The 72,089-nt window shown below is 35.5% G+C and overlaps 1 protein-coding gene across 2 annotated transcripts; it reads right to left on the bottom strand.

Moving 5' to 3' along the window:
* Positions 1-12,803: 12,803 nt before the first annotated feature.
* LOC121416785 lies at positions 12,804-55,992 on the bottom strand. 2 transcript variants are annotated; one of them, XM_041610260.1, is made up of 10 exons: positions 55,591-55,989; positions 42,609-42,664; positions 41,631-41,917; positions 34,371-34,455; positions 32,643-32,920; positions 28,236-29,974; positions 23,114-23,272; positions 18,970-19,137; positions 14,823-14,920; positions 12,804-14,205 (listed from the first exon to the last, which is right to left on the bottom strand). In XM_041610260.1, exons 2-10 carry the CDS (start codon positions 42,638-42,640, stop codon positions 14,142-14,144), a joined length of 2,910 nt encoding a protein of 969 aa, XP_041466194.1. In that variant the 5' UTR covers positions 42,641-42,664; positions 55,591-55,989; the 3' UTR covers positions 12,804-14,141. The 2 variants fall into 2 exon arrangements, with proteins under 2 accessions (XP_041466194.1, XP_041466195.1); XM_041610261.1 differs by lacking the exon at positions 42,609-42,664 and having other exon boundaries at positions 55,591-55,992.
* Between the last annotated feature and the right edge of the window lie 16,097 nt (positions 55,993-72,089).

Here is a 72,089-nt window from a genome sequence, read left to right on the forward strand (position 1 = left end):
GATGTCTTTTTATTCAAACCACTAAAAGTATCGTTCATAACACTATTTGACAAAAGAAGAGCGTTCATACTAAACGTATCGTTCACACTACCAGACGAAGATATTTTTTCGTTCACACTTTGAACAGGTGATAATTTCTCGAAAACATCAGCTGAATGTTTAGGGATATGAGTATCGATCAAACCGATATCCATGGAATCGTTATATCCCATGACGTCATCAAATGGACGATGAATCTCCGCTATTCTATCAGTGCACATTGTATCCAATGAATTTGTGTTTCCGGCGGAAGTGATGTCAGAGGTCAATGGGTCAGTAAGTGGATCTTCCTGTTTATCCGGTGGGCCGATGTAGACGCCCCCAAAGTTAGCATAAAGATCCATAGAATCAGATTCGTGATCTTCCTCATCATCATTAACCTCTTCAGACCAGCGAGGGATTAAGGGAGTGGCGGGGCTTAGTTATGACGTCACAGTTGGTGTTACCGCTGCTCTGCAATGATTTACAGTAATTAAGGGAAGACAAGGGTCTTAACAAACAAACAGACAATACAATCAACTCACAAATGACACGATAACACAAACAATGTCCGTTATCAATAAAAACTAGCAAATATTTGAGAGCAAAGATCATAAAACTAATATAAACCGATAAAGGTAGAAGTGATAAAGACAGTATATGTTTAGACAGGAAATTTTGACGTAATTTCGTATCTGTGCTCCTCAGTAGACACGTTACAAAAATGAAAATATACATAAACAATTGCTAAACATTATAAGGAGGTCAGCATTGCATACAACGCACTCTAATAATTGTCTACTGGAACTTGACGATCCCTGCACAAAATGGGATTTAAAGAATTCAGTAGTTAAGAAGAAAAGTGCAAGCCATTATTTCTTTCTTTATATCTTTCTTCTTCTTTTCCTTCTTTTTCTGTGGTATTAAATTTAGGTTTTCTTTTGAAATTAATGTTGCGAGTTTAATTGTAATCTTCCAGATATCTAAGTAAATAATACAATCAGTTGTTGATAATTTTTTTTATCATTACCGAGGAAGTGAGTTGGTAACAGTCGACAAATATATCCTGTAGTATTTGGGACAGACTGAATTATTAAAAAGAAAATATAACGATAAAACATTTGCTAGTTTTTTATCGATAGGGATCACTATTTAACATTTATTACATTACACTTTTATAATGTATCACAATTGCACAGGCAAATCCAAGATATTGATTTATTGTCATGTTTCTCTTGACTAAGTTAAACAGTAGTTGTGTTTTCTCAAACTTTATTACAAGAGTTCAATATTAGCAGCACAAAACTCAATGGAAATAATAACGGAACATTTTCACTTTAAGGGGATTTTTTGCCCCCTCCCCCCACCCGGTTCCATCACCCCCTGCAGAGCAAATGGGTTAAGTAACTAGGAAGTCACAGAGCCAAAACAATAAGAAACAACAGATATATTTTGATAAGTAGGGAAAGGGGGGGGCTATTGTCAACATCGAACGCTTATTTTTTGGTCTGTTCACCAAAGATTGCTCAGTTTTATAAAACAGGGACATAATCTCAATTTACATTCGATCCTTCCGATAAATCAAGAAAGTGATAACTTGGATTTAAAGAGAACAACAATGAAACAAAGTTCGCAAACGAGAAAACAAATTATAACAAAAAACAAGTACTACATTTTGGACAAAATAAATAAGGTAAACGAATTACATAGATAAAATGTGGAATCATAGAGAATACAATCGTATTTTTCAAAGTGAATAACAAACATATCTTCTACACAATCATACACAGTATTTTTTTGTTTGAAATGCGTATTTAGTGTTCATAATGGAATAATTAAATATAATAATCAAATTCTAGAGCTGACTAAATGCGATTAGTTTTGGTCCATTTCATCCCTGCTAAAGCTATCAATATTATTTTGTCTGGATGGACAAGTTGATAAAATATAGGAGAGATTTGACCAGCGAAATATAATTTCTCACTTCTATCGGAACAAGTATGGAAGGATCACATTTTACAAAATATCTAATTCCATCATTAAAATCTAGTTAATATTATGTTATCATAAAATAGTCAATGTATGAACATATTATTAACCCAATCCAAACCCTGGAAACCCCTTCCCCCAACCAACAAAATAACAAATAAATAGATATTTTTGTAACAAAAATAAAGCGATAAACAAAATCGAGAATGACCTACTCTTTTGTGTGGTTGATATTTGATGAATGAACATTGAACGTCACACTGACTGGAGAGGTCGCTGTTCTATTACTTTCAGCTGTACAGATATAAACCAGGGTGAAATATCTTATATGTACTTCAATAGTCAAACGAAATCAATGTTATACGTATAATGTTCAGATATATTATCATAGAAGGAAAAAAATATATATTTATGTTACCAAGCAATGTTATCTTTGACTCAAATATTTAAATTATTTTCATATATGATATGATGATTTTTGCTGTTCTTGGTTTTCATCAGGTCATTGATTAAAAAAATTAAGGGTTTATGCTGATCTTTTGTACCTGAATAGATATGTTCTAAAAAAATAAATCAATCAATTCATTAAAAACCACCGTACAGGATACTTTATATTACTTTATTACTTTATTATCTGTGCTCCTCAGTAGACACGTTACAAAAATGAAAATATACATAAACAATTGCTAAACATTATAAGGAGGTCAGCATTGCATACAACGCACTCTAATAATTGTCTACTGGAACTTGACGATCCCTGCACAAAATGGGATTTAAAGAATTCAGTAGTTAAGAAGAAAAGTGCAAGCCATTATTTCTTTCTTTATATCTTTCTTCTTCTTTTCCTTCTTTTTCTGTGGTATTAAATTTAGGTTTTCTTTTGAAATTAATGTTGCGAGTTTAATTGTAATCTTCCAGATATCTAAGTAAATAATACAATCAGTTGTTGATAATTTTTTTTATCATTACCGAGGAAGTGAGTTGGTAACAGTCGACAAATATATCCTGTAGTATTTGGGACAGACTGAATTATTAAAAAGAAAATATAACGATAAAACATTTGCTAGTTTTTTATCGATAGGGATCACTATTTAACATTTATTACATTACACTTTTATAATGTATCACAATTGCACAGGCAAATCCAAGATATTGATTTATTGTCATGTTTCTCTTGACTAAGTTAAACAGTAGTTGTGTTTTCTCAAACTTTATTACAAGAGTTCAATATTAGCAGCACAAAACTCAATGGAAATAATAACGGAACATTTTCACTTTAAGGGGATTTTTTGCCCCCTCCCCCCACCCGGTTCCATCACCCCCTGCAGAGCAAATGGGTTAAGTAACTAGGAAGTCACAGAGCCAAAACAATAAGAAACAACAGATATATTTTGATAAGTAGGGAAAGGGGGGGCTATTGTCAACATCGAACGCTTATTTTTTGGTCTGTTCACCAAAGATTGCTCAGTTTTATAAAACAGGGACATAATCTCAATTTACATTCGATCCTTCCGATAAATCAAGAAAGTGATAACTTGGATTTAAAGAGAACAACAATGAAACAAAGTTCGCAAACGAGAAAACAAATTATAACAAAAAACAAGTACTACATTTTGGACAAAATAAATAAGGTAAACGAATTACATAGATAAAATGTGGAATCATAGAGAATACAATCGTATTTTTCAAAGTGAATAACAAACATATCTTCTACACAATCATACACAGTATTTTTTTGTTTGAAATGCGTATTTAGTGTTCATAATGGAATAATTAAATATAATAATCAAATTCTAGAGCTGACTAAATGCGATTAGTTTTGGTCCATTTCATCCCTGCTAAAGCTATCAATATTATTTTGTCTGGATGGACAAGTTGATAAAATATAGGAGAGATTTGACCAGCGAAATATAATTTCTCACTTCTATCGGAACAAGTATGGAAGGATCACATTTTACAAAATATCTAATTCCATCATTAAAATCTAGTTAATATTATGTTATCATAAAATAGTCAATGTATGAACATATTATTAACCCAATCCAAACCCTGGAAACCCCTTCCCCCAACCAACAAAATAACAAATAAATAGATATTTTTGTAACAAAAATAAAGCGATAAACAAAATCGAGAATGACCTACTCTTTTGTGTGGTTGATATTTGATGAATGAACATTGAACGTCACACTGACTGGAGAGGTCGCTGTTCTATTACTTTCAGCTGTACAGATATAAACCAGGGTGAAATATCTTATATGTACTTCAATAGTCAAACGAAATCAATGTTATACGTATAATGTTCAGATATATTATCATAGAAGGAAAAAAATATATATTTATGTTACCAAGCAATGTTATCTTTGACTCAAATATTTAAATTATTTTCATATATGATATGATGATTTTTGCTGTTCTTGGTTTTCATCAGGTCATTGATTAAAAAAATTAAGGGTTTATGCTGATCTTTTGTACCTGAATAGATATGTTCTAAAAAAATAAATCAATCAATTCATTAAAAACCACCGTACAGGATACTTTATATTATATCGACAGCTGACAATGCCAAGACAAAAACAACTAGTCACTGAATGGATTCCTTCAGGTTATTACTTAATCATTCCAATTCACCTGACATTTAATCTATCAATCAGGGATCAATCAGACCATTAATTGATTAATTTATAGAACAATCAATCAGTCCGTCAATCAGAAAGTCAATTAGCCATTCATTCGAATTAGTCAATTAATCAACCAACATATATATGTATATCGAACTATCGAACAATTAATTAATTGCTCAGTCAACCCATCAATCGATCGTCTAACTATCAATAAATACAGAAATATGTTAATCAAATAATCTCTTAAACCATTAAATGAATGTATCAGTCAATCATTCAAATAATAGATGAATTAATCAATTATCAATTAATTGTTAGCCAAACAACCGTGACTATTTTAAAGCAAAATATCTCTTGATCTTGCTGACAATGTAGAGTTATCAAGGCCTGACGACCATTCCTCACTAAACAGCAATTTTACCCCACCCACCCTCATACCTCTCCTTCATTCCACATCTTCATCTCTATCTTATTACATACCCCACCCTCATACATCTCCTCCATTCCACATCTTCATCTCTATCTTATTACATACCCCACCCTCATACCTCTCCCTTCATTCCACATCTTCATCTCTATCTTATTACATACCCCACCCTCATACCTCTCCTCCATTCCACATCTTCATCTCTATCTTATTACATACCCCACCCTCATACCTCTCCTCCATTCCACATCTTCATCTCTATCTTATTACATACCCCACCCTCATACCTCTCCCTCCATTCCACATCTTCATCTCTATCTTATTACATACCCCACCCTCATACCTCTCCCTTCATTCCACATCTTCATCTCTATCTTATTACATACCCCACCCTCATACCTCTCCTTCATTCCACATCTTCATCTCTATCTTATTACATACCCCACCCTCATACCTCTCCTTCATTCCACATCTTCATCTCTATCTTATTACATACCCCACCCTCATACCTCCCTCCATTCCACATCTTCATCTCTATCTTATTACATACCCCACCCTCATACCTCTCCCTTCATTCCACATCTTCATCTCTATCTTATTACATACCCCACCCTCATACCTCTCCTTCATTCCACATCTTCATCTCTATCTTATTACATACCCCACCCTCATACCTCTCCCTCCATTCCACATCTTCATCTCTATCTTATTACATACCCCACCCTCATACCTCTCCCTCCATTCCACATCTTCATCTCTATCTTATTACATACCCCACCCTCATACCTCTCCCTTCATTCCACATCTTCATCTCTATCTTATTACATACCCCACCCTCATACCTCTCCTTCATTCCACATCTTCATCTCTATCTTATTACATACCCCACCCTCGTACCTCTCCTCCATTCCACATCTTCATCTCTATCTTATTACATACCCCACCCTCATACCTCTCCTCCATTCCACATCTTCATCTCTATCTTATTACATACCCCACCCTCATACCTCTCCTCCATTCCACATCTTCATCTCTATCTTATTACATACCCCACCCTCATACCTCCCTCCATTCCACATCTTCATCTCTATCTTATTACATACCCCACCCTCATACCTCTCCTCCATTCCACATCTTCATCTCTATCTTATTACATACCCCACCCTCATACCTCTCCCTCCATTCCACATCTTCATCTCTATCTTATTACATACCCCACCCTCATACCTCTCCCTCCATTCCACATCTTCATCTCTATCTTATTACATACCCCACCCTCATACCTCTCCCTTCATTCCACATCTTCATCTCTATCTTATTACATACCCCACCCTCATACCTCTCCCTCCATTCCACATCTTCATCTCTATCTTATTACATACCCCACCCTCATACCTCTCCTCCATTCCACATCTTCATCTCTATCTTATTACATACCCCACCCTCATACCTCTCCTTCATTCCACATCTTCATCTCTATCTTATTACATACCCCACCCTCATACCTCTCCTCCATTCCACATCTTCATCTCTATCTTATTACATACCCCACCCTCATACCTCTCCTTCATTCCACATCTTCATCTCTATCTTATTACATACCCCACCCTCGTACCTCTCCTCCATTCCACATCTTCATCTCTATCTTATTACATACCCCACCCTCATACCTCTCCTCCATTCCACATCTTCATCTCTATCTTATTACATACCCCACCCTCATACCTCTCCTCCATTCCACATCTTCATCTCTATCTTATTACATACCCCACCCTCATACCTCCCTCCATTCCACATCTTCATCTCTATCTTATTACATACCCCACCCTCATACCTCTCCTCCATTCCACATCTTCATCTCTATCTTATTACATACCCCACCCTCATACCTCTCCCTCCATTCCACATCTTCATCTCTATCTTATTACATACCCCACCCTCATACCTCTCCCTCCATTCCACATCTTCATCTCTATCTTATTACATACCCCACCCTCATACCTCTCCCTTCATTCCACATCTTCATCTCTATCTTATTACATACCCCACCCTCATACCTCTCCCTCCATTCCACATCTTCATCTCTATCTTATTACATACCCCACCCTCATACCTCTCCTCCATTCCACATCTTCATCTCTATCTTATTACATACCCCACCCTCATACCTCTCCTTCATTCCACATCTTCATCTCTATCTTATTACATACCCCACCCTCATACCTCTCCTCCATTCCACATCTTCATCTCTATCTTATTACATACCCCACCCTCATACCTCTCCTTCATTCCACATCTTCATCTCTATCTTATTACATACCCCACCCTCATATCTCTCCCTTCATTCCACATCTTCATCTCTATCTTATTACATACCCCACCCTCATACCTCTCCTTCATTCCACATCTTCATCTCTATCTTATTACATACCCCACCCTCATACCTCTCCCTCCATTCCACATCTTCATCTCTATCTTATTACATACCCCACCCTCATACCTCTCCTCCATTCCACATCTTCATCTCTATCTTATTACATACCCCACCCTCATACCTCTCCCTCCATTCCACATCTTCATCTCTATCTTATTACATACCCCACCCTCATACCTGTCCCTCCATTCCACATCTTCATCTCTATCTTATTACATACCCCACCCTCATACCTCTCCCTCCATTCCACATCTTCATCTCTATCTTATTACATACCCCACCCTCATACCTCTCTCTTCATTCCACATCTTCATCTCTATCTTATTACATACCCCACCCTCATACCTCTCCCTCCATTCCACATCTTCATCTCTATCTTATTACATACCCCACCCTCATACCTCTCCTTCATTCCACATCTTCATCTCTATCTTATTACATACCCCACCCTCATACCTCTCCCTTCATTCCACATCTTCATCTCTATCTTATTACATACCCCACCCTCATACCTCTCCCTTCATTCCACATCTTCATCTCTATCTTATTACATACCCCACCCTCATACCTCTCCCTTCATTCCACATCTTCATCTCTATCTTATTACATACCCCACCCTCATACCTCTCCTTCATTCCACATCTTCATCTCTATCTTATTACATACCCCACCCTCATACCTCTCCTTCATTCCACATCTTCATCTCCTATCTTATTACATACCCCACCCTCATACCTCCCTCCATTCCACATCTTCATCTCTATCTTATTACATACCCCACCCTCATACCTCCCTCCATTCCACATCTTCATCTCTATCTTATTACATACCCCACCCTCATACCTCTCCCTCCATTCCACATCTTCATCTCTATCTTATTACATACCCCACCCTCATACCTCTCCTTCATTCCACATCTTCATCTCTATCTTATTACATACCCCACCCTCATACCTCTCCTTCATTCCACATCTTCATCTCTATCTTATTACATACCCCACCCTCATACCTCTCCTCCATTCCACATCTTCATCTCTATCTTATTACATACCCCACCCTCATACCTCTCCCTTCATTCAACATCTTCATCTCTATCTTATTACATACCCCACCCTCATACCTCCTTCCATTCCACATCTTCATCTCTATCTTATTACATACCCCACCCTCATACCTCTCCTCCATTCCACATCTTCATCTCTATCTTATTACATACCCCACCCTCATACCTCTCCTCCATTCCACATCTTCATCTCTATCTTATTACATACCCCACCCTCATACCTCTCCCTTCATTCCACATCTTCATCTCTATCTTATTACATACCCCACCCTCATACCTCTCCCTTCATTCCACATCTTCATCTCTATCTTATTACATACCCCACCCTCATACCTCTCCTCCATTCCACATCTTCATCTCTATCTTATTACATACCCCACCCTCATACCTCTCCTCCATTCCACATCTTCATCTCTATCTTATTACATACCCCACCCTAGCTAATACCTCTCCTCCATTCCACATCTTCATCTCTATCTTATTACATACCCCACCCTCATACCTCTCCCTTCATTCCACATCTTCATCTCTATCTTATTACATACCCCACCCTCATACCTCTCCCTTCATTCCACATCTTCATCTCTATCTTATTACATACCCCACCCTCATACCTCTCCTCCATTCCACATCTTCATCTCTATCTTATTACATACCCCACCCTCATACCTCTCCCTCCATTCCACATCCTCATCTCTATCTTATTACATACCCCACCCTTATACGTCTCCTCCATTCCACATCTTCATCTCTATCTTATTACATACCCCACCCTCATACATCTCCTTCATTCCACATCTTCATCTCTATCTTATTACATACCCCACCCTCATACCTCTCCCTTCATTCCACATCTTCATCTCTATCTTATTACATACCCCACCCTCATACCTCTCCTCCATTCCACATCTTCATCTCTATCTTATTACATACCCCACCCTCATACCTCTCCTCCATTCCACATCTTCATCTCTATCTTATTACATACCCCACCCTCATACCTCTCCTCCATTCCACATCTTCATCTCTATCTTATTACATACCCCACCCTCATACCTCTCCTCCATTCCACATCTTCATCTCTATCTTATTACATACCCCACCCTCATACCTCTCCTCCATTCCACATCTTCATCTCTATCTTATTACATACCCCACCCTCATACCTCTCCTCCATTCCACATCTTCATCTCTATCTTATTACATACCCCACCCTCATACCTCTCCTCCATTCCACATCTTCATCTCTATCTTATTACATACCCCACCCTCATACCTCCCTCCATTCCACATCTTCATCTCTATCTTATTACATACCCCACCCTCATACCTCCTTCCATTCCACATCTTCATCTCTATCTTATTACATACCCCACCCTCATACCTCTCCCTTCATTCCACATCTTCATCTCTATCTTATTACATACCCCACCCTCATACCTCTCCTCCATTCCACATCTTCATCTCTATCTTATTACATACCCCACCCTCATACCTCTCCTCCATTCCACATCTTCATCTCTATCTTATTACATACCCCACCCTCGTACCTCTCCCTTCATTCCACATCTTCATCTCTATCTTATTACATACCCCACCCTCATACCTCTCCTTCATTCCACATCTTCATCTCTATCTTATTACATACCCCACCCTCATACCTCTCCTCCATTCCACATCTTCATCTCTATCTTATTACATACCCCACCCTCGTACCTCTCCCTTCATTCCACATCTTCATCTCTATCTTATTACATACCCCACCCTCATACCTCTCCTTCATTCCACATCTTCATCTCTATCTTATTACATACCCCACCCTCATACCTCTCCTCCATTCCACATCTTCATATCTTTTTATTTCTTACCACACTATAGTTCATAGACAAGGTAGTCAAGTCTGTAAATCAGATGTATTCAATAATGTTATAATAATAATATAAGATTTGTATAGCTCAGTATACACCTTGGTAAGTGCTCAAGGCACTCTTATATTAACCCAGCTAAGCAAGTCTACCGGTTGAGTGCAGCAGTGTGGGTCTCACATGCCTAATTCATTCCCCATAGACTCATGTGTTAAATTGGCACTTTAAAAAATTCATAAAAAATAAGGATGAAATTCGGGGGTCGAATGTTTACTACCAGTGGATAGGATTTATATCTGGCAATCCATATCTGACCAGAAAAGGGTCCCTCGACCGGCTCATTTTAAAAATAAATTGGCGTGTTTGAAGACACCGTCGGGGGGGGGGAGCAGATTCATCAACTCAAACAGCAAAATAGCCGTAATCCTTCCGCCAGTCAAAATATAGTCCAAAATTGGTGATATTTCTTCCCAATTAGGGAAAAGGAAGTTCAGTAATTACCAAAAATAGAATCAGTGTTAGATGGACAATCATATGCATACACTTTGTCAATCAGCCATATCAAAATAAAAAAAATAGCAATGGGTTGGCTCAAATGAATATCTAGGGCTTGCCACTAGTTATTAGGCCTGTGAGACCTGTGGATAAATTTCTTGCTGAAGGAAAACATGCCATGGCTAGGATTTGAACCCACGACCCTCTGTTTGAAAGGCGAGTCAGAACCACTAGACCATGCCGTGCCCACACAAACTCACACAAACTTATCCCATGACAAACTCAGAGCAAACACAATATACATGAAAAAATAAAGTAATATTTATTCTAAAATTCATTCCCATGTGTATAAAAGTTCCACAATAATTACATTCAGTATTCACAAGTCATTATTATTGGAACATTTGTATTTACAATCAAAGCTGCTTTAGAGATCATCTGTCTACAATATCTTATTGACTCTATAAGATTGAAATTGAAATTCAACTTCATTACTACAATTTAAAAATATATAAATATACAAAATAATTTACATTAAATAGGGATTATACTTGTGGAGGGGTCAAATTCAGCATAATTGCTTCTGTAAATTGAATCCATAATAAATATCAAATCAATACGTGTAAAAAATTTACACCAAAGGTGTAACAATATGAACATACAAACTGAAAGACGACATATTTTTATCATTTGTATTTTAGGGTTTATTATTGAGCTACACAGCTGAAACCCCTGCTGGTGATACACTTATTTCTTTTATTCTTTTTTACTATATCCCTTTCTCCATTTTGGTTTACTAGTGCTTGAAAAAATATGGTGGAGTGACTTTCTCCTCTATGATTAACATACTAGAATTGAAGGAGTGACTTTCTCCTTTATGATAAACATAATAGAATTGAAGGAGTGACTTTCTCCTTTATGATAAACATAATAGAATTGAAGGAGTGACTTTCTCCTTTATGATAAACATAATAAAATTGAAGGAGTGACTTTCTCCTTTATGATAAACATAATAGAATTGAAGGAGTGACTTTCTCCTTTATGATAAACATAATAGAATTGAAAGAGTGACTTTCTCCTTTATGATAAACATAATAGAATTGAAAGAGTGACTTTCTCCTTTATGATAAACACAATAGAATTGAAGGAGTGACTTTCTCCTTTATGATAAACATAATAGAATTGAAGGAGTGACTTTCTCCTTTATGATAAACATAATAGAATTGAAGGAGTGACTTTCTCCTTTATGATAAACATAATAGAATTGAAGGAGTGACTTTCTCCTTTATGATAAACACAATAGAATTGAAGGAGTGACTTTCTCCTTTATGATAAACATAATAGAATTGAAAGAGTGATTTTCTCCTTTATGATAAACATAATAGAATTGAAGGAGTGACTTTCTCCTTTATGATAAACATAATAGAATTGAAGGAGTGACTTTCTCCTTTATGATACGCATAATAGAATTGAAGGAGTGACTTTCTCCTTTATGATAAACATAATAAAATTGAAGGAGTGACTTTCTCCTTTATGATAAACATAATAGAATTGAAAGAGTGACTTTCTCCTTTATGATGAACATAATAGAATTGAAGGAGTGACTTTCTCCTTTATGATAAACATAATAGAATTGAAGGAGTGACTTTCTCCTTTATGATAAACATAATAGAATTGAAGGAGTGACTTTCTCCTTTATGATAAACATAATAGAATTGAAGGAATGACTTTCTCCTTTATGATAAACATAATAGAATTGAAGGAGTGATTTTCTCCTTTATGATAAACAAAATAGAATTGAAGGAGTGACTTTCTCCTTTATGATAAACATAATAGAATTGAAGGAGTGACTTTCTCCTTTATGATAAACATACTAGAATTGAAGGAGTGACTTTCTCCTTTATGATAAACATACTAGAATTGAAGGAGTGACTTTCTCCTTTATGATAAACATAATACAAGGACATTCTCATTTTCTACAGCATAGTTGTTAGATCTTCTGCCTCAGATAACAGCATAATAGGATTCCAGGAAGAATTAAAACAGTATTACCTCTGGAAGAGTTTGGCTTGATAACACATCAAACTGATGTAATTTGACAGATGAAACATGGGTTTTGGTTAAGAATAATGTGAAAATAGTTGGAATAGCTTTCAAAAATACTTCATATTTGCATAGCAAGGTGATTTCATGTTGTTAACGTCATGTACTTGGTAAATAAATGAAAATTAGCATCGACAGGTGGTGACTGCATAATCTTCTATGCTGAAAAGTTGTTGAGTCTATTAAAAATGCATTGCATGATATCATTAGCTGTCATATAATGATGCTTTATTAACCAAAAAATGCCTGAATATCAGTTTGAAAGCATTTCACATTATAAATTCATTGCAAAACATTCTGGGATAGAACGAGCTCCACAGTCATTTTAGGATTAAAATAATGTTCCAGGGATAAAACTGAAATGGGTTTATGAACACACCATCATAGGATCTAGTGACTGTCATGTAGACCAATAAGATGGTTCTATTCATTAGAGTAGAATGAAACTGGTTATACCATCTAGATGGTTGGGATACTCTGTTATATGTACATGTACACACCATTGTAGGATCTAGTGACTGTCATGTAGACCAATAAGATGGTTCTATTCATTAGAGTAGAATGAAACTGGTTATACCATCTAGATGGTTGGGATACTCTGTTATATGTACATGTACACACCATTGTAGGATCTAGTGACTGTCATGTAGACCAATAAGATGGTTCTATTCATTAGAGTAGAATGAAACTGGTTATACCATCTAGATGGTTGGGATACTCTGTTATATGTACACACCATTGTAGGATCTAGTGACTGTCATGGAGACCAATAAGATGGTTCTATTCATTAGAGTAGAATGAAACTGGTTATACCATCTAGATGGTTGGGATACTCTGTTATATGTTTGTATGAATTACTTGCCACTATGTCACCAATACATACACTAAATAATCAAATCCAAGGTGGTATATTTAGTTAAAAATTCCAAGGCTTTCATCCCGCATCACCGGTTACCATGGCAGCGTATCATGCAGACGTCAGTGACATCATAATGCTTTTTACATCAATACGCACAGGTATAATTGCTAATGATAATACATGTACATGACACAGTCCATGGCAGAGAAATGTCATTCATCAAAATATTTGTCTGAGGAAGAGGCACCAGCAGCAGAGTACTCATGTTCAGAAAGAGGATCCAACCGAAGAGCTCAATCTTGATAAATAGCTTGTCATTAATTCCATTTGCCTAGGGATATTTAGAAAAAGGCAAAAATACAGGATTAATTCAACAGGATGTGGGCCCAGAATCCTTGTTCATATAAATTACTAAAAGCGGTTTCATGGCCAGGTAAGGTATTCCTGATACATGTAAATTAATAATGTTAAGACATGTTTTATGACCAGTTTAAGAACAATTATTTCATTCTTCTTACAAATAAATTAGTCTGGTACAAAAACGCTGCTGTTTCATGACCAGTTTAGCTACATATAAATGTGTTTTCCTCGTACATATAAATCAGTACTGTTAAAAATCTGTTTTATGAACAATATTGCTTGGTTTTACTAATTTTAGCTACAATTCATTTCTTCTTCGAACACATAACTAAGTATTATAAAAAGAAGTTTCATGACCACTTTACATGTAGGTACAATTATTGTATACCCGGAGCATTTCTACAAAGCCATTTCATTACCTGTTTAGGTACAATTATTTTATGTCATACGTTTATAAATGAGTTGGCCCATTGTAATGATCAAATTAATGAGCAGTATAAGAACTGTTTATACATTGATCATATCTAGGTTGTTTCAGCCTGAGTGAAGAGGTCACCTTTAGCTTAATAAGTTTATTAGTTCACCTACCGTATCTCGTCACTGACTGCTTGTAGGAATGATTGAAGATCCTTCTGAGGCACTCCATTGAATATGAAATTTCCTTTGCTGATCTGAGGGAAAGAACCCTGAAAGAATAGAAGCATCATTGGAAATAGTAATTCACCAAATCATTTCTTTATTCTCATTTTCATAATGCTCAAAATTGTATCATGCATAGAATATACCTTTCTTATTTTATTCATATTTTATACAAGTCATATCAGGCGTGGATCCAGAGTTGGACTTTTACTGGGGGCTGATTAATGCACGCAAAGGTTGCCAACACTTACAGAGAGTGTGAAGCATGCTCCCTGGGGGGGGGAGGATGCAGGGAGGGGGGAGTTTCCCCCCTCGTGTGCGGAGCACAAAGTTTTTGATATCTCCTCAAATTCAAATTAACAGAAGATGTCTCTTGCGTCTCTAGGAGAAAATTCAACCGACGCAAATTTTTAAATAGTGATGAGAAAGAGAACAGGAGGAAGATCTGAGGACACAGAGAAAATAGAGAGAGAGAAAGACACTGCAACATAAATATAGTGTTTATCACAATAAAATTACTCAATATGATTATCTTGTGTTTTGTCTCCTTTTTACACTGTTATGTATCCTCATAAATTTCTCAATTGTAATTGTCTAAATATTGACCATCTGAAATTCGTGGAACACCATATCAAAGTACTTCAATATTTCCTTGCATTATTTTGAGTTTTCAACACAAATAACCTTCGCTTACATTGTACATTTAGAAAAAAAATACAAGTTATACATGTATACCTTATGACCTACTTTCAAGAACTAAACTTGCCACAACACTTCACATCTTTTATCATTAAAAGAACTGACCTTCTGTGTTATTTGACACACATTATTTTTACTGCATTAATGAGTTTCTTGCTTTAATACTCTACTGTTCTGATGAAATTAAATGTTCAGCTTTTGTAAGTTATAATCATTTCGAAATTGTTTCCAACATTTAGCAATTACATTAAAATTGAACTTTCTGTTTCTCAATAAATTTAACATATCAATGCTTCTACATGGATTTTGCCTGATGCAAATTCACAAACGGGCGGGGATCCACTCGTCAATGAAAGTGCCCCCCCCCCCCCCCCCCGGTTCTCATCATTTCATCAAACAGAATACATGTAATTTAAAAATTCCACCACTCTTTCCTATCCCATCTTTCTTTTTCTCAATATCTAATAGTCTCCCAAAAAAATTATATTATGCCTCCTCTCTATCTTTACATCTATCATAGAGCTATTACAATAGCTATTACAATAGCTCTATGCATTTATCATTCTACATTCTTAGACAAACTTTGCATCATCAATCCTTTATCCATGGTAAACTGTTATAAAATCTAAATTTAAAGTTGACTGTGATATGGGTCTCTTAAGAAATGTTTCCCTTTCTGAGACTCACTAAATAACTAATGACCCAAAATGAACTTTAAGAAGAATATCCCTTTGATTAAATTATGTTCATTATGTAAAGAATAAGCATTAATATCTGAAATAGACACCTAGATGTTTGTGAGGGCAATAGCAATAATAATAAACATTCCTGATACCTTGTTGAAGCAATGTAAAAAGAGCTCATATTGTTCTCTAAAGGTTAGATGGTTTATTTGATAGAATGTCAAATTTATCTTTAATATGAAAATAAACAAGATGACACCTGTCTAGATGTTTAGTAAATGTACACAGTAATTCCTAACATTTGACAGGGATGTACATGTATGAAATTCTGAGTTCACATGTCATTATCAACAGGATAGAGTCTCACTTTCTACAGTTTTATTTTTCATCCCTATTGTTTTATTCACTATGTAATAGTGTCAGTGAGATTCCCTAAAATGTGTACAAGCCATTCACATTTGTTATCATGTTAATTACATTCATGTACATGCTCCCCTTCATTTGACTATTTCTGACTTTGGTTGACTACAAGGTCAAGTACAAAATAATTGTAAACATCTAGACAAATGGAATGTAAATTACTTTCTGGAGTTTACTGGTTGGTACAGCATAATGGATTGCACCATTAGTTCAACATGAATAACTCCATGTATTAATACAGATCATGTGCATGTATAGTGATTGTCTTTGTAGAAAAATCATGAATATTTTTCTTTTACAAAGTTCACAATTTTGACAATTCTACAAATAGTTCCTTTCTCTAAAAAAATATTGGATTTCATTCTAATTTCTATTCAGCATTATTAATTGAAGTCGATGGTGTATAACATCCAGGAAGTAGGACTGTGATTCATTTAGGGCACTAAATTAATCTAGAATACAATATTCAATCATGGTTAACATTAATATAACCATCAGAGACAAGCACTACATGTAATTTTGCAGACTGTTCATTGCAACATTTGATATTGGGGTAAATTTCCATTTCTTTGCTAGACCTACAAATTTTGCTCCTAGTAGTTACCAAACAGAATTAATAAATTTGAAATTGATATTTAAATACCAGGGTAGTAAACTATCCTGTACTAACACTTCAATCCAATTTGCAGCCTGTCAATATCCACTATTCTATTTCAAACAGAATTTATTGAAAAACCATTCATAAATTATATCCTATAAAGCAAAATAAATAAAGCAAACAAGCAAAACACACAAACACCCATAACCCAATGAATTAACGTAGTATAATAACTCGAGTCAGTAAGATTGGGCTTAATACACAGTGCTTCTTCTAGGTCAATGGATGAGATTGTTGACAAGTCTCATGCATTCAACACACAAACATAAACCCCTCAAAAAAAGTTTTGCAACTCAGTTTTGGGGGATGATATCTTTTTGGTTAATGAAGTATAAAAGATGAAACTGGTATCATTGGAAAGCTGAATTATTCCTCTTAATACTATGACATGCCATTTGCTGTGATTATGTAATCATGGAATATGCAATCACCCTGAACTTTGAGAAAAGTCAGAAGTGAAATGTTGGAAAATGCATTTATTTCTAACAAGAGTCTCCATTTCTATAGAATTTCCACCATGCAGGTGACAGTGAATGCACTCGGTCCATCCTCGAAACAATTGGAAATTCGCTATTGGAAACGACGAATTTTGCAACATTTCATTTCTTACATTGTTGCATATTTATCTTGTCTGTGTATTTCATGATAACACTAGCAATCCAAATGACACATATCGTAAAGAGGAATATTCATACTTTCCAATGACACCACTTTAACATGATGGCACACTAAAAAATTTATTAGCACTCAAACTTGAGTTGCAGAACTTTTTTTTGAGGGGTTTATATCTTTCATTACACACATAAAATTTAAAGGTAAAAAAACATTAAACTATTCATTTTCAATATAAATTATGAGTGCTAGAAAGCCATTGAGATGTATATTCTACAGATATATCAGACACCAACTCACAAAAAATAGTTTGAGCAGGACAAAAACATATTTATTGTCTTGCCAACAGATATTTGTTGATTGAAAAACATTAATTTGAAACTGATGTCAAGTTTAAAGGCAGGTATTTATCTTCTACAATATGTGAGTCAGCAAGAAAACAGTATGTCCATATTCATATCCATTTTCCATTCCAGCTTTTACCCTGCATACCATCTCAATCTAAACCACCTGGTCATTGTTCATTTCATCCTATTATTATGTTCCATGTATACACTCAATGTAGCTCTCACTGTACTGTATACATTGTATGTATCATGGTCAATATCACTCTCATACACATATCACATGCACCTCTGATATTCAATGATCTAATTTCTCTCCTAACTTTTAAAAGCTGATATTTCTCGTTTAATCTTCCATGTATACCAATTTTATCAGGATATGTCTTGTAAAACTGACTGATGGACAAAGTTGTAAACAATTCCTTACTTCTGCATCATTCATAACAAAACACTTGATGATATGACAATTTTTCAAATACAGTATGCCTGTGCATTAGAGCAAACTTTCCAAAACATTTACTCATCTAGTCTCCTTTATTAATAAACACGCTGAAACAATATTTCTAAGTATCATGAAATATGTTCTTTAATGTATTTAACACAATAAAATTAGATAAACACTTTATCACTATTCCAAGTTTTCCAAACATGATGTGAGAATAAAGTAGAGGCAGACATACCTTCAAGGTTGAAGCCTTCTTATTCAGATGAGAACAGAACTCCTCCTGGTAACAATCTCCTCTCAGTGTCAGGTTAGTCAGGTTAGGTAGAGAGCATAATGCTTCTGCTAGGTGATGTGAAGAGGCTGATGATAGACGCTTATCATTCCAAATCTGAAGAGTATGGACCTACATGTGTACAAACATTGATCATTAAACATACATGTATATATCAGATGGTATGATCATGCTGTAATGCTTCAAGTTACTGGTTCAAAAATGTGTTGATAAGGCTAATGTTTGCATCACAACATAACATTTTAGCATCCATACCTGTTTAGGCTTCACAGCTTTCCTGTTCAGGTGTATTTTGTTTAAGACTACACAACTATGAATTTTGAAAGAAGGAATTATTACTGGTAATCTCTGTACCCTTATTCTACATTGTACATTATAGCATCACTTATATAGCAAACACTTGAAGTAATGAATTGACAATTTATCAATTACAGCATATCTGTGCATTAGAGCCAAATTTCCAAAACATTTACTCATCTAGTCTCCTTTATTACTTAACACTCCAAAAACAATACATCTAAATCTTACAAGAAATTTATGTTCTCTAACATATTTAACACATAGAATCGATTAAACACTTTTTCATTATTCCATATTTTCAAGTGAAGACCAAAATGATCTCAGATATACTCTATGATATATTTGTTACTCTATATTTGTATTCTATTTTCAGTAATCTTTTACCTTGCATACCATCTCAATCTAAACCACCTGGTCATTGTTCATTTCATCCTATTATTATGTTCCATGTATACACTCAATGTAGCTCTCACTGTACTGTATACATTGTATGTATCATGGTCAATATCACTCTCATACACATACCACATGCACCTCTGATATTCAATGATCTACTTTCTCTCCCACCTTTTTGAAGCTGATATTTCTCTTTATATCTTCTATGTGTATTATCAGAAGAGATGACTACATCAACCATATCCAAACACTTTATTTTCATTATATAGCTTTTCTGTTTAAGTGCGTGTATTATGTTAATACTAAAACCTCTGAATGTTGAAAGAATTAAATTTTTCAAAATCATTTATCTTGGTTATGTACTGTTGGCATTATATAATATAAACTGCCTTATTCTTGTGGAAGCGCAGTGGTGTAGCGGTTCTGACTCTCGCCTTGTAATCAGAGGGTCATGTTTTCGAATCCAACCATGGCCTAGCGTCCTTTGGCAAGGCATAAATCAACACTGCCACTCTTAATAATTGATTGAGTACCGGTAGGAAAATCATCATTGTGGTTGGTTTAGCAGGTGTGCACCTATAAAAACAGGCTGCTTAAAGATTAATTAAGTAAATGGGTAATAATAATTGTGAAGCGCTTTGAGAAGTCGTAGACTGATAAAGTGCTATATGCCAATTATTATTATTCTCAAAACAAAATTGGATGATTTACAAGTTTATAAAAGCCTGTAATTGATGTGACCTATAATTACTTTTCAATACAAAGAACTAAAATAATTTCAAACATTCTTTCAAGAACAACATGTGCTGCTACTGCATGTCTACATAGATGTATTCCATTTTCAGAAGCCTTCACCCTGCAAACCATCTCAATCCAACCCACCTGGTCATTTTTCATTACCTTCACTCTATGTATATTCCCTATACTGTAATACACACATGTATCATGGACATTGTCATTCAATATCACTCTCATACAAATACCACATGCACCTCTGAAATTCAATGATCTGCTTTCTCTCCTACATGTAACTTTTAAAGCTAATAATATTTCCCTTTTTAACTTCCATGATTACAAAGTATTATTAATTAAAAGATGTCTAGGAAGATATGGATAAAGCCAAAAAAAACCACGATTCCATGTTTCTGCATCAATATAAAACTTGAAAGTATAACACATTTTAAATTGCAGCATACTTGTGCATTAGAACCCAATTTTTAAAAGATCTCATCTTATGATCTAGTATCCTTTATTTATTAGCACTCTCAAATAATATTGTCTACATACATGTAGTAGCATAAAAATTTGTTCTTAAATGTATTATCCCTGAACAATGACATTTTTCCATATTGGTAACGTCATAAAAAGGGCAGCTGCCCAAAATAATGTAAAAAAAAAATCAAATATCTTAATGGTTTGTGATGATTTATTTTCACCATACGATATTAAAAAATTTGTTCGCATATGACATCAATCAAATATTTAATAATAACTTTGTTTATTCATTATGATGGATATTTCTTGAACCTTTAGGATTATTTTTTTGTATATTTTCTGTTATTTTAATCAACTTTTTGTCAGGGTGAACTTCCCCTTTTAACATGATATTTGTTATGTTCTTCCTTGTACATACATCAGTATTTATCAAAGATGTATGAAAAGAATCATGAATCAGTATTAGTCAGTTACTTAATAAACATGCCTACATATTTATGTAAACCTGTGTAGCGATTATAACCAGAACTTCATAACAGAATTAGCGGGACACTAAACCTGTGCAGTACATGTAAAACAAAAAAATATCCAGGATATTAATTCACATTTTATTTGTTATTTAAAACAATCTAGAGGGTAAATTTGATAATAAAAATATTTTGCATTTATACAGGGCTTAACACAACGGAACAATGTCACTAAGCGCTTTACAGAAATATTATCACCCGGTCAACGGATCCTTGCAGGCCCGCATACAATGTATGCACCTTCTCCACTCCCTGGGGAGCATTCCAACAAGAGTTAAAAGACTCAATTCCTAGGCATACTATTTATAGGCTCTCGCATCCTACCGGGTACCCGTTTAATGCCTCGGTGGAGAGTGGCAAATTGTGGATTGACGCCTTGCTAAAGGACGCTAGGCCATGGTGGTATTCGAACACACGACCCTCTGATTACAAGGCGAAGGTCAGAACCGCTACACTACTTTGCCTAAATGTACAATATTGTTGTCCATCTCAACTATCCGTTGTAATCTCTTTTTACCAAGAGCCTCATGAAAGCAGCTCGGTTGAAAGACTGGCCCCATTTTTAAAATATACAGTATTTAGAGATTGGTGCTAATCACATTAGTACTACTACACTGTACCTCATTTGATATGTCTGGTCTGAGCAAAGCTCCATCACAAACCATCAATGTGATTATATGCTACATTTGTTTTGTTTTAGCTTTCTTTTAGAAATAATAAATTGTTAATATTCCTGGCATTATTACGCTGTTAAGATTATTACGGCATAAGGACTGATTTCTTTTTCCCTTCTCTTTACCCTCTCCCCTCTCTTTCTCCCTTTGTCTCTCTCTCCCTCTCCCTTCAACATTTTTCATTTGTTCTATGTTACTATGTTCAATACCCTTTCTTCCCATCAGTCATTGCTTCCTCATTCTCCCCATCTTCATCTCTTTTCAAGCTCCCATTTGCCCCTAAGTTTCTTCGTTAAAGATATGAATACTCAATTCCAACCATTCTTTTTTTTTCATATACTTGTATTTTCATAATTTATATATTTTTGTTATACCAATATCTTAGTACAATTATGAATTAATGTAACAAAAACCAGAACAAAATAAGTTAAACCATGTATAAGCTTCTCCTCCTCCCCCTTCTCATTACTTTACTATGAAATTTGTTATGAATTGAATTGACTCGTAATAATCCATGTGCATATTATCGCTTGCATTATGTTTGTTTATGTACATTTATATTCATCTTATGTTGCCCTGTATACTGTTCGTCTAAAACAGATAACCTGGGCTAATTGTAATTGTTTCCCTTTTTATCAATAAAAGGTGATTTATATAAAAAAAATCATGTTTTTTTCCAAATTGGTTGTTTAATCATTAATTTGTCTTACATGTATCTAGGAATGTCACTGCACAAGACTGGCATAATAAATCACTATAATGTAGGCAACTTAAATTGCAATCATATAAAGTCATCAGCATTATATCAGGACTACGATTACAGTGTTACATAATCTAGAATTATAAATTACTATTAGTATTGTTTTGTTTTTAGCACCATCATTCTCATTATTACTATCATCACTCATCATCTTCTTCCTCCTTAATTCTAACATCAACATGACCATCTTATTCTTTAAGATGAATTCTACTTACTGCGGCTTTCCTTCCTTCTCTGGCAAGAGTTTCATAGAAGGTAGGGTGAAAGCTTGCATCCAGTCTAACATCCCTTAGTGATGGTGCTGAGCATATCATCACTGCAACCTCATTTGATATACCTGGTCCATAGGAATATCTACCAATACGCACTGTGATCTGAAAGTAGAGCAATACATCACAATTACATTAATTTGAATGCATTATTTGATATTTAGATTGCCCCATTGAATAATTTAAAATTGTGTATTCTGCAAGAGTAATGTAAATAGTATATGGTATCTACAATTTTTGTGTGTAGTTCCCAGGGGGGGGGGGGGCACTTACATTGACGAGTGGATACCATGCGTGACCAAAAAAAACACATAAGGATGTCTTTTTCATGATACGTACGTAACGTGATAAGGGTGTCAAAAACACAAAAATAATGAAAAAGGGTATCTATTTCGCTAGGAAAATTACGTCTTTAGGCTCGAATTTGCAGGGATGATAAAAGAAAATTAAAATGTTTTATAAAGGATGTCCTTTTTGCCCCAACACTTCGTGTTTAGAGTCCGATTTGCGTGAGGTGTAGAAGGTGGGGTCGTATTAAACCAAATAAGGTACAGCCGATGACCGAAGGACTCGTATCAATAAAACATTCCTGCACTTGTTTAGGGGTTCATTTCAGGGAATATTTGCCAAAATTATCATTTTGTTTCCAATACTTGTTAAGGTAGGTTTTCACACGGCAATACTTGTTAAGGGGAACGTTTTCAGAATATGGAAATTACGTGTTTAGGGTGCATTTTGAGAACCCATGGTCGCGCTTGGTTTCCACTCGTGAATGGAAGTGGCCCCGGGTGTAGTTAAAGAAGCCTTTTTCAATATGTCTATCCTGTATTTACCTCAATTGAAAAATTTATTTCAAAGACCTGCACTCAAATATAAGCATGATCTGTTACATATTAATGACAAATTAAAACATTATTAGAATCAAGTTGATAGTAGGCCTATTAGAGATGGTAAACTCAGCAGACAATGCTCTCATGTCTCTCTCTTGTTTTAATAAATTGACTGCCATTAGTGTCAGAATTATTGTTTTCATTCGAAATGAAAAATTATCTTTCATTTTCAATGTTAATTTTTAAACACGTGGAATGCCTCTGGCAGTCTTGCCTGCATTACGCAAAATCGATATAGCAGCAGTGAAAATATGATAAAATATTATGTCCATTGACTCAAAATGACCTTTGACCATTGTCATGTGACCGAAGACATGTGCGAAACAATCATTCATACTTGATTACCGGATGTTTCATGAGCGAGATCCAAAAACATTCGAAGTTACAATGCCATGCAATTATACTCCCAACAAGGCCAGCAGTCATTCACCTTTAAATGACCTTTCATCTTGGCCATGTTCCTGAAACACACAGGGTATTCAGGGATACACTGTTGCTCTTAGGTCCAAGTTTCATGAACTAAATCCATATAGACTTTTTAAGTTATGACAATTCCACAAATACCCCCAACATTACCAAAGTTTGTTGACCCTAAATGACCTTTGACCTTGGTTATGTGACCTGAAATTAGCACAGGATGTTCAAGGATACTTGATTGCTCTTATGACCAAGTTTCATGAACTAGATCCATAAAATTTCAAAGTTACGATGACAATTCCCCGAATAACCCCAATTATGTTGACCCTATGTGACCTTTGACCTAAATCATGTGATATGACCTGAAACTCAGACAGGTTCTTCAGGTTTATACTATTACCCTTATGTCTGAGTGTCATGAACTAGGTTCACATACTTTCTTATTTATGATGATATTTCAAATACTCAACCTTGGTTAAGATTTCAATGTCGACGCCGCCGCCGCCGCCGGAAAAGCGGTGCCTACATGTACATGTACAATGTTTATGGCTATAGTCTCCCTCTGCTATGAAGGTGAGACAAAAATATGAAAAATATAAATATAGAGCGCATCTCCCAAAAATGTCTCTCTGACAAAAGGCTGAATTAAATTTTAAAATGTGGTAGTATTCTCAATCAATTGTAGAGGAGTAGAAAGTTTATTTGATAATGTAACTTTTAGGAAAATTTCACTGGTCTCCCTTCTGTGGTTTTGAATACACACCCTGTTACATACATGTAAAAGTGGTGCATTTCAGCCCATTCCAGGTTTTCAAGACTGATGTATTTCTGCATTAGCATGATAAACCTCGTTTAACCATCCAGGATCTGAGCAGGGAAATTAACGTGATCAATCAGGACTCATTATTTAACCTGGTCATGATCAGAAGGGTAAAAACCATCAAAAATGAAGTTTTTTTGTTTTCATTTTCATGATCAGTGCATCAACTTGATAGAAGGGCAAACCACGAGTGTATCATACTTTGCAAAAGCAAACATTACTTGTAGAATTATTTTTATTTTTTCATTCAAAAAGGTCCGGTGAATTAACTTTAGCCCATTAAGTTAATAAAAAGGAATGACATCAAGAATGCAATATAATTAAAATTGAGCATCAATTAAACATACTGTACATAACTTGTCTCTATCATTGTGCATATTCCTTTATCACACTTGAAATGAATTGTTACTGTCAAATACTGTTTTTGCCCTTCCGAACATGCGCGATGTTATGATTTGGTGAGCTTGGTTAGATCTCGGAGAATGATCAAAGGGGTTGACATGCTAGGCAGTGCAGAATATAAGAAGTGGTAGTACTAGTAGTGCTGCATGTATGCAAACTTGGAATGGGCTGACAAGGACCACCCTTATACACAATGTTTACAAACTATCAATGTCTAAGTATTGAAAAGCTTGTTTTCAAACAGGCAAAGAATATTTCAAAGAATATACCATGTGAAAACTTGAAACCTCAAATTTAAGGTAAAAATATGTCATGAGCACAGGGCTGAATGCAGAGATTTTTCACTAGGTGGGGGGGGGGGGGGCAGCAACTCCAGCAAGCGTAAACCTAAAACAAAAAAATGAAAAGCTTGGGAGTAAAACGGAGCCTACATGTACATGTACAATGTTTATGGCTATAGTCTCCCTCTGCTATGAAGGTGAGACAAAAATAGGAAAAATATAACTATACGCCGCATCTCCCAAAAAATGTCCCTCTGAAAAACAATTGATTTTATTTTTAAATGTGGTAGTATTCTCAATCAAATGTAGAAAGAGTAGAAAGTTTATTTCATAATCTAACTTCTATGAAAATTTCACTGGTCTCACTTCAGTGGTTTTGAATACACACCCTGTTACATAAAAGTGGTGCATTTCAGCCCACTGAAGTTTTCAAGACTGCTGTATTTCTGCATTAGCATGATAACCCTCATTTAACCATCCAGGATCTGAGCAGGGAAATTTACGTGATCTATCAGGACTCATTATTTAACCTGGTCATGATCAGAAGGGTAAAAACCATCAAAAATGAAGTTTTTTTGTTTTTTATTTTCATGATCAGTGCATCAACTTGATAGAAGGGCAAACCACGAGTGTATACTTTGCAAAAGCGAACATTACTTGTAGAAATATTTTTATTTTTTCATTCAAACAGGTCCGGTGAATTAACTTTAGCCCATTAAGTTAATAAAAAGGAACAATTTGACATCAAGAATGCAATATAATTAAAATTGAGCATCAATTAAACATACATAACTCGTCTCTATCATTGTGTATATTCCTTTATCAAAATTGAAATGAATTGTTATTCTCAAATACTGTTTTTGCCCTTCCAAACATGTGCAATGTTATGATTTGATGAGCTTGGTTACATCTTAAAGAACGATCAAAGGGGTTGATATGCTAGGCAGTGCAGAATATAAGAATTGGTAGCAGTGCTACATGTATGCAAACTTGAAATGGGCTGAAAAGGACCACCGTAACATAATAATGCTTACAAAGTATCAATGCCTAATTATTGAAAAGCTTGTTTCCAAACAGTCAAAGAATATTTCAATGAATATACCATGTGAATAGAAAAAAAACTTGACACCTCCAATTTTAAGGTAAAAATACATGTATGTCATGAGCACATGGCCGAATGCAGAGATTTTTCACTAGGTGGGGGGGGGGGGGCAGCATGCGTAAACTTAAAACAAAAAAATCAAAAGCTAGGGAGTAAAACGACCGAGCTTGCATTGGGGCGTTTTACATGTTGTCAAGTGAAATTGAAGGATTTTGTGCATACTTTTGGTGAATTTTGTGAACATTTCAGTAAAAAATTTAAGTTTTCAAAATTTAGGGGGGGGATCTGCCACCCTCCTGCATACGGCTGTGCATGGAGGCATAATCATTATATACGGCTGAAAAGAGTATCTTCCTACAAATAATTTGATACCATATTTATGTGGTATGTCTTCACACTTGGATAATTCTTTGCAGTGATGTAAATTTTGATTTGCACCAAAGTAAGGCATGACTGCAATGAATGAATCCAGATTTTTATGATGCCATAATCCTACATGAGTTAGTAAACATATTTGTACATCCCTTGTCAATACAGTTAAATTGAGAACTGATAACAAACAGTGTTTAAAACTTAAAAGATTAACAATTATAATGTAAATTATTTGAATTTGAATTTAATGCAACCCTTGTAGGATTATGACATCATTGACATCTGGATTCATTCATTGCAGTCATGCTTTACTTTGGCACAAATAAAAATTTACATCACTGCGAAGAATACCTACTGATCATCCAAGCATTAACACATACCCCATAGATATGGTATCAAATTATTTGGAAGAACATACTCTTTCATGCCACTTTTAATAATTACATGTTTGTGATGTATTTTTCTGTAAATTGGGGATTCAAGATGTTAAGTTTTTATTGAAATCACCCAGTATAATAATAATATAACATGCTAAGATGGACAATATTTCAGTCCCATTCAAGATTCCAATATGTATGTACATGTATTACTGATATCAATAAATGTAAAACAAACTGAAAGATGGATGTTTGAATGTTTTAGGATTTGTTTTTATGTAAGTCCATTTCAAGACTAATAAGATCTTTCTGATAACTTTCAGCTACACTCCTGAAGGAGTGCTACTGTATTGAAAAAATGGAAACATGCATGATATCAGGGTACTTTTCCTTTGTATCCAACTTACCGCCTTTGAATATATCCCAGTGGATGCATAACCAGCTATAGTGTGTGTGTCTGTAACATCAATGGACAGAGATGATACTGAATTCCGAAGCATGGCGCTGGTATCTTCATCCTGACTCTCAAAAGCTACATCAACCAAGAAATTCATCTCCTCCTCATATTGGCTTTGGGGGTACTGTGGTAACAGACATTTTGTGATATAATTGGCAATCGTTTTGTCCTGTGACACAGTGAAGTACAGGAGATACCTAAACTCTTCCTTCCTAGGAAGCACTACTTCCTGAATCAGCCTCTTAAATTCAGTGCAATCTGATTCATAGAGAGAAGCAAGATAGACTGCAGCCATGTACTCCTGGAATAGTTTATGAGGAAAATAGAACGTTGACTGCAGGTACGGACTGCTCTTATCATGAATGGATGAGAGCTTATTCTCCTGTGACAACACCCCTACTTTGCATGCTGTTTCCACAGAGTCTGAGTACTGTTCAAGATCTTCTTCATTGAAAATAAGGTTGTTCGATTGCAGTCCAGTAAATGCCAATTTGGCAACGGGTTCCATGAGTTTTTCAATTTTAGAGCGATGGTCATTAAATGATGGACTCCTTAGATCTTGGATCTCTTTTTGGACATAATGCACGTTTAAGAATTCAAACATCTCATGAAATAATTGAGAGAATGTTCGAATGGTTTTAAACAATTCTTTCTTTTTGTCATCAAGTCCTCTCCACATAAGACAGAGCATAGATATATAGATAGGATAGGGTGCCATATACTCTGATATGATATCATTCTCTTTGATCATTTGAATAAGCTGATCTGCTGTGACTGTATTGTCTTTAAAGTACTTGTGAATGTAAACCTCCACATTCTTCTTACTAAAGCCTTCCACATGAATGAAAGCATACAGTTTCATTAGATTGAGATCCCACTTTATCTCATTGGCCTTCCATGGACGACTGGTCACCATCACTGGGCAATTGCTAAGTTCATCTGAACGAAGGATATGTACTAGAGAGATATCATCTTCTTCAGTAGTGCTTTCACTTGCATCTGAGATGCTGCCTCTTGGCATCAATGGGGCAATTGGTGTACCTGAGGACATATGCCCCATTAACTTTCGTCGCTTTGATTTTGGTCTTGAATCTGGTTGATCATTAGATTCTGGCTGAGCACCTGCTAATTCTTGTTTGGTTTCAGAGTGCTGTACAACCTTGCCACTAAACTCATCTAAACCATCACAGGCAATGAATACCTTTTCTGGATTTGAACGGATGTACTCGGTGATCTGACAGGCTGTTGCTGGGTTATCCTTTGAGAGATAAGACTTGACTATCTGACCAATTGTGTATCGCTTGACTTCACGAAGAGGGATTACAAGTACCCATACAAACTTAGGAACATCAGGACTATCGTTTATCCAGTCCCATGCAATCTTTGCGCAGAGTGTCGTCTTTCCAGCCCCTGCATCTCCCTGAATGATGATCCGATTTGGAAACTCTCCATTAATTTCAAGTTTGAAGAGGTCCTTATATTCGAGTGATCGCTTCTTATTGCGATAATCTTTTTCTTCCAAAACAAGGTGTGTATATATGTCTTCACACGGCAAAAGGGAACGTGGATTAAGACTATCAGCTCTTATCTTACAGAAATATCTTCTGTAATGGGATTGAAGCTCCTTTCTACATCTTTCAACCAGGTCAGGAGTGAGTGGTTGGGTCTGTGATGCTGGCATTGATGCACCTATGAATGAATTAAGGAGGGTTATAAGAAGCGTATATTTACATGAACACAATAACTTTGCTACTGTTGATCATTCCTGGTCGATTAATTGTCAGGTACTTATTCCTACTGAGAGAGGAGACTCAGCTTTAATTGGGTGAACCAATCCCTCATTACAAAGAGAAGAACATTCACTATCATAAAATATTACTTTTGAGAAAATGAGGATTAAAGTTGACAATTGTATTGAAACACACTTCCTCTCACACAATTGTGAAAGGTGACAAAAAGAGGATAAAACTCAATAAAATCATTCTACAAGGAATCATCAAATTAGATCCAAATTTGTGACACTAATTAGGTACATCCTGTTTATTAAAGAAATATTTCTTCTAGTTTTTAATATATTGGAGTTCAAACAAGGGGAATACTCTGGTTTTCAGGTAGAACAAATTCCAAAAAATAATCAAGCAAACAAAATATTAGTCTAAAATATTAGGTAAATTTGACTGACATTCCTCTTCGGCGAGATTGCCAAAAGATTGTTGCTGATGTTGAACAAAGGGGTCACAGGATAATAAACCACAATGACAGTGTCAGAAACTCTGCACCATGATAATTCCAAAATAGTCCATGGGGGGGGGGCCTTGTGGCCTCCATATTTTTTTTGATAAATATGTATCATTTGAGGGTGATGGGGAGTCATTTCATGACTATTTTCTTTCAAATCTGAACAACTTTTGAGAGGAATTTATGATGCGTGGGTAGACAGTTATGATATTGCCCAATATTGCGTCAGTAGATGTAAGACTCGAAGTTGCTCTTAAACATGAGTTTGTAGTCTGTACAAAATATTATTATGCTTCGAGTGAAAATGGATTCTTGTTAATGAGTGACTATTTTTGTTTTTATTGACAACAATCATTTATTTTAATATATTGAATTTTCAAATCATTATGCTTCAGTCAGAATCTGGTACAAAGTTAAATAGAGCGCCAAAATGAGCCATTATATTTAAGATTTTCATTTTGCACTCTTCAGAGTATGACGCCTAAATAAATGGAAGCGAACACAACAAAAGAATATAACACAGGGCACGAAGGCAGACTGGCGTGAAATAGCGAGCGCTCATTGGCTATTTAAGTCTGAATGGTAAATTAGTCTTGTCCCCAGTGATACTTGATTATTCTTATGTAAAAGTATTACAAACTAGATCCACACACTTTCAGAGTTATCATGGCAAATCAACAATTACATGTAACCATAATATGGCCAAAGTTCATTGACCTTAAATGACCTTTGATCTTGGTCATGTGACCTGAAACTCACAGAGGATGTTCAGTAATACTGATTACTCTTATGTCCAAGGTTCATGAACAAGGTCTATATACTTTCTAAGTTGTGCTGTTATTTAAAAAACTTAACCTTTAGTTAAGATTTGATGTTGTCACCGCCGTTGGAAAAGCGGCGCCTATACAGTCTGTATCAAAAAAAGTTTACACTTCGAAAAAGTCCTGGGAATTGAAAAACATAGAAAATCTATAATTTTTCACATATATTCTTGGGTTTGGGTCTCATCTATCAAATGAAAGTAAAAATTTTGACAGAATGTTACACTTGAGTGAGCACTGTCCATCTTTGCTGGGTCAAGGAAAAAAGGCAAAAACCAACTGACCATGCATTTCTTGTACATTTTTTTTTCAATTTTAGCCAATTTAGATAATGCAGATACATATAAATATTTTGTAACAATTTTGCCACCCAAATATGAAATTCCACCCTAGGTAAGCCTGTTTTTGTGCCAGCTGGATCTGAGGACATAACTGCATGTAAACAAAAGTTTATTTCAGACGGTCTCTAACAGTTTTTCAATAAGTTTTTATCATTTTCAGTGGATTTAAATTTAATTTCATATATTTCATTTAATTCTTGTTTCTCCACATTTTCCCCAAGCTTGACAATGATTATGAGAAAGAAAAGCATGCTTTCGCCATTTCATGAGCTCTGTGTAAAGCAGATATCATCACAACGGCCTCGGTGTGTGTGGGGGGGGGGGCGAAATGGTGCACTGTGAAATGTTTTGGGCAAGAAAACAAGTTAAAAGGCAAAAGATATCTTTAAATCCTTGTTCCTTGCTAAAGTTCCTGTGTTCTTCATAATTATTGTCTACTTTTATTCATGTACATGTAACTATTTCCAAGTCCTGCGCAGATCATTTTTCACCAACTTTTCACCAAGCAAGTGGTGTTCACTCAACCAGAACAATTTTTTACAGCTATATCATCACTTGCTTAAATATCTGTACCAATGTTTAAATGTGGAAAAAGCTTCAGGACATAACAAATATAAATTTAATAAAATTATTTTATATGTGTAATTTTATTTTGATATGGCATACGCACTGTAGCCTCGCTATGCTATGCAGGTGAGACAAAAAAAAACCTGTTTGAAATGCTGAACACTATAATCTAATAGGTTTTTACCAAGATGATCACCATAGATGCCATTACATACAAAGTCATATCAACAACAGCTCACATAAGAAGACCCTTCTTTTTATTAATTAGTAGCTCTACAAACAACAAACTATCTGAACAAGACTTTTCTATAATTATTCCCAAGAAAAATAATGACATGAAGGAGTGATTCCTTGCAGGAATTTAAAATAAGTTTGGTTTTTCATTCTCACCTGTCCCTAATAGATCTATAGGAATCAGTTTCTGAGACAGCGACACTAGACCACTCTTTTGTAAAGCCTCTGCAAGATGAGCCCTGATGTTTGTGTCTGGAAGCTGTTTATCTCTCCATCTTGTGAATACTGTCATCAATGCATCAGTAGTATCTTGTGTGTCTTTCTTTATTTTATCAAGAGTCACAAACGAGATCTTCAGGTTAACGCCAATCCTCTTGTAGTAAGTAGGTCCAATTTCCATTGATAACATCAAAAGTTCTTCCTCACTGACGGTACTGTAAAATGAATAATATCAAGAGCTAATATTATTGTGAACCATTATTCAGCACCAAGTATGAAAATGATCACCTACAGGTATTCCAAATACTGTCCAGTTTACTTCACTCGAAGGTAAACTGTCAGGCAGCATTTGCAAAGACTCTTTAGTCATAATACAAAACAGTAGAAAGGTAGTTTTTTTTTCTTCCTCTGGGTGGTGATACCATGGGCAGGGGGACGAGTCCCCATCCCTCAATTTTCTCAATATTTATCAACTTTATGGAAGAAAACGTTTCATCCCTCTAAAGTGATACAAAGTCTAACAAAATCCCTTCTAAAAATGTTTATAATAATCACATTAGTTTAAATACTGGCAATACATGTATGCATATAGCACCTGACCAAAGGTCAGAAAAACATTTTTCATCACTATCTTCACAGTTTATAAAAACAAATGGGGAATGAAGAGGGCCTACATGGCAGGATTATTAGACTAGAACATGTGGAGGAGAATTTTTGGTACGGTGCTGCATAAACTGTTAACCAAAGTAGCATCACATTTGAAAACTTATATTCTATAATACTTAATATAGTGTTATGTGATGATAACACATATCTCACATATTCAATATTATATCAATACATAATCTATACTCAATCAATACTTCTACAGGAAGTATACCAACTCCAACTTTCATTAGAAAGTATTACTCATTTCTTCTTCCAGCTAAACTTCTGACGCACACACATTTTATGAGTTTCTTATTCACTACATTTCATGTTCTCCATAAAAGGTCAACTCCCCAATTCAGAGTAAAGTTATGACGTACAGATTGTTTTGGTCAAGCGTCCAAGGTTGACCAACACCTGTTTGATCGTAAAGAGTCTAGACCAGACCAATATATAAGGGGTTCACTTCTGAACCCAAATCAGATTGTTAGAGATTACTTCAGAGATTGTTAGATTGGTTGCAGATTACTTTACAGATTATTCCAGCATACAGACAGCTACAGAAGAGTTTATATTTTATACTGCAGAGTATAGTCACCATCAGACTTACTCATGTTCTTGTATTATTTGTCATCATCATCACCTTAGCTATCATCTTCAATAAATGTATATATGAACTGTACAGGCTTTGTATTGACTCCTTCATTTAAGTCTGGTTGAAAGTTAAAGTGCAATCGATCCAACCCCCAACACAACAATAGTGTCTCTTTGATTGTTTTAGTAAATGACCTTTTCCAGAAAAAACACTGATTTTTTTAAATCAAAAATACATGTATACAAGTACAACTCTAATTTCTTTATCTTAATATTCAAAAGTATGATATCTGATGATATAGGTTTATATTTTCTCAATCCATTATATTCTAGCGGACTAAAGACAGAGAGATCTTTAAGATATAAACGATCTGGTCACATCCCCAATTTGTAAACAAACTAAGTATTGATTTGTTTACATACTGTGGTAATGCTGACATGTCTACTGCTCCTGTTGAAGTTGATGCTCTTGAAGTTGTTGAAGTTGTTGCAGTTGTTTGTCTGAAATCTTTAACATTAAAAGAAAGAAATACAAGACATAAAGATGGTAATATATCAAAAAGGGGGCTGGGCCAGTATTTTACAATACACTTTCCAGATGAATATTGGACAAGCAAAAAGCCCCCAAAACAGACCATGCCAGATGATGTGACTATGGAGAATACCCCTTTCTTACAAGAAAAAATTATTTCATCAATTGTGGATGTTGAGTTACAAACCTTTAAACTGTCATACACAGAAAGGGAGAGTTATGAATTACATCAAGCCACAAAAAGAATGTGAAAGTTGATGTCAATCAATACCAAGATCACATAACACCTCCTTCAAGAGCCTCCTCCTCCTCCTTCAAAGAGGAGAGTGGTGGAAGCCCGAGTGTGACAATGATGCAGTATGGTATAGGGAATGTGAGTTGAGAGACAAATATGACCATAAACCAAGAATTCAGGATGATATATTATCAACTTTGAAGAGGACAGTTGTTATGAAATTAATCTTGTTTTTTAGTTGATGGTATTTTACTCTTGAACATCATGCCAAAAATACTTTGGTTGTTGAGAAAAATGTTGTATTTTTGCACTTGTCATGTCACTCACGTTTTGGATGTTGTGTCACTCATGGTATATAGGAGGGTACCATTTTCCATAGAGGTTTGATTGATTTTGACTATATATGTGTTACATAGGTACACTATTTACATACATGTATGGGTACTCACAGTACTCCTGGACAACTACTTGGGCATGAATCCAATCATAAGTGATAATGGTCAGAAACCCATGTCCAAAATTTGTCATGTCACTTACGCACCACTTTTTTTATCATATCTACTCAACGAATTGTAAAATTCAAAGTAAACTTGGAGTGGCCCATGCCAGTCCTACATTGTATATAATATAGTAGTCATGATTGATTCATAACCTTTAAGTTTAAAGATATGAGCCCTTAAACCTCTCTGATTGTCGTGTCACTCACCTTTGAATATGACCAATTGTAATAGTATTGGAAATCTTTATGAAAGTCATTCATTCATAAAGGCATTTTATGCACATTTTACAAGCAAACCAATTTTCATACTGATCCCTGATAATTAAAATAGTTTTTATTTTTAGTCTAGGAGCCAGGGGGCTTTATTCAGAATTTTTGGTGGGGAAGGTTTGACAAGCTTATCCGGGGTAAAATTGTGCGCTGATTCCAAAAATGCCACTCTTATTGACCGTACTCACGCCATTTTGGTCATTTTGGCCAAATTTTGGCCAAAACTGACCATTTTGACCACTCTTTGGAAAATGGTCCCTTAACAGACTGCTTTTGTAGCCACATGCAATTAAAAGGGTCTATCTTAAGTAAAAATGCACACAGATTCCAGATAAAGTGCTTTCATTTGCCAAATCACAATAGCAGTGGTCATTTTGGCCATAATTTGGCCAAAAATGAAAATTTTCATGATTTTTTGGCCGAAATGTGTTACAAATATTGATCAGAGCTACGACTGGATGTTTTTAGAAATCCACATTTATTTTCAAAATGTGCGCTGGATCATAACCATCAACCTCATGTAATTTATTCCGTCAGTTTTGACCTATGAGGGTCATTTTGGGTACTTTAGACATAACTGACCATTCGCGCAATTTGCATTATTAACTGTTCAAATAGGCAGGAAATTGAGGTCTTCAGCGTGTTTTTTCTTCTTCCCTTATAAAATGAGAATGCATTTAAATGTCGTTCATGTGTAAAATTTTATGCTGATTCCAAATATATCAGTCTAAATGACCCTATTTAACAGTTTAAGGTCATTTTAGCCACTTATGACCCTTAAAATGACCAATGACATCAGTTCAATTTATCCAAAAATACTTTGAATGTTACCAGAATCGTTAAAAGGGCATACTGTGACACCTAACATTGGTGTATTAATCCTTGAAATTGAACATCTCAAAAGTATTTTGACCTCATGCAATTTGTTCCATCAGTTTTGACCTATGAGGGTTACTTGGCCTACTTTAGCCACAACTGACCATTCACGCAGTTTTGCATATAATAAACTGCACATAGACAGGAATTTCAGGTCTTCAGCGTGTTTTATCTTCTTCCCAATATAAAATGCAAATGCGTTCAAAAATCCATCTTGTGTAGAATTTTATGCAGATTCCAAATATATCAGTCTTATTGACCCTATTCAATAGCTTATGGTTATTTTGGCCACTTATGGCCCTTAAAATGACCAATGACATCAGATAATTTTACCCCCAAATTCTTCGAACGTTACCAGAATCGTTACAAGGGTGTGTTGCGACACCTAACATTGGGGTGTGTTAATCCTTTAAATTGAACATCTCAAAATTATTTTGACCTCATTCCATCAGTTTTGACCTATGAGGGTCATTTTGGGTACTTGAAACATAACTGACCATTCGCACATAGGCAGGAATTTGAGGTCTTCAGTGTGTTTTATCTTCTTCCCTTATAAAATGGGAATACATTTAAATGTCCATCTTGTATAGAATATTATGCTGATTCTAAATACATCAGTCTTAATGACCCTATTGAACACCTAATGGTCATTTTGGCCACTTATGGCCATAAAAATGACCAATAACATCAGTTCAATTTATCCAAAATACCTCAATGTTACCAGAATCATTACCAGGATGTGCTGTGACATCGAACATTGGTGTATTAATCCTTTAAAATGAACATTTCAAAAGTATTTTGACCTCATGTAATTTATATCATTAGTTTTGACTTTTGACCATTTTGGGTAACTGACCATTCGTGGAATTTTGCATAATAACTGTGCAAATCGGCAGGAATTTGAGGTCTTCATTGTGCTTTATCTTCCTCCTTTATAAAATGGGAATGATGCATATGTCGTTCTTGTGTAGAATTTCATGCTGATTCCCAATATGTCAGTCTGAATGACCCCATTTAACAGATTATGGTCATTTGGCCACTGTTTGGCCCCAAATGACCAATACCATCTGTTCAATACTTCAATTTATCCAAAAATACTTTGAATGTTACTATAATCGTTACAAGGGTGTGCTGTGACACCTAACACTGGTGTATTAATCTCTTAAATTGAGTGTCCCAAAAATATTTTTGACAACCTTGGTCATTTTGGCCAGATTGTCCCCTGCCCAATGTGTATACTAAATTAGCCTATAGTGAACATAGTGAGGAGACAATTCAGGATTGTGTTAATATTAGCATCAATTATTGTTAAATTGGAAAAGTTTGAAAGCTTTGGGGTGAAAATCAATGCAATGATTCCATATAAATCAGTATTATTGGCCGAACTATTGGACTTTGTAGTAATTTTGATCACCTTTCCTCGATAATTTCTCGTGACCACACATTATTTGATTTAAAAAGAGCTCAAATGTTGCTTAATATTATTTTCAGCTTGAGCTACTACACCAATAATCAAGAGTTTAATGAATGTGATAAAAACCTTTACATCAAGTACACATAAGGTTGTTTGACCATGCACTTTGGTAATTTTCATGACACATTAACATTAACCCTTTTGTAATTCATGGAAACGAATTCAAGAATGATGTTAGATAAGACATATTACAAAAACTTTCTGCACCAGATTAATACAATGATTTAGAATATATCAGTCTTAATGACTACTTAGTGGTCATTTTGGTCCCTACAATTAGCAATGACAATTACATGTATCAAAAGTATTCCAATGTTCTTGCTCTATATTTTTGTAAGATTTGTTGTATCAATCATAATCAATGACAAATTATTTAATTCAATATGATATTACTAATAAAACATAATCAAAATGTGACCACTTTGGCCACTTTGAGCGTGAATTGTGTGAATTTTGAAATAAACATGACTTAGCAGCCATTGTAGGTCTATGAACATGATGAAATGCGTAATCCCTTTTCATGGGAAATATTAAAGGCTCACCTTGAGTAAAAATTGTGCCAAATATCATGTGACTGTCTACTGTGGCCCCTTTGGTCACTGTATGTTCCTAAATAGCCAGAATTATTTTCCTTCTTTAAAGTCAAATTGTACTGAGAATCATTACAAAGCAGAATAGGTCACAGTGAAGTTCACAAAGAGTTTTGACTATCATTCATTTTTACAATCTTTGTTTTTTCTTGTACAGTGATTCACAAAGCTCACATTGGCATGATTGGTGAGCAGCAAACTTACCCTTAATTCTTTTTGAAGACGTACTGGGTAATAAAATACATTCTCTATATGAAATTATTCTCTGTGCCGAATTTTGGTCACTCTAACAATTTAGGGCAAGTTTTCCACTTTCAACTTTACCAATCATGCCAATGTGAGGTTTGTGAAACATTACACAAAATGGCAAAGGTAATAAAAATGCACCATGGTTAAATCTATTCGTGAAATCCACTTTGACCAATAGCTTTGTAACGACGCACCTTTGAGTTCAGGATTAGTGCCTTCCTCTAGAATATAGTTATCTGTATAATTTAAATAAAAAAGGAGGGAATGATGTTATGGCTACTCAATGACCACATGATGACCAAATGGTGAGGTATTGGGCACAATTTTTTTACTCAAGGTGAGCTTTTAATATTTCCAATCGAAAGGGATTGAACACATTTCCACAATTGCTCCTGTCATGTTTATTTATAAAAGTCATACATGCGATAGTCAAAATGGCCAAATTGGTTTCAAAATTTTGATGTGCTATTAGTCATATCATATTAAAATCAATAATTGATATAATACATCTTATTAACAATACTGAGCGACAACAACATTTGAATCCTCTTTGATACATGCAAATGTGATTGGTCATTGTCGGGACCAAAAGCGACCAAAATGACCACTAGCTCATAAATGGTCATTAAGACTAATATATTTGGAATCATTAATCTACATTAATCTAGAAAAGTGTCTTAGAATAACATGTAAATGATGGGAAGTGTCTCATTCCTGAATTTACTGAGCATATGTGAGGTTTCCATAAACATTTACTGTGTGGTCAAGGTGGCTAAAATCATGTAAATGACCACAGTGCCATGGTCAAACAAACTTATGTATGCACGATGTAAAGGATTTTATCACAATTATCGACACTCTTCACCGATTATTGGTAGCTCATGCTGATAATGATACTGACCAGCATTTGAGCCCTTTTTGACTCATCAAAGCATGCAAGGTCTCTCTCTTAGCTGATCTCTCCACTAATTGGAGATTCCTAGGGTCCATAATCACTGGTCAATATTGAGGGAAACGTGGTCAAAATGACCACAGGGTCCAATAGTTATGGTCTGTGTGGAATAATTTCATTGACTTCCACCAAGAAGCTTTCAAACTTCCCCATTTAACAATAATTGATGCTAATATTAATGCAATCCAAAATTTCTCCTCACCATGTTCGATATCACCTGAATTAACTTTTAACATACACAATGAGCAGGGCTGGCCGGGGGGTCAAGGTGGCCAAAATGACCAAGGTAGTCAACTTTGTGGATGCTCAATTTTAAGGATTCATTCACCAGTGTTGGGTATTACAGCACACCCTTGTTAAGATTCTGGTAACATTCGAAGTATTTTTTGATAAATTGAACTGATGTCATTGGTCATTTTAAGGGTCATAAGTGGCCAAAATGACCTTAAACTGTTACATTGGGTCATTTAGACTGAAATATTTGGAATCAGCATCACATTTTACATAAGATGAACTTTTGAATGCATTTCCATTTTATATGGGAAGAAGATAAAACACGCTGAAGACCTAAAATTCCTGTCTATGAGCATTTTATTATATGCAAAACTGCGTGAATGGTCAGTTGTGGCTAAAGTACGCCAAGTAACCCTCATAGGTCAAAACTGATGGAACATATTGCATGAGGTCAAAATACTTTTGAGATGTTTAATTTCAAGGATTAATACACCAATGTTAGGTGTCACAGTATGCCCTTGTAACGATTCTGGTAACATTCAAAGTATTTTTGGATAAATTGAACTGATGTCATTGGTCATTTTAAGGGTCATAAGTGGCCAAAATGACCTCTAACTGTTAAATTGGGTCATTTAGACTAATATATTTGGAATCAGCATCACATTTTACATAAGATGAACTTTTGCATGCATTTTCATTTTATATGGGAAGAAGATAAAACACGCTGAAGACCTGAAATTCCTGTCTGTGTGCAGTTTATCATATGCAAAACTGCGTGAATGGTCAGTTGTGGCTAAAGTAGGCCAAGTAACCCTCATAGGTCAAAACTGATGGAACAAATTGCATGAGGTCAAAATACTTTTGAGATGTTCAATTTCAAGGATTAATACACCAGTGTTAGGTGTCACAGTATGCCCTTTTAACGATTCTGGTAACATTCAAAGTATTTTTGGATAATTGAACTGATGTCATTGGTCATTTTAAGGGTCATAAGTGGCTAAAATGACCTTAAACTGTTAAATAGGGTCATTTAGACTGATATATTTGGAATCAGCATAAAATTTTACACATGAACGACATTTAAATGCATTCTCATTTTATAAGGGAAGAAGAAAAAACATGCTGAAGGCCTCAATTTCCTGCCTATTTGAACAGTTAATAATGCAAATTGCGCAAATGGTCAGTTATGTCTAAAGCACCCAAAATGACCCTCATAGGTCAAAACTGACGGAATAAATTACATGAGGTTGATGGTTATGATCCAGCGCACATTTTGAAAATAAATGTGGATTTCTAAAAACATCCAGTCGTAGCTCTGATCAATATTTGTAACACATTTCGGCCAAAAAATCATGAAAATTTTCATTTTTGGCCAAATTATGGCCAAAATGACCACTGCTATTGTGATTTGGCAAATGAAAGCACTTTATCTGGAATCTGTGTGCATTTTTACTTAAGATAGACCCTTTTAATTGCATGTGGCTACAAAAGCAGTCTGTTAAGGGACCATTTTCCAAAGAGTGGTCAAAATGGTCAGTTTTGGCCAAAATTTGGCCAAAATGACCAAAATGGCGTGAGTACGGTCAATAAGAGTGGCATTTTTGGAATCAGCGCACAATTTTACCCCGGATAAGCTTGTCAAACCTTCCCCACCAAAAATTCTGAATAAAGCCCCCTGGCTCCTAGACTATTTTAAACTAAAGACACGTTCAAACAAATGTAATTAACCAATGTATATTCATGTTGTCTATTAGATATTATCATTATCTTACCTGTTGTTTTCTGGATTAGATTCCCAGCTAGAAGTTCTTTGGACAATCCCCCTAAGTCACTCTTTTCTAATCCTTCTGCAAGAAGAGCTCTGATATCTTCATCTGGATGTTGTTCATCTCTCCACCGTGTGAACATTGTCATCAATGCATCCTTGTAATTCGATGAATGTTGGACAATGATATGATCAAGTTCAGCAGATGAGATTCCCAAATGTATCCCTAAATCTGAATAGTACCTCGGTGAGATGAGCTGGGCCAATCTCAAAAATTCTTCTTCGGTGACAGAACTGAAAAAAAAATATGTTGCAAGAGACGAATGACAGACAGACAACATGCAGACTCCATTCGTATCCCTTTCTAGTCTCGCTTTCACCTCTAGTCGATGCTCAAGACAAAAAACAGCCCATTAAATCCACACCCCATGTTTGTCACCAGAACAGTACATTCATGTAAATATATTCAACAATAAAAACAATTACTGGCGTTCACTACAACATAATAATAACGGTATATTTACCCATGGTAGCCACTTCAGTTCCGAAAACTGTTCTCCCAGTGGGCCCTGCTATTATTATTACCTGTCTAAGACTATGATAATAAAACTGTACTTTCCTTTCTCAGAATATGAGTTTTCATCTTTTTTCTTTCTCTTTAATTTGAATCTTTTGGGGTTTTGATTTGAAAGTAGGTCCAGAGTAGGTTGGTCCCTGATCACGGTCCATCTGGTATGTTAAACCTGGATCCATGCAGTTTGGAATTAATGTGTATTATTATAATATTACATTACATTATATCACCTGCATAGCAGGTGAGACAAAAACTGTACTTTCCTTTGTCAGAATATAGTATTGCGGGATCCATGCAGTTTGGAATTAATGGGTATTATTATAATATTACATTATAGTGTAAGAATATGGTGATGTGCCTTTTTCTTACGCTCTAGCTCTCTGCGTTCTTTTTACCTCAACTCATCCTTACCTTCTATTATTCTTTTCCATTTCCATTCTCATTCAATAGGTCTATCCACACAAATTCTGGAAGAAATAAGAGGAGAGTGTATTAAAATACTTGTGCTGTTATGTATATTACACAAGACCGAGCAGTAGACCTACAGACACATTTTTGCTAACACGAATTACATACTAACTTAAAAATAATCAACACTACTGTAGATATTTCCTTAAATCATTAAGAATTCAGAAGAATGTTTTGATGAGTACTTTAAATTGATTCAAGATAGATACCTCTTTTATTATTCTGTTCAGAGAATTCCAGAATTTGGGTCCTGTGAAAAATATAGTTTTGCTCAAAATTACTAGGTGATAGTCATTTGACTGTCTGGTATTATATGAAAGCAAGGTATTATTTCTCATAAATTTCTTTTGTAGGTCATTAGGTACACTATTTCTATCTAGCTGATAAATGAATTGGAATAACTGTAAACGTTCAAAATCAATGACTTTAAGGATACGTTTCGGACGAAACAAATCCATATATCTAAAGGGCACATTACATATTATCCTTAGTACTTTTTTCGGAAGTAGAAATACTTTGTTGAGTCTTGTTTGAGAGGCATTCCCCCATGCAAGAATCTGATAATTAAGATACGGTAAAATTAATGCACAATACAACATGGATAGCGCCTGTGCTGGAAGAACCTTTTTAAGTTTCTTGACGACACCGATATTTCTTGCAACAGTTTTACAAACATTGTTGATATGAAAAAGATTTAAAAACAATTTGAATGTTTTGATCTGGATTTGTCATTAAAACTAATGAACTTTTAACTTAAAAATTCTTCATACATGTAGTAAGCCAGCAACTTATTCAATACACTATCGCCTACATGTATGTTTAGAAAATTAGAAGAAAAAATTTCTTTCTAAGAACAACCAGAGCTTGGAATTTATTGGATCCTACTCTAATTAAAGAACAAAATATCTGTAGAAAGTTTCAGAGCAACACTCTGACCCACATGAAAGCAGCACGCTGTCGATTCACAGTCTACAGCCCTACCGGTAACTTCAGAAAGTTACCAGTTATTAGCCACGTATGTGCAAAGCGCCAACTTAATGTGTTCCGCCATCTTGCTTGTTGGTTGCCGATAAAATGCGCATTTTCAGATTTTTTTACGCTTAGTCATTATCCATGACTGAAACATTGACCAATCAAAAACTAAGATTCTATAAGAAATATGAATATTCATATACGAAAGTATAAATATGGATAATTCAGTTTTATGTGAAACTTAAACACAATTCTTCAAAATTGGGTTAGTTTTATGTCTGTAAAATGACCCTTAAAACCAAAGTTTTTTTTCGAAAAAATAAGGGTTTTCCCAAGTTGTCATGGTAACATGGTTGGAGTTAAAAAAGCTTAGCAAGCACTTTATTTCAGTGATCGAGGATGTCTTTGTTTACGGTATACGTCTACAAGAGTTATAACATTTTTTTCCAGATCGGACCATGCATGAACTTTCAAAAAGAGATATTTTAGGCAAGTTTTTATGATTTCCGGCAATTTTCTGACACAGGCATTTTGAAGACGTAATTTTTTTTACAGAATTAGAAGAAGACATCATGGATTTTCCTAATCATCACGACGGATATGCAACTTACTTGTAAATAAATCAAACAAAGTCTATGATTCATTTTCGATAATGAAAAAAGAGACATTCAAGTCACCAAGGGCCTGGCCCTTTGGTGGAAGGCCGTTACGTGCAGTGCAGCAAGAGCAGAGTTGGGGAGTTAAGTAAAAATACTTTGAAATTAGTAATCTGCAACTATTTTTTTGTCTTACACTTATCCCTTTAGATTAATTAGATAAGAGATTAAAATTCTAAAAGTTTAAATCCAATTTTAGACAGTGGCATAACAAAGAGTGGTGCTTTATAATTATGGGGGGGGGGGCCTTGCATGCCCCCAATTCAGAAAAAAAAGAGAATCTTGCGAAATTGTTCAATTGGATTTTGTAACAAAAACATCAAAATTATGCTCATGTCGGTTGCAACTTACTAAATACTTTTTAAATTTTGCCTGATCGATCGATACGCCATATCGTATATAACCCTCAATTATTTTCGCTCGTTACGCCACTGATATAACAGCTAGTTTATGCCAACATTATTTGGTTGCGGATCAAAGCATCAGCTATAGCTAAACATTTATACTTTATGCCTGCTCAACTTCAAATACAGGTTTAGGCCTGTATTTACGAGAAGTTTTTAAGATCTATGGGTGCCTTTATTATTTTCATTTTCAATTAAAACAATTATTAATTATGTATTAATTTAGTATTAACCTCCATGATACATTTTATTGTGTTAAATCATGCCATTTCTGTTATATTAAGCCCTTGTAAAAACATGCCAAGTAGCAGACCCCCCCTCCCCCATATATAGAAATGTATATAAAATGAATTGAACCCCCACCCTCCCGCTTCCCTATCGAGGACAAAATGAAAAAAAAAATTCAAAATAATTGACCGCCCCCCTTTGATGAGGCAGCTGTCGGTGGCATGATGTCTTTGACTTTTTTTGCGTGTAAAAATAATACTGAAGAAATATAGGGGCACATCTAAGTGTCCCCCATGAAAATCGATCTGGATCTGCAAGTGCATGGGGCTGCGCCCTCTCCAACGTCATAGCTACACCATAATGATGGCTCCGTAACACAAAGATTAGCGATCAATCGCTAAATGAATTGGCTAATCAAAATAAATGTTACACGCGCATTTAGAACCAATCAGAAGCGTTCTTTCATATTTGCTCTTCATCGCAAACATTTGTGTTATGGAGTCCATATCTTTACGTTCTTGCTCTCATATTTTTCAGCTCCCTGATTTTTTGGAAGAAAAAAAAACAAGGCGAAAGAAAAGAGTGAAATAAATCCAATACGATTAATCACAATTTGAGTTGTTTGAAAGAATTATAGGCCTATCAGATAAACTGAATTAAATTCTACAACCATGATGAAGGATATTAAACAGCAATCTTGATAAATTCTGGGGTTTTTTTTCAAAATCAGAACCAATTAACCTTTTTTCTGATTTTTCTGTCACTTTCCACATTTTGAAGAAAAAAAATTAAGTTGTTCATCGACACCCTGTAATACTACATGATGAAACTGTATGTATCCCCACTGGGTTAACTCCCCCCCTCTCTCTCCCCCCCCCACCCCATAAAGCGCCTTGCTCATTTCTCTTATCTCACCTTGACCTTACTTAGTTAATCTTAACGATTTGGCGGTACTGTCAAACGTGACTGGTCGCCATCATAGCTTCATCCCCAACAAAAACGAAACAATCACAATATTCTGTTCGACCCAACATCATTCCGTTCAGTACGCGTAAGGCCACACGTGGGCTTGCACAAACAACGTGGGTTCTCAAAAACTGACCCGCGTTTGGACTGAAATTGTGATTAAAATAAAAATGTTATAAATATCACAAAAATATGGGTGTAATAACGGATATTTGATTAACGGAAAAACATCAACCGCTTATTCATAAGCACTCCGGAAAAGATTTGAACGAGGTTTTTATCAATGGTAATCAAGAGGAATTAGTGTATAGATGAATGGCGCTCAACGTTAGCCGGGTGAGGGCACGGGCTAAATCTGGCCAGAATCTGGCAATATGGCGTCGCCCTTTAAGCTGACGTTGGGTCTATGGCTCGTGCACGTACGTGTAGCTGAGACCAGTAGTACAGGCGCTGATCAGAAAATTGGGATCGTCCAAGTTTACAGGGCTCTCAGTTTTCAAAGATTTCTCATCACAAGAAATCTATGAAAGTTCCACCGGACAGCCCGACCCTGGACAGCCCGACCCACTGCCCTGGACAACTCGTCCCGGTTCAGTTGTCCAGGGTTGGCTCTGAATCGGACAACTCGACCACTTGAATTCTTCTTCAAAATTTCATTAAATAAAATTTCAAACTTTACTTCAAAAGTATTATCCCGCATAATCCATGTTTCTTCAATACATTCTCGACAGTAAAATTGACATTTCAGTGCATTTTGAGCTATTTTGAAAGAAAATAAAATGAGAAAAATCCAATATCGCCGGCAAGCTGTGTTCATTCAACTTACAACTAGCAAATGAGTTGATTTTTCCGTCACTTTACATATTTTAATGGTGAGTGTGTGCTATTTTGTATTTTCATATTCCATTTTCACATTTCCTATTCTTATCTAAAGTTATTGCATTTCACAAAACTGATACTTAATGCAAACTTTTTGAGATAGTTCACCTGGAAAGGACACCGATACGGTGCTTCGCCTCGCCGGCCAGCTGGGCGACCGGCTGTGCTGTGATTGTGACTGAGTGAGGCAGTCAGCTCAACTAGCTGTGCGAGGTCGATCTTACTTATTTTAGTTAATTTTCCGTCTCTTGACATTGCCCATTTTCCAGTGGCGAGAGTGTGCTACTTTTGTATTTGTACGCTTCTTCCACTTATTAAACAGGTTCTTTTTAATGTCACTAACTAAAAGGAAATAGATTTGAAAATGTCTCGGTAGCCGGCATACCGGTATGTACATGTAACTAGTTGAAGTTTTCATTTTTTGTAGGAAAGTGTCATTGTTTATTTTTGTTCTTAAATAACTATCACAATTTTTTATTGTTTTCTAAGTTTTGAAGAGCAGGGGGGTAAACAACTGACAATAGATTGGGTATTTACAACAAGTGGAATGCCTCTGGCCGTCTCACCTGCATCACGCAGTTCAATATAGCAGCAGTGCTGACTTTGAATACTACTCTAACTCCCACAAGATGTTCAGTGATACTTATTTCCACTTTTTATGAACTAGACCAATAAACTAACAGAGATATGATGGTTATTCAACAGATACACCCAATTCGGCCAAAGTTCATTGACCTTTGACCTTGGTCATGTGACCTGAAACACGCACAGGATGTTCAGTGATACTTGATTACTCTAATGTCCAAGTTTAACGAACTAGACCAATAAACTTTCAAAGTTATGATGGTAATTCAACAGATACCCCCGATTCGGCCAAAGTTCATTGACCCTAAATGACCTTTGACCTTGATCATGTGACCTGAAACTCGAACAGGATGTTCAGTGATACTTGATTACTCTTATGTACAAGTTTCATGAATCAGATCCATAAACTTTCAAAGTTATGATGGTAATTCAACAGATACACCCAATTCGGCCAAAGTTCATTGACCTTTGACCTTGGTCATGTGACCTGAAACGCGCACAGGATGTTCAGTGATACTTGATTACTCTAATGTCCAAGTTTAACAAACTAGACCAATAAACTTTCAAAGTTATGATGGTAATTCAACAGATACCCTCGATTCGGCCAAAGTTCATTGACCCTAAATGACCTTTGACCTTAATCATGAGACCTGAAACTTGCACAAAATTTTCAGTGATGCTTGATTACTATTATGTCTAAGTTTCATGAATCAGATCCATAAACTTTTAAAGTTATGATGGGAATTCAACAGATATCCCCAATTCGGCCAAAGTTCATTGACCTTTGACCTTGGTCATGTGACCTGAAACGCGCACAGGATATTCAGTGATACTTGATTACTCTAATGTCCAAGTTTAACGAACTAGACCAATAAACTTTCAAAGTTATGATGGTAATTCAACAGATACCCCCGATTCGGCCAAAGTTCATTGACCCTAAATGACCTTTGACCTTGGTCATGTGACGTGAAACTCATGCAGGATGTTCAGTGATACTTGATTAACCTTATGTCCAAGTTTCATGAACTAGGTCCATATATTTTCTAAGTTATGATGACATTTCAAAAACTTAACCTCAGGTTAAGATTTCGATGTTGAATCCTCCAACATGGTCTAAGTTCATTGACCCTAAATGACCTTTGACCTTGGTCATGTGACATGAAACTCCAATAGGATGTTCAGTAATACTTGATTAACCTTATGGCCAAGTTTTAACTAGGTCCATATACTTTCTAAGTTATGACATCATTTCAAAAACTTAACCTCAGGTTAAGATTTAATGTTGACGCCGCCGTCGGAAAAGCGGCGCCTATAGTCTCACTTTGCTTCGCAAGTGAGACAATTATCAAAATTGAACAGTTTATTGAATAATAATAATATAGGATATTTATATTGCGCACATATTCACCTTGTTAGGTGCTCAAGGCACTCCTATATTACCTTAAAAATGAAATGTATTCTGCTGAAATTGAAAAAATTTAACTTTTTATCAAAATCTAAAGACTTGCTTTTCGTTTTTGATTACTGTCGCAGCTTTTTTAATGCAACTTCCATTGGTAACTGTGGGTCTTCTGGAGGAAGCACTTGCGCTGTACCAGGGATGAGGAGAAGAGGTTTCATATACTCGAAAAGCGATGGCCTTTCCATTTCTTTCACGTGCAGAAATATTACCGATTTCCAATGTCTTGGGCATCAGAGCGGCAGTCCCCTGATCGATGAGGTAAATACAGCTTTATAGATACAATAAATCAATTTGAAATTTCAAAGTGAAATTTAATTTTTTGGGGGTATTTTCGGATTTTTAAAAGAAAGAAAGGACAATTGAATTGAATAATGAATTCACTTTTTTTTTCTTCATACATTGTTTGAATTGAACGAAAAATTTACTTATTTTACTTATAGGTTTCATAGAAGTTGTAACATTTCAAATTAGTTTTTGGGTATGGTAATGCGAAATTTATGTGGATCCTTTATGTTATGTAAATCTTCAAGAAGATACCAGATATGGTTCTAGTGTGTTTAGCAAATTAACTTAACTTTGATATATCAAAATTGTATTTTCTTCTAGTTTGTTCAAGACAAGGTGAAGATTTAAAATGGTCGAATTTGTTTTATTATCAAGAGGTGCAGACTGCAGATCTTCAAATATTTGAAAATTACAATAATTTTGTCAATAATTCATTTCATACTTCATTTCATCTTTCCAGCTGTTTGACTTAGTTGAGAGAACATGGATTGCAAACCGTACATAGCTTGTTTTTATTTATAAAACAAAATTGTAAGGAAGTGCTGAAAGGACAAGTCCACTCTAACAAAAAGTTGATTTGAATAAAAAGAGAGAAATCCAACAAGCATAACACTGAAAATTTCATCAAAGTCGGATGTAAAATTAGAAAGTTTTGACATTTAGAAGTTTCGCTTAAACTTCACAAAACAGTTATCTGCAAATCCTTGCTGGTATGCAAATGAGGAGACTATGACGTTATCCACTCACTATTTCTTTTGTATTTTATTATATGAAATATTCTAATTTTCTCCTCATTGTCAAGTGATACAACGATTAATTCCTCCCTGAACATGTGGAATTATCATTGTTTAATGCTAATATGGTTCAGTCAAGTTAGTCCTTATTGTCAAATCAAATCTATTAAAAAAATGAAATATTCATTATTCAAACAATAAAAAAAAAGAAATAGTGAGTGATGGGCATCGACTTATTCACCTATTTGTGCATATATCACTGTTTTGTGAAAAATAAGCGAAAATTTAAAATGTCATAACTTTCTCATTTTACATCCAATTTTGATGAAATTTTTAGCACTATGCTAGTTTGATTTTCTCTATGTATTCAAGTTAGCATTTTCCTGGGGTGGACTTAACTTTTAAAGAACCCTCTGTAAGTTAGGGTTACGTTAGTTGTCATGGTAATCAAATAATGCAATAAATTTTGAAATGTATATTCTTAAATCAAAAGGGGCAATTAATAATTATATGTTAATTTGCATGGTTACTATTGTAGCTTTAAGATTGTCTATATTGTTACATTTGCACCCAAAGCAGAGGATATTGTTCTCAATCGGAGTTACAAATCAACAAATATAGTATGGGCCCACATGAATATGTGAATATGTACTAGTAATAGTATACAAATATAGCAGGCTTTAAGGAAGTATAGCAGGAATTATTTGTCTGAAGTTGGACTGGCAATTGCTTTTTATACTAAGAGGCAAAAGTATGACTGGGCACACATGAATTTGTGAATATGTAAATAGTAAACAAATATACCAGGAATGGTGCACTATTTGATTTTCTTTGTATGTTTTTTTCTTTCAACAGCATAACAAAACCATGTTTTGTTATGCTATACTGTTTGTAAGATATAACAGAAAATTATGTGTTACTTAGTAATTTTAGTTGGGATCAAGTTTATCACATTGTTACATAGAAAATAAAGAGTCTACTAAAAAGTATTGTGAATATTGGGTTCTATTACTCCCATGTATTTTTTTCTGCTGAACATTTGACCTTAAAGTGCTGTGGTGATTAGATGGACATTTGGGAGAGATGAAGTTGAAATTGGAGGGATGGAGATGATGATATGAATAGGATGGTTATGAAAAGTGGGTTGGAGATTAAAGGAAGGATGGAAATGAAAGAAGGATGGAGATGAGAGGAATAGATGATGAGAGGAGGGATTGAAATTATGATGGAAAGGATGGAGGGGATGATGATGAGAGAGAGAGAGAGAGATGAAGCTGAGAGCAGAGATGAGGAGGCGATGGAGATGAGGGGATGTAGAAGAGGAATGGAACATCATCACCAGTTCACCACCAACATCATCTCTATCATCGCCACCATCACGATCGTCACAATCATTGCCATCACCACCGCCATCATCATCATCACCACCACCATAATCACTATGCTATCATCATCACCTTCATTATCATCACCATTATCTTAATTATCATCATCATCACCACAATCGTTATCGCTATATTCATCGCCATCATTATCATCATCACCATAATCACTATCGCTATCATCGCCATCATGATCTTAATCACCATCATCACATTGTCATTCAACATCATCACCAACATCATTGTCTCTATCATCGCCACCATCAATATCACAATCATTAGGTGGTTTCAAACCGCCTCGATCACAAGAATCCCTGTTAAATTACGAGAACTTTTTAAGGCTAAAAAATACCCGTTAATTATTCCTGCATTCACACAGCCCCGAAACACATCCTTCGGGATAAGTTCCCGAAGTTACGAGCATGCGCAGTGTGGTCTGATAAGCAGGCAAGGCGGGAGATTCAAAATCACTAGCCCAGCAGCCACCCACGTCGCCGCGCCCAACGACACGCTGGGATAAAAGTTCCCGTAATTTGCTTTCACATCGCCAAAATACCTGCGACCTTGGAAAAATCCCCACAAAAGTTCTTGTAATTTCGCCAAGTACCTACTATTTAGCGGGTATTTTCTTTCGGGGATATTACGCGTAGTTTGCTTTCACATTACCAAAATACCTGGTATTTTCTGATCGGGGTAAATTTCCCGATCAGAGAATATCTGGAACTGGCGAACTTCGAGGCGGTCTGAAACCACCTATTGCCATCACCACCATCATCATCACACCACCATCATCATCACCACCAACATCATCACCAACATCCTTCTCATCCATCATCATAATCATCGCCATCACCACTATCATCATCGCCATCATTATTATCACCATAATCTTCATCATCATATCACCATCATCGCCACCATCCCTACCATCATCACAACACCATCATTATTGCTATCGTATCACCAGTATAATCACCATCATAATCATCATCAGCGTCATCATGATCACCAATATCATCATCACCACCATCGTCACCGTCATCACCAATGTTCATCATTATCATCATCATAAACATCATTATCATCATGACCATCATCACCATCGCCACCAACAGTCTTTTCATCATCTCAGGAATATTATTGAGAACCTCTTGGAAATGATGCAATCCATTGACTCGATCTCATCAGTGCATGAAGTAGCTGGGTTTGTTTAGCTTTGGGTGCACTGGGGGTCTTGAACTTTTGTAGGGGGCACCAAGATAAATATGTTGTGGGGATAGTCCTGCAGACCAAAGTTTAAGAAAATCATAATTTCATTCTCAAAAACACGATTAGTTTATCTGAAAAGGCCTAAAGTAGGACCGTCACTCTCTTCTCCTTTCTCCCCCATTCCACTGTTTCATTCGCTCTGTCTTTCCACTTTTTCTGTTCTTTCCCTCCTTTTTTCTCTTCTTCAGGCACGTTTTTTTTGGGGGGGGGATTAAAGCCACCTCTCCCCCCAAAAAAAAATTGCTCAAGCCCTACCAAGATTTTTCAACCCCAAAGAAAAATAATCGCTATATATGTGGGCCATATTATGTATTAATGTACTATTCCTTTCATGTCATCAAGTGCTCTAGAATCAATTAAGTTTTTACTATTCAAATTCTTCAAAGATTTTCTCCCCGGTCACCACATTCCCTCATAACATTTTCAAGGGTGTCATTGATATTAAAACCTTATCCCCTGCCATGTTCTATCCATGTAGGAGTGCAAAATTGTAGTTTGAACTAAGGGGGGGTGGTGTTTGAACTAGGGGTGCCAAATGATTACCAGAAATCGACTGATTATGCCGATGATGATTTATTAAATAATTTATTGAAAAAATGAATGTTTGATCAAGCATATTTCGCATTGATTGAGTTTATTTATTGATAAATTTTTGACAAAAGATTAAAAGGTAAAAGTTGATGCCCCAAGTTTTGGAACTTATCATTAAATTCCGAAAATTCTGCTCTGGACTTCATACATACATGTAATAGCAGTCAGTCTCTCAACAGAAGGGGAGGGCGAGTGAGAGGGTGGTGGGGGGGGGGGGGCTAAATGTTCTGTTCAACCTTATTCAATCAACCTACTTTTCCCACTTAAGTTCCATCTCACCCCCTATTCTCCCGACTCCCATGAACACATTGCTGAGATCCACATAATAAAGTTAAAATGTTGCCCCAAAAAATGCAATGTGTGTTGAACTTCACTCATGAATTAAAGTTCAATTTAATAATTTATGAAATTTGCTTTAACAACCAAAACTGGCCACGATTGATCATTAATTTATCACAACACCCTTAACTTTGCAGGTTCTAACGGATTTGCCTTTCAACAACTGACTGAAATTGGAAGGCTATTTCCTGCCCAGCCTAATTTTCATACCCTTTGTTTAAGTGGGAAGTGCTCGCTCAACACATTTTGGTGTCATTTGAAAGTTGGCTTTATTGACTTCCATATGTAGGTCCCCCCCCCAAGTGATATATTTTTTATTCGGCAGCCATGTCAAAAGTTTATAGTTTTTTGGGGAGCTACCATCAAGTAGATAAAACTAGTATTGTACCCAGGTCAGTCAGGGTCGTATCTAGGGGGGACATTCAGGGGGCCAAGGCGCAAATAAAGAAATGAAAAAAAGGAAAAATAATGCAAAGGAATAAAAGTGCAGAAAAGGGATACCACTGAACTGAAGGAAATTAATACCGTCTTTTGTTATTACCATGGTAATGCCGTTTCCAACACATTTAGAAAATGAATCTTGCATGTCTTTATCCAAGGATGAATATTCGTGCCACTACTCTACAAGAATTCCAACAAACAGCTTTAGCTTGAAATATTCCTTTTGTCAAACGCAAATATGACTTCTTTAGCTGCGAGTTTGAATTTTGACATTTTACTTTTCATTAATTCTCATTAATAGTTATGAAATACATTATTATCTGGTTCCCTTTTCAAGGCATTTTCAACACGCGCTGATTTGATAAGGGAGATATAAATCCTAATCATTGATTTTTACTAACAATGATTGAAATGTCATTTTGGGGTGAGAATATGTAAAGTCCATCTTAGGCAGGGTAAGAGATGAATAATGTGACATAATTGTACTAGTATCTGTGTATGAAATCACAGATGAAATAATCATGATGATGATCACGATGTTGTGGTGATGAGGATAATGATGATGTGATGAAGATAATTATGGACTGGTGATTGTTATGAGATGGAAGGTGGTGATGATAGTGATGGTAACGATGTCGATGATGGTGGTGGTGATGTTAGCTAGTGGTGTTGATGATGTTTATGACGATAGTAGATGGTGTTGGTAATGAACAGTGGAATACAGGTGGTGGGGGATCATGATCTTGGGGGTAAGAGCACCCCCCCCCCCTCAAAAAAAGATGATAAAATACAAAAAAAATGAAAGAGAAACGAAAAGAGAGAAGAGTTTTAGTACGATGTCATAATCTATAAAAAATGAGTTTGTGTAATAAAATTTTTTTTTACTGGTTCACAATTTTTAAAAAATAACTTTGGCATGATGGGCCATATCTTACCCCTCTAAATCTTTCACTCAATAAGCCAATGATAATGATGAAGTTTGTGGTGATGATGATGTCATAATGACGATGATGGTAATGATATTGATGATGATGAAGTTGGTGGAGGCAATTATGTTTGTGATGATGATCACCCCCCCCCCTGCCCTTTCATCTTTATTCCCCTCGGTTTATTTTCTTCCAAAATAGCTCAAAATGCACTGAAATGTCAATTTCTCCATCGAGAATGTATTGAAGAAACATGGATTATGCAGGAAAATACTTTTGAAGTTTGAAATTTTATTTAATGAAATTTTGAAGAATTCAACAAGTGGTCGAGTTGTCCGATTCAGAGCCAACCCTGGACAACTCAACCGCGACGAGTTGTCCAGGGCAGCGGGTCGGGCTGTTCGGACCCCATGCCAAAAAACATATCATAACAAGATTCTGAATCCCGTAATTGCCATCTAGATCTATGTCCTCAGGGCCAGGGCAGGGGGGGGGGGTATTCAAAAGTGAAAAGCTGTCCCTACACCTGTACACAATTTCATTTTCTCAAGACATGACTTGTCCTGGTTTATGAGGATATCCTTGTTTTCTGGAACGATCCCAATTTTTGGAACAGCGCTTCTATCTGTTACTTTAATAGTAACGTTACTCCTGATATTATAATTTAAATACGATTTGAGAAAAATTGGTCAAGTTGGATTGTGGCCGTTGACCCTCAGCTCAGCCTCGTGGGAAGACCAAAGGCTACAAAACAAAGGTTGGCAATTACAGCAATTAATGGAAAAAGAACATGTCGATCATCTCACCTGCATCATAACCTGCAGCTGTATTATCTGATCATTCTTCCCAGGCCCAGTCGTAGGCCAACAACCTGACGTGACTCGTGTCGTGATGAACTAGGCGAAACTAAAGACTAAAGTAAAGATGTCCAATTCAGAACTCGATTAGATCCAGTCATCATCATGCCAGTACTACTAGATCTTGTTGTTTAAGTTAACGACTGATTCTGATCACTTGATCAACATCTCAGCATTTGGATGTCTCCATGATGATGATAACAATGACCACCAGTGAACTGTCAGAGTTCCGAACTCAGTTCGGAATAGATGAGGAAGAAGAGTTTGTAGAGTACGCGGCCAATTACCAAAATGGCGAAGAGCGATGTCGTCACGGGGAATCCCCGAAAAAACTGTTTCCTAATCGCCATACAGATGGCGCTATTTAAAATCTATGGAAGATCAAATCCCATTTTTTTTCGGGCATGTTGAGTTAGTTAACTTTCTATCCGGGGAGGGGGCACTTCCATTCACCAGTGGATACCATGCATGCACATTTGGTTTCAAAAAGCACCCCTAAACATATATTTTCCATGTTCTGAAAATGCACCCCTTAACAAGTATTGGTGTGTGAAACCCTACCCTTATAACAAGTATTAAAAAAATAATAAAAATAAACGGTACCCTTGACAAGCATTCCTTTACGGGTATGGTCAGGGCTGAAAATTTCACCAAAATCAGATAACAACAAAATTATTGAATTTTAGATTTTATCAATATTTTTGTGAAAACATTTATATGCACACCGCCATGAATATTCATGAAGATGGATGATGATGTCATATCCCCACTGCCTTATTTTATTACATGGAATCTGTTTCATTTTTTCATACATGAAGAGTTTTAGTTGCAAAAGGGGTTAGGTCCACTTTGGACCATTCCGAGAATGCAATATTGATGTACAATGATGCACTATCCTATCATTTGAACATGGAACTAGGTATAAAGAAATCTACCTGTCTTCAATTTTTTCCTATATATTTTTTTTCAAATTATCATTGTGGACCTTGCCCCTTTTGCAAGCAAACTGAAATGAATCCAATCTCTTTTGATTAAAAAAGGGATTTTTCTTTGCCACTTTCATTCTCGTTTTTGTTTGAATTTCAAACTTTTTTAGTATCAGAGCGACTAAAAATTTAACGTTAGAGAAAGAAAGCAATAAAATTTATGAGAAATGGCCTAACTCTATTTTGAAAAAGAAAGTCTTAAGAAGAGTTTGGTTGCAAAAGGGATTAGGTCCATTCCATGAAAATATTTTTTTTTTAGTTCTCCCATATTGCAATATTCTTATGCGAAAACTGAAAAAAATTCTTGATACCCTACCATGAGAACATAAAATTTAGAATAAAAGAAACCTACCTGTCTTACCCCCTTTGTAACCCCTTTTGAAAAAAGGTGATCTTTCTTTGCCATTTTAGTTCACTTTTTAATGGGAATGTCAACTTTCCTTTGTTATCATCCTATAGAGATACTAAAAATCTATAAATTTAGACCAAAAAAAAATCAAATTTGGTGAGAAATTGACCTAACCCCTTTTGCAAGTGAGCTCTTCACATGTGTAAATGATTTGTCTCAATCATATTATGATAAAATAAGTTGTGGATATTAATAACTAATGCACTTAATCAGTTTTCAATCCAATTGTTTTATTTCTTGCCATAAAAAACCTAATTTCATATAAAGTACAAAAGAAAAGTGGGAATATGACATCATCAGCCCACCTAATGAATATTCATGAAGACATGCCCAAAACTGTTTGACCGGACTAATGCCAATCTTTAAAATTCAATAACTTCGTTATTTGTCATCCGATTTTGATCAAATTTTCAGCATTTTGCTTTGTGAATTTTACTCTATGTATTGAGATATAAATATTTCCAGCCTAGACCACCCCTTTGATTTGACCCCCTTAACAAGTATAATATTTTAATTGTTCTGTCATGGACGTCGGCAATTGGCTTTAACTTTTTTATATCAGTACTGCCCTTCTAACACACCTTGCTCAAATCGGACCCTAAATACGCAGTTTTACAGCAAAAAAACATCCTGTACATACCGTTTCAGTGAGTGTATTTATACCCTTGGAAATTGGACCGTAAACACGTAGCTTTGCTTGTAAAAATGTATACCATTCTTCCAGTATATTAGTGTTTTTACACCCTTATTACGTTATGTACGTAACGCGCCCAATCTATAAAATTCCATTTTCCGTGTTTTTTGGTCGCGCATGGTATCGACTCGTCCATTTTAAGTGCCCCCCCCCCCTGGGATTTTTATTGATGATTCATATAACAATCTTGCTCATTACGAGGTGTAACACAGTTTGATAAGAGTTAAGACAAGTAGAACTTTAAAAAATAAGGTTTGGGAGAGTAACATTAAAGAAAGAGATCAAGAAAGAAAGAAAAAGAGAAATGACAGAGGCTGGGAGATTGAGAGTGAGGGAGAGAGAGAGGAGAAGATTTAAAGAACCACCGAGAGACAAGGAATGAGAGAGGGAGAGATGGGGAGAAGATTTAAAGAACCACCGAGAGACAAGGAATGAGAGAGAGAGAGAGATGGGGGCAAGATTTAAAGAACCACCGAGAGACAAGGAATGAGAGAGAGAGAGAGAGAGGAGAAGATTTAAAGAACCACCGAGAGACAAGGAATGAGAGAGTGAGAGATGGGGAGAAGATTTAAAGAACCACCGAGAGACAAGGAATGAGAGAGGGAGAGAGAGATGGGGAGGGGTGAATAGAAAAGGGGGAGAGGAAAAAACGGGAGACAGGGAAAATAGAGACCGAGAAAGGGGGGGGGGGGAGGTGAAGGAGTAAGAGGGAGAAATGAAGAAACAAGGGAATAAAGATGGAATAAGAGATTTGGGGAGAGGGAGGCGAAGATTTAAAGAACTACCGAGAGAGAAATAACGAGGGAAGATGTTAAGACAGTGAGAGAAATAACGCGGGAAGATGTTAAGACAGTGAGAAAATTAACGAGGGAAGATGTAAAGACAGTGAGAGAAATAACGAGGGAAGATGTAAAGACAGTGAGAGAAAAAACGAGGGAAGATGTTAAGACCGCATACATTCGTAATTCCGAAGGTTCGGTTATTCCGAAGGTTCGTATTTCCGAAGATTCGTAATTCCGAAGGTTCGTAATTCCGAAGGTTCGTCAATCCGAAAACGAAATAAGGTTCGTAATTCCGAAGGTTCGATAATCCGAAAACGAAATAAGGTTCGTAATTCCGAAGGTTCGTTAATCCGAAAACAAAATAAGGTTCGTAATTCCGAAGGTTCGTTAATCCGAAAAAGAAATAAGGTTCGTAATTCCGAAGGTTCGTTAATCCGAAAACGAAATAAGGTTCGTTAATCCGAAAACGAAATAAGGTTCGTTAATCCGAAAACGAAATAAGGTTCGTTAATCCGAAAACGAAATAAGGTTCGTTAATCCGAAAATTAAATAAGGTTCGTATTTCCGAAAATGAAAATAATTCATTTTGGTAACAAAAACGATGTTGTCATTACAAGATTACACGATATTATGCAATGATAGTAATAACGATCGATGATGTATGTTGGGGCCAAAGCATGTATTTCGTTAAGAATGGCGCCCTGATCAAGCATAGGCTAATTTCGTTTTTATCTGAGCAATTGCTGCCTATAAGCAAATGGTTTAATTAAAGATGCAGGGGATCAAGTGTGTTGGAAGCGTGCGAGCAACCTCTAGATAATAGGATTTGTATTGGAGGGAATTTCATTTTTAATAACAGCTTCTGCTGGTAATAAAAATAAAAATAATGCTAATAAATATCCTTGTGAGATGTTGAAAGCGCGAATCGCAAGCTGAAACTAGTAGACATTTCATGTAACAAGACGTGAAGTGAGCATTCGGAGCATTTTTTGTAATCGTGAGAAAGATGTGTATCTTTCTAAAGAATTAATGCGAGGGCGAGTTGTAATTTGTTTATATACTGACCTGGGGCCCGTTGCATGAAACTTTTTACCTGAGAAAACTCAGGGTTTTTTTACAGGAGTTTTTGCCCTGTGCTAAAGTAATTGGCGGAAATCAGACTAACCTTAGTTTTCAGTTTTTACCAGAGTTTTCTCAGGTAAAAAGTTTTATGCAACAGGCTTCAGAAAGTAATCTTTTAAGGACTGCATTTAGTGACTCATGAATAGAATATATATCTCACGAACTATATAATGAGAGCGCGAACCGCAAGCTTAAAATTTGTGATATTCCAACCTGAAAACTGGACATTTCATACTTCTTTTTTGTAACCAGGAATAGAATGAGTTCCTCAATAAAAAATACTTGATGCGAGCGAGAAACGTGAGCCAAATTTTTCCGATTTTCCAACCTGAAAACTGGACATTCTATAGCATTCTTGTAAAAAAAAATAATAATAGCTGGGAGAATAGTTTTCAGAACTGAAGTGGCTTCCCTGGGTAAATGATATCTATATCAATATCATCATTCTATGCCCACATGAAATTTCCAAAAGTTTGCGCACGTGATTCGCTCGCAACATCTCACAAGGATGCCCTTTTCACAGTATTGACCAAAAAGGTGAATTTTACATCTTCAGATTTGACTTTTTCCCCCAAACCGCTTGCTTCCTACGCTCGCAGAAATGAAACGTAAATATATAACACTAGCATGTTTAGTGATCACTTAAAAAAATGTGCTCAATTAGTTACTACAAAAACACACAACCTCTTTACACAGATGATAATCTAATGGTGAAAATATCCGTTTGCACCAAATTGCCCCTATTGGCCCCCCCCCCTTTTTTTTTACTTTGCCCCCCGAAAAAAAATACGTTCCGCCGCCATTGGCTAAAACACGCATCGTCTTCATGGCTAACTGCAAAAAGTTCTTAAAATGTCCCCTTTAGATCAGATCAGAGCTTATATATTTAAAAATTCTGTTCGCGCTTCTTGCTAGCAGTTATTATCTAAATTTAGTTACATAGGCATCTCGCTTTGAAGATCACAAACATATTGCCCATCATATTAACAAAAATATAGCTCGCGCTCGCATTATTTAAAATGGGTTTATCATGTTATTACATATTTACTTTATTTTATAAGGATAAAGCTAATTATTGACTGTTAGGACTACCCTTTCAAAGAAACAAACAAAAATCAACTTTAAACTGCCGATCAAGGAAAATATGGCTAAAAAAAAAATCCCCCCCCCCCCTCTATTTGACGAAAGTTGGATCCGCCGGGAGGGAGGCAGGGGGCATCAAAAATGGAATAAAAAACAGGGGAATTAATATTTTCCAAAATGGGAAAGTTCCTTTTTCAAAAATAAATATGCCGTTTTTCATGTTATTTCGAAATAAAATACTCTTTTTAAAGTATACAAGTTAAGTTAAGTTTTCAGGCTGGAATATTGAAAAATTTCAGCTTGCGCTTCGCACTCTCATTCGATTGGTGAAGTATGCATCCTAAAGAGGTCACTAAATGCTTTCTTTAACAGGTTCCTTTTCTGGTCAGTATGTTTAAGCTCGCGTTTTGCGCTCGTGTTAATTCTTTAGTTAGATGCACATTTTTTTAATGACAGCAGAAATCTGCTCGGATTTTTAAAAACTAATTTTCATTTTTTATTGAAATAACCTAAAGTTTAGCTTGTGATTCACGCTCGCAACACCTCGCAATAATGCCATTTTAAGAATAACTGACCACAAAAAACGTTATACAACTTCACCTTTGAATTTGTTTTACCAAGCCGCTCGCTCATTATACTCTCTCCCGAAAAATAAAGCCTAAATATACATTTTGCCATAATAAGAAGTCACTTCAAATAAGTTATTCTCTACTTAATCACTATCAAACAGACAATGACTTCAAGCAGATGATAATCTTAAGGTGAAAAAATCACCACAGTCCCAATTTTGACGTATGAGTTTCATTTTTTGGCTTTACCCCCAACGAAAATTCGTTCGGCCGCCCTTGCCTTCCCATCCTCATATGATAATTGAACGGCAACAGTGTCCCCCGCCCCCCCTCCCCTTGCCTCTGCCGCTGCTTTCCCGGTTTTCATTTTTCGGATTAACGAACCTTATTTTGTTTTCGGATTAACGAACCTTATTTCGTTTTCGGATTAACGAACCTTATTTCGTTTTCGGATTAACGAACCTTCGGAAAAACGAACCTTATTTCGTTTTCGGATCAACGAACCTTCGGAAAAACGAACCTTATTTCGTTTTCGGATCAACGAACCTTCGGAATAACGAACCTTTTTTCGTTTTCGGACTAACGAACCTTCGGAACAACGAACCTTATTTCGTTTTCGGATTAACGAACCTTCGGAACAACGAACCTTATTTCGTTTTCGGATTATCGAACCTTCGGAATAACGAATCGTCGGAATTACGCCACAAATGTTCGGATTAACGAACCCCTTTTCGTTTTCGGATTAACGAACATCGAGGTATAGGCAATTTACGTGTTTCGGAATTACGAACCTTCGGAATAAAGAACCTTCGGAATTACGAAGCTTCGGAAATACGAAGTGTAACCGTTAAGAGTGAGAGAAATAACGAGGGAAGATATTAAGACAGTGAGAGAAATAACGAGGGAATATGTAAAGACAGTGAGAGAAATAACGAGGGAAGATGTAAAGACAGTGAGAGAAATAACGAGGGAAGATGTTAAGACAGTGAGAGAAATAACGAGGGAAGATGTAAAGACAGTGAGAGAAATAACGAGGAAAGATGTATAGACAGTGAGAGAAATAACGAGAGAAGATGTAAAGACAGTGAGAGAAATAACGAGGGAAGATGTTAAGACAGTGAGAGAAATAACGAGGGAAGATGTAAAGACAGTGAGAGAAATAACGAGAGAAGATGTAAAGACAGTGAGAGAAATAACGAGAGAAGATGTAAAGACAGTGAGAGAAATAACGAGGGAAGATGTAAAGACAGTGAGAGAAATAACGAGGGAAGATGTAAAGACAGTGAGAGAAATAACGAGGGAAGATGTAAAGACAGTGAGAGAAATAACGAGAGAAGATGTAAAGACAGTGAGAGAAATAACGAGAGAAGATGTAAAGACGGTGAGAGAAATAACGAGGGAAGATGTAAAGACAGTGAGAGAAATAACGAGGGAAGATGTAAAGACAGTGAGAGAAATAACGAGGGAAGATGTAAAGACAGTGAGAGAAACAACGAGGGAAGATGTAAAGACAGTGAGAGAAATAACGAGGGAAGATGTAAAGACAGTGAGAGAAATAACGAGAGAAGATGTAAAGACAGTGAGAGAAATAACGAGAGAAGATGTAAAGACGGTGAGAGAAATAACGAGGGAAGATGTAAAGACAGTGAGAGAAATAACGAGGGAAGATGTAAAGACAGTGAGAGAAATAACGAGAGAAGATGTAAAGACAGAGAGAGAAATAACGAGAGAAGATGTAAAGACAGTGAGAGAAAAAACGAGGGAAGATGTAAAGACAGTGAGAGAAATAACGAGGGAAGATGTAAAGACAGTGAGAGAAATAACGAGAGAAGATGTAAAGACAGTGAGAGAAATAACGAGAGAAGATGTAAAGACGGTGAGAGAAATAACGAGGGAAGATGTAAAGACAGTGAGAGAAATAACGAGGGAAGATGTAAAGACAGTGAGAGAAATAACGAGGGAAGATGTAAAGACAGTGAGAGAAACAACGAGGGAAGATGTAAAGACAGTGAGAGAAATAACGAGAGAAGATGTAAAGACAGTGAGAGAAATAACGAGAGAAGATGTAAAGACAGTGAGAGAAATAACGAGGGAAGATGTAAAGACAGTGAGAGAAATAACGAGAGAAGATGTAAAGACAGTGAGAGAAATAACGAGGGAAGATGTAAAGACAGTGAGAGAAACAACGAGGGAAGATGTAAAGACAGTGAGAGAAATAACGAGAGAAGATGTAAAGACAGTGAGAGAAATAACGAGAGAAGATGTAAAGACAGTGAGAGAAATAACGAGAGAAGATGTAAAGACAGTGAGAGAAATAACGAGGGAAGATGTTAAGACAGTGAGAGAAATAACGAGGGAAGATGTAAAGACAGTGAGAGAAATAACGAGGGAAGATGTAAAGACAGTGAGAGAAATAACGAGAGAAGATGTAAAGACAGTGAGAGAAATAACGAGAGAAGATGTAAAGACGGTGAGAGAAATAACGAGGGAAGATGTAAAGACAGTGAGAGAAATAACGAGGGAAGATGTAAAGACAGTGAGAGAAACAACGAGGGAAGATGTAAAGACAGTGAGAGAAATAACGAGAGAAGATGTAAAGACAGTGAGAGAAATAACGAGAGAAGATGTAAAGACAGTGAGAGAAATAACGAGGGAAGATGTAAAGACAGTGAGAGAAATAACGAGGGAAGATGTAAAGACAGTGAGAGAAATAACGAGAGAAGATGTTAAGACAGTGAGAGAAATAACGAGGGAAGATGTAAAGACAGTGAGAGAAATAACGAGGGAAGATGTAAAGACAGTGAGAGAAATAACGAGAGAAGATGTAAAGACAGTGAGAGAAATAACGAGAGAAGATGTAAAGACAGTGAGAGAAATAACGAGAGAAGATGTAAAGACAGTGAGAGAAATAACGAGAGAAGATGTAAAGACAGTGAGAGAAATAACGAGAGAAGATGTATAGACAGTGAGAGAAATAACGAGAGAAGATGTAAAGACAGTGAGAGAAATAACGAGAGAAGATGTAAAGACAGTGAGAGAAATAACGAGAGAAGATGTAAAGACAGTGAGAGAAATAACGAGGGAAGATGTAAAGACAGTGAGAAAATTAACGAGGGAAGATGTAAAGACAGTGAGAGAAATAACGAGGGAAGATGTAAAGACAGTGAGAGAAATAACGAGGGAAGATGTAAAGACAGTGAGAGAAATAACGAGAGAAGATGTAAAGACAGTGAGAGAAATAACGAGAGAAGATGTAAAGACAGTGAGAGAAATAACGAGAGAAGATGTAAAGACAGTGAGAGAAATAACGAGGGAAGATGTAAAGACAGTGAGAGAAATAACGAGGGAAGATGTAAAGACAGTGAGAGAAATAACGAGGGAAGATGTAAAGACAGTGAGATAAATAACGAGGAAAGATGCTTTGAATATTAAGTTTTAGATCAGAATATAAAAAAAATGTTCTGCTCGTGCTTCGCGCTCACATTATTAATGTGAGAAAGAAAGAAATCCAATTACCCATCATTTTCTTGATTTACCAAACATGAATGTCCAGTTTTTAGGTCTAAAATCTCATTTATATTTCCGCTCGCGCAAAGCGCTCGCATTAATATTGTATACCTATCCTGTTCATGACTAGAAAAGTGCTTAAGGTGTTCTGTTCTTAGGTCTGAAATATCATTTTTATTTCTGCTCGCGCTCGCATCAATCGTATATTATATACCTATTCACTTCATGATTAGAAAAGTGCTTAGAATGTCCAATATTTAGGTCGGAATGTCAATTTTTTTTCTGCTCGCGCTTTGCGCTCGCATTATTTGATTGTTGATATATTGATCGTCTTCATGGATAACTGCAAACAGTCCTTATAACACGTCCCTTTCGGTCAGGCCGGAGCGTATATAAAAAAAAAATCTGCTCGCAGTTATTATTTGTTACATCTGCATCTTGTTCAGGACCACAAACATTGCTCGAAATGTTCAATTTTCAGAACAAAAACATAAAATCCCCCTCCCAAATAGCTTGCGTTTTACGCTCGAATGATTTTATTATTTATCTTAGTTCTTTTATAGTAATAAAGCTAGGAAGTGACTATATATATATATATATATATATATATATATATATATATATATATATATATATATATATATATATATATATATATATGTATATATGTATATATATATAGGTGTGTGGTGCCCTTAGAGGTGTGTACAAGAACAATGGAAGCTTTAATTGTGCCCCCTGCACCTTTGAGGAGAGATTTCAGCACCCCCATTGAAAAAAAAGTTCCCAGGGCCCTGCCCTGGTCTGAAATAATGCTTTGATTGAGACAATTATTTGAGTTATGGATGGTCGACTTATGCAAAGCCTACAGTAGTTTGTGTTGTGCATATTGTTAAGGATAAAAAGATAAAGATACAGAAAGATAATTAGGTAGGTAGGAGAGGGAAAAGAGGGATACTAATAAAAAAGCAGGATCCTGAAAAAAAAGAGATTCGAAGAGGGATAAAGCCAATGAAAAACGATAGGGCTTGATATATTTCAAAGGGGAAAATCGAGGAGAGTCTAGAATGATTTAAACATTTAAAAGCATCTATAGGGAACAGAAAATTGGTGGATTGAATAAATAATTTTAAAAACAGAGCTTGAAAGTCTGCAGGTAAAATAAGAATATAGATGTGTGAAGAGATGAAGCCACTTCAGCTCTTTTGAACTGGTTTCCCAGTGGGCCCATGAAACATAACTTTGTTTTTACTCTTCTCCACTCTAAAACGTCTAGCCCCTGAAAGAAATTAGGACCCAGCGGTGATCGAACTGGCCTAGTTCTTAAGGCAAGCGTCTATACCTCTTGGCCACCATCTCCATTAATCTGGCTATCAAAATCTATTGCCAGTCAACACGAAGCTTATCACAAATGGCAAGACCATTCCATCCAATATTTGAAATTTATATGATGGGTTTACTACTCTGATCACACAAAAGCAGGCAAGGAACATTACTTTTCTGTGCATTTTTCTTTATTCAGAACATGTGACAAAATGTAAATAACAATTTACTGTTTTAACAACTGTAATTGTAGTAATGGTGATTCTCATAAATGATTTAGCGTTACATATTACTGTACCTATTTACAGTCATTAAGTCCCTATTTTCATTTCATTAAATACCAATTCAATGTATTTGCTACGCTATGCAGTCTTAAAGGGGAATGAAACCTTTGAAATAAATAAGCTTGTGTCAAAACAGAAAATCGAAGAACAGATCAACGAAAGTTTGAGAAAAATTTGACAAACAATGAAAAAGTTATGAGCATTTTAATATTGCAATTACTAATGCTATGGAGATCCTCCCATTGGCAATGCGACACGGATGTGTGATGTCAAATGGGATTAACTTTCTCTTTGATGGACTATAACCCCCCCCCCCATGTATCTTTTTACCTTTTCTGATGGTGATACAAACTATTTTTTCATATATATTCTTTAAAAATCTGTATTACATGCCCTGCTATAGAAACACATGATCTACTGATAGATGTGATAAAAAGGAAATTTAAGTGAAATATATACTAGAGCAATGGGAAGGGCTTATTTCGAAAGGGTGGGTGCTGTCGTCAACGCGAACGCGAAGATTCGTCCAAAGCCCCCCCCCCCCGGTTTGGCCGAACGGGTGTGTTTAATAATAATGAATAAATAAATACAAATATTTATAAGAAAGCTGAACAAACAAAAAAGACGAGTGATATGTGAAATTTGCATAGGAACATAAATCATCATATGGCACAAACATTCTTTTTAAGGTAAAAAAAAACAATGACGGCATGCTGCATGAGGATTTTTCGGTGGAAATGTTTTATGGTGTAATATTGATACATGTAAAAATTATGACTGATTTCAAGGTTCTTTCAAATAAAAAAAGTAACTTACCTTCAATTTTATACTTTGCAGGTGTGTATTTATTACAAAGGAAAACATTCGTATACCTGGAGATATTTGGTGTCCCCCAAATTATAAAACTTACGGCAGATGTGTCCTGGAAGGGCAAGGCCAAAATTGATGTCGGGTCAGCATTCACAACGTTTAACTCTTCAGACCCTACCTTACTATTTTTTACACTTGAGACCCTGCCTCAGTATATTTTGTGAGATGTATCTGTTGTGTATGTGTGCGTGTTGTGTGTATAATAATAATATGTGCGTGTTGTTTGTATAATAATAATAATACTTATAATAATAAAAATAATAACAATAATAATAATACTTATAATAATGATGATAATAATAATTTTCACCCCAAAGATTGAATTTATGGAAATGAATTTGGAGTGAAAAATTGGCGCCAAGTGGCTTATTGCAAGGGTGGGTATCTGTTTTTATTATCATTATTATTATTATTATCATTATTATTATTATTATTATCATTATTATTCTTAGTTGAACTTTTCTTTCTTTTCCTCAAATTGTCAATGCTTTAAATGATTGAAAATCCACTATTTTACGTGCAAATTGGCAAAATACCTTATATTCAGCTTTCTTATACATATTTGTATTTATTTATTCATTATTATTAAACACACCCTTTCGTCCAAACCGGGGGGGGGGGGGGGCTTTGGACGAAAGGGCGCGTTCCAGTGAACGCGACGCGACGTGGCGCTCCCAACGCACCCTTTCGGCCAAACCGGGGGGGGGGGGGGGGGGCTTTGGACGAATCTTCGCGTTCGCGTTGACGCACCCTAACACGACAGCACCTACCCTTTCGACATAAGCCAGTGGGAAGAGTTGTTCATAAGGAATATCACACATCTTTGTCGCATTGCCAATTTAAGGATCTCCATAGCATTAGTGATCACAATATTCAAATTCTCATAACCTCAATATTTGTCCGAATTTTTTCAAACTTTTGTTGATCTGTTTCTTTGATTTGTGTTTTCACACAAGCTATCTTATTGTAAAGGTTTCATTCTCTACCAAATAGAAGCCTATTCTGTTTCTTTTCTTTCGTAATTTCATGCTGTAGAATTAGTCTTTGTCCGTTTTTTTCTTTAATAGCAGTTGTTTTCTTGGTAAATACTTTTTTATAATTCCTATAACAAGAGACAGGTACCAGCAATTTAAAAAAAAAATCAGTTTGTGTGGTTTGTGAAGTGGTGGCAACTTTATTTTACCACTACGAAAATATTGGTTGTATAGTGATTGGCAACAAAAGGTCGGACGAATATATATGTAGTCTCTGAGAAAACCAGATGATGAGCTTTCATATTGTTTGCTTATAATAAGTAGTGATATGTTATTTTATTTTCGGGGGGGGGGGGGGACTGCCCCCATAAATACTACAAGTAAAATCAGATGAATAAAATTATGTTAAATCATACCACATTAATACAATAACTTGATCTATTATTACATTGATATTTATGATACAAAATAAAATCATTTATGTGTGTAGGGGTGGTACTATTGCCCCTTAAGTTCTACTACTAGTAAAATCACCAGAAAAAAATGATATTTAATTAAATCTAATTAACACCTTAACTTGATAAATGTACATTTACAGAAATTTATTATTAATACTAGATAAAATCAATCAATAAATGAATCAGTCAATCATAAGATAAGGGGGGGGGGGAGGGGACACAACTGCCCCCTCAACTACTACCAGTAAAATCAGATTATTAAATAATATCAAATTAAATAAGTCAATAAAGTAACTTGATAAATGCACGCCTATGGAAAAAATTAAACCAATCAATCAACCAATCAATGAATGAATCACTTAATCAGTCAGTCAAACATAATCACAACTGCCCCCTCAAGTACTACCAGTAAAATCAGATTATTAAATAATATCAAATTAAATAAGTCAATAAAGTAACTTGATAAATGCACACCTATGGAAAAAATTAAACCAATCAATCAACCAATCAATGAATGAATCACTTAATCAGTCAGTCAATCATAATCACAACTGCCCCCTCAAGTACTACCAGTAAAATCAGATTATTAAATAATATCAAATTAAATAAGTCAATAAATTAACTTGATAAATGCACACCTATGGAAAAAATTAAACCAATCAATCAACCAATCAATGAATGAATCACTTAATCAGTCAGTCAAACATAATCACAACTCCCCCTCAAGTACTACCAGTAAAATCAGATTATTAAATAATATCAAATTAAATAAGTCAATAAAGTAACTTGATAAATGCACACCATTGGAAAAAAAATAAACCAATGAATGAATCACATGTCCCGTAAAGTACCACTTCCAGTAAAATGAAATGAACAACATGAAATAAGTCAAGACAACAGTGTGATCAATGTACACCTGCATTTTTTATAAATTGATGAAAAAAAATCAATCAATCAATTAATCAGCCAGTCACTCATTGGAGGGGGGGGGGGGGGGTGGCAAGGGGGTAAGGAGGTACAACTACCCCCTCAAGTACTACCAGTAAAATCAGATTATTAAATAATACCACATTAAATAAGTAAATAAATTAACTTGATAAATGTACACCCATAGAAATTGATACAAACTTAAATAAATCAACCAATCAATGAATCACTAAGTCAATCATAACGCGGGGGGGGGGGGGCAAAGGAGTACACCTGCCCCCCTCAAGTACCACTACCAGTAAAATGAAATGAACAAAATGATATCAAATTAAATAAATCAATACAACAACATGATAAATGTACACCTATAGAAATTAATACCAATCAACGAGTCGGTCAATCATGGTGGAGAGGGGAGGGGGGGGGTACTACTGCTCCCTCAAGTACTACCTGTAAAATGAGATTAACAAAATAATACCAAATTGATTAGAATTAATATAATGTGTACATGTATAGAAATGAATACAAAATAAAATTAATCAGTCAAGCAATCGTAAAGCAAGTAGCGAATCATATTTCATTCAAAATTGTTTTCTGTGGCATATACCAGAGGATGATACATATATATAGGTAAATGTTTGATCAAACCTTAACCCTAAAATGACAGAGGATACTACATATAGGTAAATGTTTGATCAAACCTTAACCCTAAAATGACTGAGGATACTACATATAGGTAACTGTTTGATCAAACCTTAACCCTAAAATGACTGAGGATACTACATACAGGTAACTGTTTGATCAAACCTTAACCCTAAAATGACTGAGGATACTACATACAGGTAAATGTTTGATCAAACCTTAACCCTAAAATGACAGAGGATACTACATATAGGTAAATGTTTGATCAAACCTTAACCCTAAAATGACAGAGGATACTACATATAGGTAAATGTTTGATCAAACCTTAACCCTAAAATGACAGAGGATACTACATATAGGTAAATGTTTGATCAAACCTTAACCCTAAAATGACAGAGGATACTACATATAGGTAAATGTTTGATCAAACCTTAACCCTAAAATGACAGAGGATACTACATATAGGTAAATGTTTGATCAAACCTTAACCCTAAAATGACAGAGGATACTACATATAGGTAAATGTTTGATCAAACCTTAACCCTGAAATGACAGAGGATACTACGTATAGGTAAATGTTTGATCAAACCTTAACCCTAAAATGACTGAGGATACTACGTATAGGTAAATGTTTGATCAAACCTTAACCCTAAAATGACAGAGGATACTACATATAGGTAAATGTTTGATCAACCCTTAACCCTAAAATGACTGAGGATACTACGTATAGGTAAATGTTTGATCAAACCTTAACCCTAAAATGACTGAGGATACTACGTATAGGTAAATGTTTGATCAAACCTTAACCCTAAAATGACTGAGGATACTACATATAGGTAAATGTTTGATCAAACCTTAACCCTAAAATGACAGAGGATACTACATATATAGGTAAATGTTTGATCAAACCTTAACCCTAAAATGACAGAGGATACTACATATAGGTAAATGTTTGATCAAACCTTAACCCTAAAATGACAGAGGATACTACATATAGGTAAATGTTTGATCAAACCTTAACCCTAAAATGACAGAGGATACTACATATAGGTAAATGTTTGATCAAACCTTAACCCTAAAATGACTGAGGATACTACATATAGGTAAATGTTTGATCAAACCTTAACCCTAAAATGACAGAGGATACTACATATAGGTAAATGTTTGATCAAACCTTAACCCTAAAATGACTGAGGATACTACATATAGGTAAATGTTTGATCAAACCTTAACCCTAAAATGACTGAGGATACTACATATAGGTAAATGTTTGATCAAACCTTAACCCTAAAATGACAGAGGATACTACATATAGGTAAATGTTTGATCAAACCTTAACCCTAAAATGACAGAGGATACTACATATAGGTAAATGTTTGATCAAACCTTAACCCTAAAATGACAGATGATACTACATATAGGTAAATGTTTGATCAAACCTTAACCCTAAAATGACAGAGGATACTACGTATAGGTAAATGTTTGATCAAACCTTAACCCTAAAATTACAGAGGATACTACATATAGGTAAATGTTTGATCAAACCTTAACCCTAAAATGACAGAGGATACTACATATAGGTAAATGTTTGATCAAACCTTAACCCTAAAATGACAGAGGATACTACATATAGGTAAATGTTTGATCAAACCTTAACCCTAAAATGACAGAGGATACTACATATAGGTAAATGTTTGATCAAACCTTAACCCTAAAATGACAGAGGATACTACATATAGGTAAATGTTTGATCAAACCTTAACCCTAAAATGACAGAGGATACTACATATAGGTAAATGTTTGATCAAACCTTAACCC

This window comes from Lytechinus variegatus, chromosome 6, assembly GCF_018143015.1.
Source record: "Lytechinus variegatus isolate NC3 chromosome 6, Lvar_3.0, whole genome shotgun sequence".
Classification (NCBI taxonomy): Eukaryota; Metazoa; Echinodermata; class Echinoidea; order Temnopleuroida; family Toxopneustidae; genus Lytechinus; species Lytechinus variegatus.

Bases quoted from the DNA above. Each gene is read 5' to 3' on its own strand.
- LOC121416785 (XM_041610260.1), bottom strand. From the start codon at position 42,640: ATGAGAATGGAAATGGAAAAGAATAATAGAAG. The intron at 41,918-42,608 runs GTAAGGATGAGT...TTTTTTTTTCAG, and splicing joins ATGGAAAAGAATAATAGAAG to TTCTGTCACCGAAGAAGAAT. The intron at 34,456-41,630 runs GTAAGATAATGA...TTAATGTTAAAG, and splicing joins TCTAATCCAGAAAACAACAG to ATTTCAGACAAACAACTGCA.